The sequence below is a fragment of the Silene latifolia genome, unplaced genomic scaffold (genome assembly GCF_048544455.1).
Source record: "Silene latifolia isolate original U9 population unplaced genomic scaffold, ASM4854445v1 scaffold_402, whole genome shotgun sequence".
Classification (NCBI taxonomy): domain Eukaryota; kingdom Viridiplantae; phylum Streptophyta; class Magnoliopsida; order Caryophyllales; family Caryophyllaceae; genus Silene; species Silene latifolia.
Genome location: NW_027413327.1, coordinates 11,341 through 83,429, shown reverse-complemented (window position 1 = coordinate 83,429; position 72,089 = coordinate 11,341). Strand labels below are relative to the sequence as shown.

Genomic DNA, 72,089 nt, shown 5'->3' with positions numbered 1-72,089 from the left:
GAAGAGACGATTCGTTTACTGAAGATCTACTGAAGATTAGATAGTATAAGTCGTCATCCGGTAATGGTTTTACTTTGTTTGATTTAAAGGTTATTGAAGTTATGACTTCATAGCCATAACTTCACTGCTAGAAATGATGCGTTAATTTTTGGAAAATATATTTTTAATGTTTTATAAGAATAAGAGAGTATTTATATAATTGGAATTATTTAATTAGAATTTAAGTTGGATGTACTATTGGTTTATAACACGATATTTATGTCGTCATGCAACCTAGGGTTTCAACTAAAATTCTATCTCGATTTGTTGTGGGCTATGAAGGCCGAAATGGACCGAAGGAAGCCCTAGGGGCCGGCCGAAACCCTAGAGGCCGAGCCACTCCCAAACCCTAGCCTCCTACTTGTTCGTCAAGTCATTTAGGGTTTCACACCTTCCAGAATATTCTAAAACATAATTCCCTACAACTATAAATACCTCTCTTCATTCAACATTTAAAAAGTGACACACATCTACACTTTTAAGAGAAAAAATATTTAAGCAAAAATTATTTGAGCTTTAATTCTTATTTTACAAATTGCTTATACAAAAGTTGCACATCATATTTGTCAATCACTCAAAGAGAAATCGTTATAGGATACTAAGTACACAAAGATATTATACTTACTCGCATAACGTGAGATTAGTATTTATCGTTGTGCTTTTCTTATTAACGTAAGAGCAATCTAGAGTATTTAGCGATACTCAATCTGAGTTATAATCATATAGTTGATTATACGAGTGGATTGATAATTTTTGTAATCCGTAGAAAGGTACTAAAAATTATTAATCGAGAATAGGGGACGTAGGTTTCGACTTGTGAACCTGGACCACTTCAAAAATCCTGTGTGTCTCTCTTTCTCTCTTTCTTTATTTTTGTTATTTCGATTTTGCGCTTATTAGTAAATTAATTAGTTGATTTTAATCAATAAAATCAAATCATTATTTTTACATCATATATTTCGAAAAAGTGGGCATCGTTTTTAATACTCAACTCACCCCCCCCCCACCCCTTTTTTCGTATTCGATCAATAGACTCCTCAATTGGTATCAGAGCCTCGTGCTCTTGATAGCCTAACAGCTAGAGTCTGATCTTTTTTTTCAGTCTATTTATCGTTTTTCCGCTGCATTTATTTTTTATCAAATGGATTCCAAACACCTTAAGTGTCCTATATTCAATGGGAAGAACTATGGTTTATGGAAGAATATGATGACCCATTTCATTAAAGGTAACGATTGGGAGTGCTGGTTGATTATCAAGAATGGTCCGAATAAGATCTTACTTGCAACCACTAATGGCACTACCGTCGAAAATAATGAAGAGGATTATATTGAGGCGGATTATAAAAAGGCTGAGAAGAATTCAAAAGCAATAAGCTTATTGTAAAACTGTATGATTGTAACTGAATTCGATCGTTTCTCAACCAGTTCATCTGCCAAGGAAATATGGGATGGTCTAGAATTAGCCTATGAGGGAATCGCTGTTGTCAAAAAGCAACGTATGGCATTACTAATGCGAAAATACGAGCTGTTTGCCATGGAGCAAAATGAGTCAGTTGATAGCATGTCCTCTCGCTTCTCTAGTATCATTAATGAGCTAAAGAATTTATGAAGAACATTTGACTCCGAGGAAATTGCTAGGAAAATTCTTAGAAGTATGTCTCGCAGATGGAGACATAAAGTGTCTGTCATAGAGGAATGTAAGGACCTAACTTCGTTATCCTATCAGGAGCTACTCGGAACCTTAATGGCTCACGAGATTACTCTGAATCAGGATGAGGAGGAAGCTGGTACAAGCAAGAAGATGGCCTTACAAGCTGAGTCTAGCAAGATTGATGATTCTTCAGATATTGAAGATGAGACTGTGTTGCTTGTTAAACGTCTTAGGAAAAAGTCTTTCTTTCAAAATCAAAATAAAACAAATAACAAATCAAAGCAAACTCCCAAGAAAACTTTTGAGTCAAAAGGGTCCTTCTCTAATCGTGGATGCTTCAAGTGTGGCGATAATGATCATATGATCAAAGATTGCCCCACATGGAAGAAAATAAAAGACAAAGATCAACGTAACAAGACAAAGAAGGAATTTAAGCAAGTTTTGATGGCATATTGTTGGGGAGACTTGGAATCTGAAGATGGCGAATTCGAAGATGAAGAAGAAACGGCAAATCTTTGCCTAAGCAACGTCAGTCTTGACCTATTCTCCGACATCGACAATGAAAGTAATGCTTCAGATGCTGAGATGTGTCTTGTTGTAAATTCAGATTCAGATTCAGATGATGAAGAGGTAAGTTTTCTTGAACTAAAAAGCAAATTAAGAAACTTCCTAAGAATGCCTTAATTAATACTCTTGAAGAAACCCTTGATTTTTGTCATGAACAAAAGTTAGAGTTAAGAGACCTTAAGGAACAAATTCTAGACATTGCTGAGGAAAACCAACTTCTAAAAGCCAAAGCCAAAAAGCTCAAATCTAAAGTTATGGCTACCCCAGCTATAACTTCAGACATGACAAATGCTGAGAAAAATGCTCTTGAATCAAAATTTAAGGCTAGTGATGCCATAACTTCAGAGCTCAAACTCAACATTAAGCATCTTCAAGCCAAAGTTACAGCTAGTGATGCTATAACATCTGAGTTGAAGAAAGTCAATGAGATTTTACAAGATGAACTTAATGGCAAAGATAGTGTGGTTTCCGAACATAAGAGAGAAATTACATTTCTCTCTAAGCAATTGAAAGAAGCTAGTGATAGTATGTCTGAACTTAAGAAACAACATGATAATGAGAAACGTGTCTTGAATGAACGTTTTGATAAATTTCGTGAAGATTTTGAAAAAGGTAACTCTTCCAAGGATTCAAGTGTAGATCATTCAAAATGTGAAAAAGAAATTGAGTCTTTGAAAGAATTACTCTTACATGCACGAAAAGTTCATGATAAGTGGGAAGGAAGCACAAAGGTTTTAAACTTCCTTACTGAACAATCTGATAATAACATGAAGATGGGACTTGGTCATGAATGCTATAGCCGTAGAGACCATGATAAATGCAAATCTAATCCTTCTGATCACGATTTCAGAAAAAGAAAATATGTTAATCTTCTAGAATACTTGATTTGCAATTATTGTGGCTCTACTGGACATATTCAAGTCAATTGTGTCAAACTTGCTTTGGATAAGCAAAAGAATGTCGAATCTGTTAAGACTTGTGATTTCATAGTGGAAGATGATGTCTCAACTATAGATGATTCTAACAACAATGAAGAACGTAATAATGAGTTTAGATGGACTTATGATATGGCTTTTGATTACTCTTCTGTTCCTCCAAAATCAAACAAAATAAATGAGAATCAAAAGCATACATTCAAGTCTAAAGTTCATAATACTAAACCTAGAGCGTCTCATGAAGGTACTAGACCCAGAGCTACTTCTGTTAGAATAAAACCTAGAGTACCTTATGTTCCGATTGTTAGACAAAGACCAAGACAACCCAATGTGAAAGCCAAAAGAATAATAAGACAAGTATGGGTTAGAAAGGATCAAATCTACAGAGTCACTAACCATAAAGGACCCAACTTAGCTTGGGTACCTAAACGTTGTATTTGATTTATTTGCAGGTAGTAGCGAAAGAAAATAATCTATGGTATCTCGACAGTGGATGCTCGAGACACATGACAGGAGACAGAAATCTTTTTCTTTCACTAGAGCCCTTCTTTGGTGGCAAGGTTACTTTTGGAGACAACAAGAAGGGTAGGATTATTGGAGTAGGAAAAATTGGAATTTCAACCTCTCATTCAATTGATAACGTATATCTGGTAAGTGGTCTTAAAGATAACTTACTTAGTATTTCTCAATTATGTGACAAAGGTAACAGAGTTGTTTTTCATGCCAATGTTTGTCGTATCATAATTGAAGGTACTAGTAATGTTTTACTTGAGGGTCACCGTATGAGGAATGTGTATATGATTGACTTAAATGTTGTCAATACAAATTCCTTCTCGTGTATGAAAGCAACCTCAAATGATTCTAGCTTGTGGCACAAGAGGTTTGCACACATAAGTCCAACTATTTTAAAAAAACTTAAGTCCATGGATTTAGTTGAAGGCTTGCCCTCAATTAAATTCGAGCAAGAGACAATATGTGACTCATGTGCCCGCTGCAAATATGTTAGATCCTCATTTAAACCTAAAAGAGTAGTTAGCACTAAACGACCACTTGAGTTGGTACACATGGATTTATGTGGACCTATGAAAGTTAGAAGCCGAGGTGGATCAAAGTATATATTTGTTCTAGTCGACGATTACTCGAGGTATGTCTGGCCAATCTTTCTTTCCTCTAAAGATGAAACTTTCGATGAATTTGTGGCATTAATGAAGCTTGCCCAAAATAGATATGATAAAAAGCTTATTTCGATTCGGACGGATCACGGCACGGAATTTGATAATCAATTGTTTATAGAATTTTGTAGGGAAAATGGTGTAGGGCATAACTTCTCCGCACCACGAACCCCACAAAAAAATGGTGTCGTGGAACGTATGAATCGAACCCTAGAGGATATGGCCCGTACTATGTTGTTGTGTAGTGGCCTCCCTAGAATTTTTTGGGCAGAAGTTGTTAGTACCGCATGCTATGTGCATAATAGAGCTATGATCCGACCTATTTTGAAAAAGACTCCCTATGAACTCTTAAGAGGGGAAAAACCCAATATATCACATCTCCGTTGCTTCGGAAGCAAATGCTTTGTTCACAATAATGGAAAAGACAATTTAGGAAAATTTGACCCCCGAAGTGACGAAGCTGTTTTTCTGGGATATTCGGATCATAGTAAAGCTTACAAAGTGTTCAATAAAAGAACCTTGCGCATAGAAGAAAGTGTTCATGTTCGCTTTGACGAAGATAATGTGTTTGATAAAGTTGAACAGGAAGAAGAGGATCCAGATGAGCCCGGTTTCTTCTTAGCAAGAAATGAGCCCTTAAATGAAGATGAAGATATTCAAGGTATCAATGATGAACTAGATAATTCTGCAAACGATCCTAAGAGAAGTGATGAGTCTGTAGTTAGTGATACTATTGACCTTTCCTTAGATAAAGAAAAAGATCTTGAAGTTATACCTAACGATGTTGTAACTTCCGATCCAAATCATGATATTTCTAATGACGTTAGTGATACTTCTGAAGAAAATCCCGAGTCTAACTCAGGGGGAACAAGTCATGATTCTTCATCTACAGATGATGCTAGTCCACCAAATGATAATGAGCCTAGAGTTCTCAAAAAGTGGAAACATCAAAGCTCCCATCCTTTGGACAAAATCCTAGGGGATCTAGAACAAGGCATTAAAACTAGAAGGTCCTTGAATAATTTCTCGTTCGTTCTTCTCTTTTCACAACCATTGAACCTACCAATATCAAAGAAGCTCTTGCTGAACCTGATTGGATAACTGCTATGCAAGATGAGCTTCAACAATTCGAACGCAATAAGGTATGGCACTTAGTGTCACGACCTAGTGATCGAACTGTTATTGGTACAAGATGGGTGTTCAGAAATAAACTGGACGATGCAAGACTTATTACAAGAAACAAGGCACGACTAGTTTTCCAAGGCTACAATCAACAAGAAGGGATCGATTATGACGAGACCTTTGCACCCGTAGCAAGACTTGAGGCTATTCGTCTCATTATTGCCTTTGCTGCTCATAAAGGAATGAAATTATTCCAAATGGACGTTAAGACTGCATTTCTTAATGGCTATTTGGAAGAAGAAGTTTATGTAGAACAACCTCCCTGTAATACCCGGTATTTTAATATGATATTATATTAGGCCGAGTTACCAGCTGGGTCGTGTAGTGTATTTGTGACTCGGGTAATTATGTGACTCGGGTTTTAATTAATCTAACTAGGCTAGGCCCGTATCGTCTTAATAGCACCTATCCTATATGTATAACCCATCTAACCAAACCCTAATCTCCCTATCACCATATTCATTTTAACCATGAGAAAAGAGAGAAAAGAGAGAAGAGGGAGCCGTGTGTGAAGGGAGCCGCGTGAGGAATTGCGAGGCGATTTCTCAGCCTATTCTCATCCTATTTCGTAAGTAGACTATCCTATTACCTCTTTATTCAATTATTAGCATAATTATAGTAGTATTGGGATAATTTTCGTAACCCTAGAATTGGTTTGGGGGTTTTTGATTATAAATTGTATGAGATAAATGAATGGAATAGTTACAGCAATTTACAGATTCGTTGGTCTGTGTTATTTGAGTGTTTTACCTGTCTTAAAGCCATGGGATGCAAAAAGTTAAAGAAGAGACTCATATTTATTCCAAGCCTAGTTTATGCCTGTGAAAATTGGTAGCATTTCACCATGTAGTTTTTCCTGAAGAAATTATTTGTGAACGTCTATCTAAAAAGTCCGCAAATCAGTAGAGGCTGAAAGATTACTTCTAAAACATAATTTAGATATTGAATTGGTGCTGGGACTTTTTCATATATTTCATTTAAAGAGTTTAGATGAGTTAGGCGTTGGTTTTACTTAAGAATCATTTGTCAAACGCGTTTTATGAATCAATACTTTTTATGCGACGGTTTCTGTCAGTTTTTGGAAATCAGTCTGAAAACCCTTGATAAGTTTGGAATTTGAGAAAAATACGTTAGATATAAATTGTAGCTAAGACTCATCGGGTTCCAATTCAATTGGCCTTGCATCAATTCGAATTTTCTGGAATTAGTTATTCATTTTATACCGAGTCTGCCATGAGCAGGAAAATCAGGAAAAGTCGTGTTTGTTCTTTAAATTGATATTCCTATTAAGTTATGATGAGTCTAGGTTATGTGCATGATTAATTGACTGAGTAGATGGTAATTATACATAATTATGTTATGTAGGTGATGGATAAGTGAAGGATCATAAGTGATTGCTTGTGTGTGCTTGGATTGCGAAAAGGTAGGGAAATACACTTGACTTATTATCGTTGATGTTGAATTGTGTTGACTTGTTTGTGTTTCGTATGACCAAACTGTGAACGTTGACTTGCTTCATGGCTGTTGATTTACGTTATGATTCATATACTGAAGGTGATTGATCAATTGATCGTATTGAGTATGTTATCACAACATTTGGTAACCATGATTTTTATGATTGATCAGTTTAAAGATATATATATTGTGTTGCATTAATTTCTTTTGAGCATTCATATGCATTGGAGATGGAGGATGTTGTGGTGATGTGGTGTGGTGAAGATGATGTTGTGATAAGGCGCATGCGGGTTCTCGCAGACTTGCCCTGGTGTCCTCAACAAGGAGTGGCGGATCGGCTACGGTCGATATATAGTCTACCGGGATCGGTATGGTGGGTGTTCCGGTTATGAGATATGAGTTGAGATGGAGATGGAAGTGACGGAGGAGCATGCATATCATATTTTGTTGTTTCATTGTATTCCCTACTCAACCTCGTGGTTGACCCCCGTATTCGTGAACACCGTGACGATCCAAATATTGGGAGCAGGCTTGACAGTTTATGAGATAGGTGGGAGCTTGATGGGCGTGAGACACCGGATCGAAGACTTAGTAGCTAGATCATCATTTAGAAGACTTTCACTTTCATTTATGTTAGTTCCTTGTAATTTGACGTAAAAGAGGTTTTGTAATAATTAAGTTAAAGTAATTATATATTTTGCCTTGGAGTTTAATTTGTTATTCACTACCTCGGGAAACCGAGATGGTAACAGTCCGGTTTATTAGGGAATGTCTTGCTAAAGGCTCCTTCATAAATCGGGGTGTTACACTCCCGGATTTTTAGATAGTAAGTTTCAAAACCACGTTTATAAATTAGACAAAGCTTTATATGGTTTGAAACAAGCTCCAAGGGCATGGTATGACAGATTATCCAAGTTTTTATTACAAAATAATTTTAAAAGAGGATTTGTCGATAAAACCTTGTTCCTAAAATCCGAGGGTTCTAATTTACTTGTTGTGCAAATTTATGTAGACGATATTATATTCGATTCTACTAATGAAAAATTGTGCAAGTATTTTTCAGATCTAATGACTTCTGAGTTTGAAATGAGCATGATGGGAGAATTGAAGTACTTTCTAGGTTTACAAATTCAACAAACAAAGGATGGTATAAAGATTCACCAACAGAAATATATCAAGGAACTAATTCGAAAATTCGGTATGGAAATGCAAAATCTTACGATACACCTATGGTACCTGGTAAGAAGATAACTATAGATGAACATGGTAAGTGTGTCGATGAGACTACATATCGAGGTATGATTGGTTCACTTTTATATTTAACTGCAAGTCGTCCTGATATAATGTGTAGTGTATGTGTCTGTGCGCGATATCAATCGTGTCCTAAAGAGTCACATATGATTGCAGTTAAACGTATCTTGAGATATTTAATTGGTACATCAAATTTGTACTTATGGTATCCACTTGAGTGTAATTTCGATCTAGTAGGGTATTCAGATGCAGATTATGCAGGATGCTCTTTAGATAGGAAAAGCAATTACGGTATGCAACGTTTGTTGGACCTTGTATCATCACATGGGGATCAAAGAAACAAAATTCATTTGCAATGTCTCTGCTTTGAAGACGAGTATGTATCTCGCTGGATCGGTATGTTCTCAATTACTTTGGTTAAAGCAACAACTATGTGATTATGGTATAAATGTAGGTCGTATGCCTATTATGTGTGACAATACGAGTGCTATATTAATTTCTAAGAACCCTGCTCAGCACTCGAGGACCAAACATATAGATATTAGACACCATTTTCTACGAGATCACGTAGAGAAGGACAACATTTCACTTGAATTTTGTAGTACCGAAAGGCAATAGGCTGATATCTTGACTAAGCCGTTAGCTAGAAAACACTTTGAGTTATTGAGACTAGAGATTGGTTTAATTAGCGATAATTAAATCCGTCATAATTATGTCCGGGAACCCAATGATCAAGCTAGGAAGATGAGATTGTATGATTGTGTCCGTATATTTTGTTGCAAGTTTAATTATGTTAAATAATGTTTATTTTACGTGTTATATCTTGCTTATGTGTATGATAATATTTAATATTCTGTATAATCACATATTCTTACAAAAATTCGACAAAATCTACAATAAAATGCCTAAATATAATAAAGATATTTCTATCTTATTATAATCCTGCCTAAACACCAACACAAAAGATTCTTTCCTTATCTCACATCAAATAGGATTCTTTTCTTATTCTTATCATATAAGAAAAAGGAGATAATGCCAAAAAAAAAGGAAAGTGCGAAAAAAAAGGAAAAGCATGAAAAAAAAAGGAAGTTGCCAAAAAAAAGGGGCACCGAAAAAAAAAAAATTAGTAAGGAAATTGGTATTATTTTCTTTCCTTAAGAATTCTATGGTTACCAAAACACAAACTCCTTAATACTATTTAAACCCTTTTAACCTCTCCATAATTCTCATCAATTTAATCATCTTCTTCCTTAACACTCTTTCAAAACCTTCAAGATTAATAATGGCAAATCATCCTACAACCCGTTTTCAATCTAAGAAACCCGTTGTTGTTGGAAAGAAGGTAACCTGATCACCTCCGAGAACCTCCCGCTCCGTCACGCCGCCCGAGACCCCACGGTCACCCCGGTCCGCCGCCGACCTACCCGACACCCACAAGAAGCGAAGAAAATTGGTTAAGGGTAAGGGAAAATTGGTTTCGGAAACTGAGGTAAGCTCGAAAACTGAGAGCTATATACTTCAAGATGGTACTTCACGTGTTCTTTACGCACAACATTTGGATGATTACACTAACAATGGACTGAATAATCTTCGATTAACTCAAGTAGAACGAAGGAATATCAATCAAGTTGCTCAATACCGCATTCACGCAGGACGAGTATATTCGGTTGATTGGTTAAAGCAATATAAAGTACTTGGGTTCTTCAGGAATTTTCTCAAAGATCAAGGTTGGGAAAATATTGTTGCTGTAAGTGGTCCAGTCTTTCCTATTGAGGTATATCAATTTTATGCTACTGTTTAATTTAAGGAAGAAAATTTACTTGTTGTGGTTAATGAGACATCTATATGTGTCTCACCTGGTGATTTCTGCGACTTGGCTCGAGTTCCTAGAGGAGGAATCGAAATTAATCCAAGCGTAGAATGGGGAAGTATGTCGCCTAATGAGAGGTTAGTAGTGAAACAGTATTTCAAACAAGATGCGACTTAAATGCAAACTATTTTAACAACCAAGTTGTCGCCATTTTTGAGGTTCTTTTTGAACTTTCTTTGGACTACTATTGTTCCTCGCAAAGAAGGTAGAGATAAATTTGGGGTTCACGAGATGATTATTATGAAGGCTTGGCTTGAAGGAGAAAAGGTTAGTCTACCTATGCTTGTGTTTCATAAAATTATACAAGCTAGTGTAACAGCTAAGATGGACGATTTAGCTTCTACTTTAACTTTGCCTTATGGAAATTGGATCTCTCGAATTTTAGAGAAGAAAGGAGTTATTGGGATGCATAGTTATGGAGTTATAACAAGTGATGAGATGAACGATCTTTATTTATCTTATATGAAGCTCGTTATTAATGGCCCGGAATTGTGTTTTGAAATGAAAGGAGAAAAAGGAGAAAAAAGAGGGAAAAGCAATGTGAGTTTTGAGATGTTGGATTCTAATATGGAATCAAATTTTACTTCGATTCTTGGAAGGATTAATGAGCAAGACAAGAAATTATGTGAGTTGTTTGATCTCATTACAAAGGAAAGGAGAGTTGATACTAGTGGACCGAGTAGTGTTAGCCCGACGCGTGTATACACCATGTTGTCACGATTGGACACGCAAGTCGACACCGCTCTAAAGGCAGCCGTGCGAACACACTCCGAATCTACTCATATGAGAGAAGGTACGGATAATTTGGTTAAGTTTGGTGATGAGCTTTTGCAATCGGGAAAGGAAATGAGGTCTGAGATGCATACGATATATGAAGCAGTTAAAGCTATGACTTTGAAGATTGTTAATTTCGACGCTCGATTAGCTGCTCAAGCTGCGCTCCTAGACCATTGTCACGCACGACTCGAGGATTTGGAGTTCCGGACCCGTTCGAGGTCACGACCACCGAGACCCTACTACCCGTGACCATCTCGCCCTACCCATCCAAATTTCCAACCTAGCCTTATCTTTTTAATTCCTTTGCTCACAATAAAAGTCCATTCTTCTGGATATTAGCTTTTTCAATTCCGCATTTTATTCCTTGTGTGATTGCAGGTTTATAATATTATTATGCTAATTAAGAACTAGATTGCGTTTAATATACTATGTTTTTCATGATTAATTCTTGTCTCATAATATATTATTCTAGTTGTTTTATGTTTGTTCTCATCTTTTCAATGATGCCAAGAGGGGGAATTGTTTTTATGATTTGCGACCGTCTCAAGTTAATTCTCTAAAGGCGTTCTATAGTTATAACTTTGAAAAGATTATTAGTTCCTGCGCTCAACTGTTCTATAATTTGGGAAGTATTATGTTGAGGGGGAACTAGACTTAGACACAAATCATAGGAGACTTGTCATCATCAAAAAGGGGGAATTTGTTGGACCTTTAGTCCTAATTAGTTATTTTGATAATGACAGTAATGATTTGTATGTGGACTTAATATTATAAACATATGCGTGTAATTGTGTGCTCAAGTCTTAATATAGAAAGGAACAATTACAATGATGCTAGCTTGAAGTTTGGCCCAAGGAGGTATAACTTCAAAAAGAATCAAGCTTGAAGTTTGGACCAAGGAGGTACAACTTCAAAGACATTTGATCGTAATATTCAAGATCAAGATCTAACAACAACCACGAGACTCAAGATGAGAGACTTGTGAAGAGACGATTCGTTTACTGAAGATCTACTGAAGATTAGATAGTATAGGTCGTCATCCGGTAATGGTTTTACTTTGTTTGATTTAAAGGTTATTGAAGTTATGACTTCATAGCCATAACTTCACTGCTAGACAAAAATGATGCGTTAATTTTTGGAAAATATATTTTTAATGTTTTATAAGAATAAGAGAGTATTTATATAATTGGAATTATTTAATTAGAATTTAAGTTGGATGTACTATTGGTTTATAACACGATATTTATGTCGTCATGCAACCTAGGGTTTCAACTAAAATTCTATCTCGATTTGTTGTGGGCTATGAAGGCCGAAATGGACCGAAGGAAGCCCTAGGGGCCGGCCGAAACCCTAGAGGCCGAGCCACTCCCAAACCCTAGCCTCCTACTTGTTCGTCAAGTCATTTAGGGTTTCACACCTTCCAGAATATTCTAAAACATAATTCCCTACAACTATAAATACCTCTCTTCATTCAACATTTAAAAAGTGACACACATCTACACTTTTAAGAGAAAAAATATTTAAGCAAAAATTATTTGAGCTTTAATTCTTATTTTACAAATTGCTTATACAAAAGTTGCGCATCATATTTGTCAATCACTCAAAGAGAAATCGTTATAGGATACTAAGTACACAAAGATATTATACTTACTCGCATAACGTGAGATTAGTATTTATCGTTGTGCTTTTCTTATTAACGTAAGAGCAATCTAGAGTATTTAGCGATACTCAATCTGAGTTATAATCATATAGTTGATTATACGAGTGGATTGATAATTTTTGTAATCCGTAGAAAGGTACTAAAAATTATTAATCGAGAATAGTGGCCGTAGGTTTCGACATGTGAAACTGAACCACTTCAAAAATCATGTGTGTCTCTCTTTCTCTCTTTCTTTATTTTTGTTATTTCGATTTTGCGCTTATTAGTAAATTAATTAGTTGATTTTAATCAATAAAATCAAATAATTAATTTTACATCATATATTTCGAAAAAGTGGGCATCGTTTTTAATACTCAATTCACCCTCCCCCCCCCCCCCCCCCCCCTTTCGTATTCGATCAATAGACTCCTCATCCCACAACTACAAAATTAGATGTCGTATTATATATTTTGCATGAAGTTCATAGGGAACAACCAGTCTTAATGGTAGTTAGTCAAAAACAAATTTATTATTTAGGGATCTAACAAAATCCTTCAAATAGTTGTTTTGCGTACCACCATTCAACATTTACACTGTCGCATGCTTACAAAATAGGATATATTGGTAGATGTTGTAAGTTAATCTAATTTGTGAATCTTATAAAAGTCAGTCTCAGTTATCATGTGTTCATTTTAAGGAATTAAACCACATTTTTGGAAATGACGTTTTAAATTGACTAAAATCGATGGTGCGTACAACAATAAAAATAGGTAACTACATAGTATAATTAACGTAAACCGAAAAGAGTAGCCTTTATGTTAAATGGACCGATGGTCCATCAATTATCAACTAAATCAACCCAATAGTTTTGAGTGTTCCTATTTTCAACATAGTTAGGCCTTTTTTTTTTATCAACTTAATAGAATTTTACTACCAAACCATGACAATGTAAATTAAACCAACATTTGCATTCTATTGTTCAACAGATTCTTAGAACATTCAACATGCATATTGTAAAAGATGATCCTAATGGAAGCCTCATGCATTCTATGTAATAGAATCACATATATTTTTGTATTGTTGTTTAGATATTGCTAATTTTATTGGAATTCAGTATGGATTTGATTTTACGATAAGTATATAGACCAAAACACTCTTAATTGTAGATAGTCAAGGTAAACTTAGTGACCGTGAGATTCTTTCTACCAGACTTGATGGGCTTCTTGAAAAGAAGGAACTCCAACTTCAAGGAAGGTCAGTGGTTTCTAAGTTCAAGCATCGACTTTTCTCCTATTTCAAGGGAAGAAGTCTCGAGCCCCGAAGAAGACCCCCCTCCCTTTCGCTTTTTCTTCCCTCGAACAAACACGAAAGTTACTTTTTGAAGAAGGGAACGAAAAAGGCAGGAAGACGTGACCAACAAGCTTTCCTCCGCTAATTTTTTGTGTAAACAAAAAAATAATACCTTAATCCTTAATCTTAATCTACAGAAGCCTCTAGATCAGACCCTTTCAGAACCCCTATGGCAGCAGGTTTATGAGACTCTGCCCTAGGAACGCTGTAAGAGATCTAACATTTTCTCTAAACACACTAAATATAGATAATTATGATACATGTTGCTTTATGTAACACCATTTAGTTTTACGTAATTGTTATAGGTTAAAATAATTTGTAAACTCATAAAGGTCTGTCTCAATTATTAAGAGCGGGTTATTTGGTAAGCTGCACTATGTTTATGGAGATAACATTTTGTATTTAATTAAAAACCAGTGATGCCTATAACAATACTGAAAAAACTAACTACATACTCTTACAATGTTACTTGATGTTTTACAACTGAAATGATAACTACTAAATGACAAAACTTCTATGATAAAAGCACTAATAGTTCATTGATGATCAACTATACCAATCACGAACTTTTATTTATCAATGATTTAAACATAATTGAGCTTTTTTTATCAACAATAGAATATATTTATACAGATAATCTTAATGAGAGCCCCGTACATCACACTGGCTTTTCAACTAGTATATTAAGTACTAGAATACCAAAACTAGCCCGTGTATTGCACGGGCACAAAAACTAGTTATCATTATATAACCCTTTATTTATTGATACATTGACACCGCAAAGGCCCGTGTAGACTTACTTGTATCTAAAACAGTCGTTTCAAGAACTCCCGCAATATCTCACTGGGATTACCTAAACGAAAGTGACGTGCTACGTAAATAGTTTTCTGTTAAATCAGGTACTACTCCCCCCTTTATGTTTTTTTTTTATTTTTTTATTTTTTTTTGGGTCAATACTCTATTCTTAGATTTCTTTTTTTTTTTCTTGTAATTATTCTTAGATAATGTGTTATTGCTCTTGTATATTTGCTGCAGCGCAACTTTGTTACATAATTATTTAAGGGATGTGCTAAATCCCGCACACAATATTACTTAATCCCACACATTTTCCGCCTTCTTCCGAGTTTGCCCCTCTCATTTATCGCCCTCTCTAAGAGAGAGAAATCAGAAACCAAAAAAATAAAATATTCTCTAAAAGTGCCCTGATAGACCATCGACCTGGAAACTTATCGACGACGCAGAGAGGGGAAGGGGACGTCAGCGACGGAAGGTCGACGACGATGGTGGTCGACAGCCGTTGGGTGTTGAGGAAAGGAGAAGGGGATTTGGTGGTTGGGCATTGATAAACGTAAATGAATTGATGAATAATGATTCCCCCAAAACTTATCTGAATATTGATCTCATAACTATCACAACGTAAGGGATGGCTGAGATGGGACAAAATTTACATTTTGATGGCATTAAACTTTCTACGGAATTCAGAATCATCAATTATGTATCAATTATGTTCATTCTTTTATGTTTTTGCAGGATTTATTCTATTTTCAATAAACCCTAATTGTAAAAACTTTTTTTTTGAAAAAAACTTATTCAGTCGATTACCAGACGAGTTTATTCATGATATTGATGATTAAACGATTAAATTACATTTGATATGTGCAAATTAGATCCATAATTATCGAATTATTTAGGTTTTGAGAAGGAAAGAAGGAATTTTTTTGTAATTTTTTTTTTTGGATGAAAGGTAGGATTGGAATAATAGAGATAATTGTGTAGGATTTAGTAAAATGATGTGCGGGATTTAACAAATGTGCGCCATTTTTGACGTGAGCGTGTCGTTCTACACCCAATCAAAACACATTTATAATTCTCAACAAACAACTAGTTAGTGGTAAGTCGTGGTCGATCCATGGGACGGTGTGCTTTGGGTTCTAAGTCTATCTATCTCAATTTATGCTAGTGTCACAATTAATGGGGTTTGTAGTTGTGTTCTAAACTAATGAAAGTAATAAAGTAAAGCAAACAATGAACTAAGAAATGTAAACAAATGACTAAAACCACTAGGATGTCATGGGGTCATAGGGGATTCATGGTGTTGATCATACAAACATGTTTACAAAGTTGCAAGCAATTAATGTTGTAAAGGAACCGAGTTGGTTTATGTCTTACGGTTCATAATAAGAGTTGGGTCCCGGATCCGAATCGATTAGATTGTACAACACCTACAAATCGACTTACTTTCCTCCTATTCAACTTCTATGCATGGTCTAACAAGACTCGAGTTGGTTTATATCTTACAAGTCTTGTTGAGTAGATAAGAGATGGGTAAAAATGCAAGGATTCATAGGCTTAGCATTTCATCAAACATAACACGTGCATAGGTTGACATCACAACAAGCAAGCAATTTAATTATGAAAACATATTAGATTAAGCATGATTAGTCCCATGTTTGTTTCCCTTAATTACCCACTAATCCTAGTTTAGTAACTACTCACTTATTATCATAGTAAACATGTCATTAATGGTGTCAATCATCACAACAAGTGTAAACATGATAAGAGAATGAAGAAATAAACAATAAAGAGTAAAGGGTAAAAGAATTATACCAAACTTGAGATGATTCCAAATAATAAAGCAAAGAATAAAAGAAGAGAACTTGATTGATTGATGAAGAGTTGTCAATTCTCCAATAATAACCCAATAATCTTCAATTACCCAATAATAAACTTGAATAATAAACTTGAACAATAATTAAGGAAAGATTAATGTGTAATTTGTGGAAAGATTAAAGAGTAATCTATTCTAATCTACTCCTAATCTAATCTAAGAGGAATTTCTAATATGGGAACTTGGTTCTTATCTAAGGGAACTTGGTTTGATTATTACAAATGGGGTATTTATAGTGGGAATTAGGTGCACAAATTAGGGTTACTAAGGGCTTAAATGACGATTAAGTCCTTGAGGAATCGCTCCTCTCAAGAAAAGATGCGGGTCTCCTTTTAGCTAGTCTTTCAAAAATATGCGCATCTTGAATGGAGAAAGAAGAAGTCGGTTGCACTGGAAAGGAATCCGAGCGGCCAAGGGGTCGGGACGCTCGGATCATCAGGCTTCAAGACGGGCGTCTTGGCATCGGGACGCTCGGATAATAGGAAGGGAAGATGAGCGTCTTTGAAGGGGAGACGAGCGTCCTGTAGCAGACGAGCGGATTGGCGGACAGCTTCTATGTTTGAGCTCGGATTGTAAAACGGACGTCATTTTCTCATCCGTACTCCTATTGGAGTGATTCAAAAGCCTAGATCACTTGATTTTTCGACGCCGTTTCATCTAGCATACTTTCAGAGCCAAAGGAACAACTATTGGTTTGGGTTCCGAGCAATTTCTTCATGTAATGGCTTCCTTGCTTTTCCTCCTCTTGCATACCCCTTATTCTTGTGTTGTTGGCTCTCGTTCTTGCCTCCTCTTCATACTAGTCCATCCAATATCGTCAATAACCTTCCAAATAAGTACGAGAGACGGGAATTTCCGCCTCATTTATCTCCTTTTCTACAAAACATATGAAATGCACTAGAAAAGCAAATAGGAAGGTTTTGACGGATAAAATGGCCATGGAATGTTATAATATTATGCAAAATAGGCTCAATTAAGGGACTAAATGTGCGCAATTATGAGTCACATCAAATATCCCCAAACCGAACCTTTACTCGTCCCGAGTAAAGAGGTGATCCGAAAATAGCAAGCTTAAGTGATGAGGTAGTATTGGATGTTAAAGGGCTTGAAGATGCAACGATGGTCGAGGAACGAGGACCTGCTCGTATTACATATTTGGGCATGGATTACAGTAGAGCTCGAGGAGTTCTAATGCATCTCGGAGTAGCTTAATGTCCTTGGTATACCGTTATTTAGTTTATTTAGTTTATGGAAATTAGCTTAATTATGAATATCGCAAGGTAATTAGACCATATTTAGGAAGGTTGGTTTTAGGAAAATAAGAGTACTATTTCCTTATTGTTTTAGGCGTGTGATAGTTAGCATTAGGTTGGACTCTAATACTATAAATAAGGACCTTATGTATGAGTTTTAATTCATTCAAGTTATAATAAAAACCTAAGCTTTTGCCTTGCAATTGTTATCTCGGATCGACGCGTTTTCGTTCCAAAACGGTTTCTGTCTGACGCGTTTTCAGGCTTAAACTAGATCGATTAGCACGCGCTTTGCTACATCGGTCACCATTGTTCAAAGCATAGGTCTGTTTTGAGCAAATATCCCCTTTTCGTTCGTTCTTGTTCACGTTATTAATATTGCTTCCGCTACTTTCGTATCATTAGTGGTAATCAGAGCATAGGTTACTGATTCTATTTCGATGGCTGAGCTCGATGATGACACCATACTGGCTGAAGTACGAGATTACCTACGTAATAGGCCAACGGGACCCAGGAGTGGACCGAGACAGAAACCCGTGGATGAGTTCAAAATCACGGAGTTGCCGGAATTCGTTGGTGGGACCGATCCTGAAGATTACTTGGAATGGGAACGAAAGATAGATAGGTTGTTCGATTTCAAGGATCTTGATGACAATAAACGTTGTAAGTATGCAATTCTCAAACTTGCTCGAGGGGCTTCATTGTGGTATGAGAATTTGAAGGCTCAAAGAGCACGGGCTGGAAAGGAGAAACTTGCTTCTTGGGATACGTTAAAACGAAAGCTAAGGAAGAGGTATGTACCGGCAACGCATAGACTTACCCTATACAAGAAAATTGCTGATTTGTTGCAGGGTAAGATGAGTGTTAATGAATATATTGACGAATTTGAGAAGCTTTCTTTAATGGGAGAGATAGAAGAAAATCAGGAGCAAAAGATGGCACGATTTTTTCGTGGTTTAAATCGAAATATTGCTAGTTCCGTTGAGATGTACCCGTATGCTGATTTCGATACTTTATGTGGCTTGTGTTTGAAACTTGAGGCGCAGGGAAGAAGGTATGGGGGGAGTGAAGTAAATAGGTCGAGCAATTGGAGTAAGTCTGACCCTTCTAAATCTATGGCGTCAGGTTCAAATTCTAACACGGTGGTGACAACCGTGAATACCCCTGCAACTACCACGGCTCCTAAGGCTACTCCACCTCCGAGAGAAACAAGCCTTTCTAAGGTTCGTTGCTTTAAATGCCAAGGATTTGGCCACCTTCAAAATTCTTGTCCGAATAAACGAAACATAACCTTGAGAGAAGCCATGGCTGCTAGGGACGAGTTATTTGAGCAGGAAGATGAGACATTGGCAGGCGTGTTTAATCTTAGTATACAGGACGAGGAAGAAGGGGACGTGGAGTCCTATGATGCTCCTATTTATGACACGTTGGTACTTCGTTCCTTGCAAGCTAAGTCCGAGCCCATTGTGACGGAACAGCGAGATCAAATATTCCACACTAAGTGCCAGGTGAAAGACAAGTGGTGTAGTTTGATTATAGACGGTGGTAGCTGTACGAACGTCGCATCAACAGAGATGGTTACTAAACTTGGGTTAGAAACAACGGCTCATCCTAAGCCTTATTCCTTGCATTGGCTCGATGACGGTAATAAAGTGAAAGTAACTAGGCAGGTACGAGTTGGGTTGGCAATGGGTTCGTACAGTGACGATGTTCTTTGCGATGTTATTCCAATGGACGCATGCCATATCCTTTTGGGGCGTCCGTGGCAGTTTGATCGAGATGTTGTGCACCATGGTCGGAGTAATGAGTATGAATTGCGAGATAAAGGCAAGCGTGTGATTCTAAGGCCCATGTCTCCTCGCGATGTTCGAGCTATGAGTTCTAGGCGTGGTAAACAACCTAGTTTATCTGTTTTTGCGAATGGGAAGGAGATTGAGCAAGCTATTGAGGATGGGGAACAAGTTTATGCGCTGATTGCAGAGGAGAAAACAGGGGTTAACAATTCTAGCCCGACAAATGAGTCCGTGAAAGAGTTGTTGGGCGAGTTCAGTGACGTGTTTCCCGAGGACTTACCACCTGGTTTACCTCCATTGCGAGGAATAGAACACCAAATCGACTTAATCCCAGGAGCTGTACTTCCAAATAAGGCGGCTTATAGGAGTAATCCCGAAGAGACTAAAGAACTTCAGAGACAAATTGAAGAATTAATGAATAGAGGTTATGTTCGGGAAAGTTTGAGCCCTTGCGCGGTTCCAGCGTTGCTAGTACCAAAGAAAGACGGGTCGTGGCGCATGTGTATCGATAGTCGAGCTGTTAACAATATAACTATCAAATATCGATTTCCAATTCCGAGGCTTGATGACATGTTAGACGAGTTACATGGGGCCATAATCTTTTCGAAAATTGATCTTAGGAGCGGATATCATCAGATTCGAATGAGAGAAGGCGACGAGTGGAAGACGGCTTTCAAGACTAAGCACGGGTTGTACGAATGGACGGTGATGCCATTTGGTCTTACAAACGCCCCAAGTACATTTATGAGATTAATGAATGAGGTACTTAAGCCTTATTTGGGCAAATTTGTTGTTGTATATTTGGATGACATACTTATTTACAAAAGAAGAGCTTGGAAGAACATCTCGTCCATCTTAGGCGGGTGTTCGAGACACTTAGGGAACGAAAGCTCTACGGGAAGATGGAGAAGTGCTCGTTTAAATTCGAAAGCGTGGTGTTTTTGGGCTATGTAGTTTCGAAAGATGGGGTGTCCGTTGATCAGGTCAAAATTGAAGCAATTAAGTCATGGCCAAGTCCTAAGTCGATGATGAGGTTCGATCATTCCATGGACTGGCATCTTTTTATCGTCGTTTCATTCGGGATTTCAGTACTATTACAAGTCCAATTACCGAGTGTTTGAAGAAGGGAACTTTCTTATGGAGCGAAGCAGCCCAACAGGCGTTTGATGAGGTAAAAAGAAAGCTTTGTGAGGCTCCTGTGTTAGCTTTGCCTAATTTTTCGCAACCGTTCGAAGTTGAATGCGATGCTAGCGGAGTTGGTATAGGTGCCGTGCTTGTTCAAGGTAAACGTCCTATTGCGTTTTTTTCTGAAAAATTGAATGGTGCAAGGCTTAACTATTCCACTTACGACAAGGAATTTTATGCTATAGTAAGGGCACTTGATCATTGGAGTCACTACTTACGGCCGAGTCACTTTATATTACATTCGGACCATGAGTCGTTGAAATATATAAATGGGCGTGAAATTAAATATAAGGCATGCGAAATGGGTCGAGTTCTTACAATCCTTCCATTTTTCTTCGAAATACAAGGATGGCAAAAGTAACATAGTAGCTGACGCTTTATCACGACGTTATGCATTGATGTCTACTTTAGACATTCGTTTACTTGGATTTGCTACATTGAAGGAATATTATCAGGAGGATGAGGATTTCAAGGACATATATGCTAATTTGCAAAAATGGCGCGTTCAAGGAGTATGTGTTACAAGATGGATTTTTGTTTCGGGGCAATTGTTTGTGTGTACCACGGCATTCAGTCCGGGAATTGCTCACTCGAGAGGCACATGGTGGCGGGTTGGCAGGTCACTTCGGCATTCAAAAGACCTTGGAGGTGTTGAGGGAACATTTCTTTTGGCCTAAAATGCAAGGTGATGTGCAGAATATTGTAAGTAAGTGTGTCACTTGTCATCTTGCTAAGTCCACATTCAAACCAGGCGAGTATACACCATTACCAATACCGAATAGACCATGGGAAGACGTCTCTATGGATTTCATCGTAGCTTTGCCTCGCACTCAACGAGGTAAGGATGCTATTATGGTAGTTGTGGATCGTTTCTCGAAGATGGCACATTTTGTGGCTTGTCACAAGACAGACGATGCTAGTAACGTTGCTGACTTATATTATCGGGAGATCGTGCGTTTACATGGGGTACCTAAGACGATTGTGTCTGATCGTGATTCTAAGTTCCTTAGTTACTTCTGGAATACTTTGTGGAGGAAGGTCGGAACTAAACTACTATTTAGTACCTCACATCATCCTCAAACTGACGGACAGACGGAAGTGACTAATCGAATCCTAGGTACTATATTAAGGGGATTGGTAAGTAAGACTCAAAAGGATTGGGATTTAAAACTTGCGCACGCTGAATTTGCTTACAATCGCTCTCCTACTTTCGCTACAACGCACTCCCCATTTGAAGTTGTATACGGTTTGAACCCATATCTGCCGTTGGACTTGATTCCATTGCCAAAAGACGAGCTAGTACATAAAGATGCCGAGGCTAAGCTTCGGTCGATGATTAAGTTACATGAGCAAGTTCGGGAACGAATTAAGGCTGTTAATGAATCTTACAAGAGGAAATCAAACAAACATAGAAGACCTAAAATATTTGAACCAGGCGACTTAGTTTGGTTGCATTTAAGGAAGGAACGATTTCCAAGCAAGCGTAAGAATAAGTTAATGCCTAGAGCAGAAGGACCTTACAAAATTGTGGCTCGAATAAATGACAATGCCTACAAAGTCGAGTTACCAGGAGATTATGGTGTTCATGCTACCTTTAATGTAGGGGATTTGTCTCCTTATCTTGATGATGATGGTATTGCTGAATTGAGGACAATTCCTTTCAAAGGGGGAGGGGATGATCCGAAAATAGCAAGCTTAAGTGATGAGGTAGTATTGGATGTTAAAGGGCTTGAAGATGCAACGATGGTCGAGGAACGAGGACCTGCTCGTATTACATATTTGGGCATGGATTACAGTAGAGCTCGAGGAGTTCTAATGCATCTCGGAGTAGCTTAATGTCCTTGGTATACCGTTATTTAGTTTATTTAGTTTATGGAAATTAGCTTAATTATGAATATCGCAAGGTAATTAGACCATATTTAGGAAGGTTGGTTTTAGGAAAATAAGAGTACTATTTCCTTATTGTTTTAGGCGTGTGATAGTTAGCATTAGGTTGGACTCTAATACTATAAATAAGGACCTTATGTATGAGTTTTAATTCATTCAAGTTATAATAAAAACCTAAGCTTTTGCCTTGCAATTGTTATCTCGGATCGACGCGTTTTCGTTCCAAAACGGTTTCTGTCTGACGCGTTTTCAGGCTTAAACTAGATCGATTAGCACGCGCTTTGCTACATCGGTCACCATTGTTCAAAGCATAGGTCTGTTTTGAGCAAATATCCCCTTTTCGTTCGTTCTTGTTCACGTTATTAATATTGCTTCCGCTACTTTCGTATCAAGAGGTGACTAAAACTAGACCTTTATTTAAACTATCCTAATAATATAACCGATATGAGACAATTAGCGGGTATCACTCCGCCCCTTCAACTCACAACAAGACAACCATGAGGTAGGATGCCTTTTTGCAAGGCAAGGTGGGTCTTGCCAAAATGGCGACACATCCAATCATTAAAGCATAAAAAAACAAATAATGGATGCATCTACAAAAGAATAGCCACTTTCGTCATCTAAGTGGCGGAAATTATTTAAAGGGGAAGCAATTCAAGGGTACACACTCTTTCATAGATGCAATTTCTTCAAACTACTAAGCCTAGAAGGATACCAATAAATCACCTCCAAGTTGTGTCAATTTAGGGTACCTTTGTCCTCAATCGTTAAATGCTTTTGTCAAGAATAGACTCCCTATGGTGTTAGAAACACTGGAGGATCGCGGAATTCCCCTTCTTGCCTAGACAAGAAGAAGGGTCGTCCCCTCTCTACCATGCACAAAAATGGATACGATGGATAAAGGGATCAATAGGATTTGAGTTTCATTTGGGAGTTTGCTTTTGTTGTTGTTTTCCCCCCAATTTCTTGTGGCATATAACATTTGAGAACACTTTCTTTTGCCATTTCTTTTGATTTTTGGCATTTCAATACTTGACAATTTTTCAACTTTTTGCGTTTTCTTTTGAACATTTTCAAAGTCACCCCATATGTAGTGAGGGTGCTTATTTTTTAAGCATAGGAGTCTATTTTTGCTCCTCTTTTCTTTTGATGCAATTTTGCAAATTTCTTGACATTTCATTTCAATTCTCAAATTTGAACAATTTTTGTGCCCATTCCCTTTGATGACAAAATGTATGGTAGAATATGGATGAATGATGGTTGCATGGTTTCAAGAGTCACCTTGGAATAAACGGTAGCCAAGGAGTTATCATACCACAAGGTACTCTTGACTAGGCCTTAATCCATGGGTCAAAGGATACTAGCATGACACATCCTAGGGTGTTTTACAAGTATTCTAACAAGCAAAGTCTTAAAAAGAAAAAGTATCTACAAGGGCCTTATATACACTTGTCAAGTTTCCCAAATAGATGCTTTCACAAAATTTTTCTAACATGCAACTATATGCCATGATGCAACTAACATATATACAACCTAATGCATATGATTCTACCAACTAGTATGCCAAATAATCTAAATGTAAGTCCTAAATTCACATTGTTTATACCGCATCAATCAAAATAAAGCCACATAGTCATTAACATAAAGAGGAAAAAGGAGATTTGAAAGATCATACCATGCGGTCTTCAATATCCTCATGTCTCGGATGTGGCATAGTCGATAAATGTGAAAAGGATGAACAAACACAATATATACAAACAATATGTACAAGACTACACTACAAAGGAAATGAACATGTTTTTGGATTTTTCAATTTTTCAAAATTTTTATGGGTTTTGTTTTTATGAAATTAAAAGACATGTTTTTGTGATTTTTCGAAATTTTTCAATTTTTATGCATTTTTGGAATATAAATTCTCATCCCCCACTTTATTTTGGACATTGTCCTCAATGTACATGTAGGAGTGGGAATAAAAAGGAAATACATGTTTTTGAATTTTTTGATTTTTTTTTTGAAATAAAGTACAAATGCAATTATAGATATGAATGAATGCATGCTCTAACTAAATGCAATTCTATATGACATATATAACAAATGAATGCAATCTAAACTATACTATATAATGCATGATTTCTAGTAAACTATGGTCACCTATGATCAAACCTCCCCAAACTGAGTTAAACACTATTTCTAGTGTAGAAAAGAATAGGATTGGTCATTAGTGACTATGCATGAATTCTAGTCTATATGCAACTATCTACATGAATCATGTGAGATATATTACAATGCAACTATACTATATAAACTAACTAATGTAAATGCAATATGATATATAATACAAATGCAAGCTTAATGTATATGTAAATAACTAAATGCAAGTGGAAATGTAATGCAAAGTGAAAGGAAAGGATATCTTACAAATGGTGGTTTGAGGGAGGACTCCACTAAACTCATTCCTTGTTGCCATGGTTATTGATATTGTCCATGTTGCTCAATGCTCTCAATAACCGGTCAAAGGCTTGAGCACAATCCTCAAATAAACAAAGATAGAACCATGGCCACTTCAAAATGCAATAGAGCCAATCCTCCATAAGGGGCTTTTCATTGAAATTTCTCCCCTTTACCTTGGCCTTTTCATTATAGCCTTTTTGGCTCTCCAATTTAGCAAGCTTAAAATTCTTGTCATCGGGAGGCTTTCATTCTCTCCCATCTCCCTCAAATATGGTGATAGCATTTGGATTTATCAATCCTTCAAGAGTAGAAGGAGAATTCTCATAACAATGATGATGAGGTAGCTTTGGAATTGAGATTGTGGGTGCCAAGTCTCCACAAGTAAGCTCATTTGCAATTTTGTTCTTGAGTTTTTCCACCAAGTACCCTTTATATGATGATTTGACTTTTTGGAGAAGATCCACCATATCATCTCCAACAATCATAGGTTCCATGGTGGGTGCGAAAAGGTCTTCATGGTCAATAGGAAAGAGACATTCATCTTCCTCGTGTAAGCATACCTCAAACTTCTCAAGAATGGGGTCCTCAAGTGAGGCAATATCACAACTCCCTTCATCTTCTTCATTCCATAAGTCCTTGAAAGACACATATTCCGCATAAGCTTCTTCTATAAGCTTGTCATCATCACTATCTTCATATGAATCATAAATGGGGGCTTCACTCTTCTTCAATAATTCTTCCTCCACCATTTCAATATTCACATCAAAAGATACACCTTCATACTCACAAAGGTTAAGAGTATTTGGCTTACTCAACCTCAAATCTTCCTCATCAAACACAACACTTTCATACTCACAAGAGCTCAAGGAGATTGACTCTTCCCACTTGTCATCAAAGGTAACTACTTCAAACTCGCATTCATAATCTAAGGAATGGTGAGGGGTAGTTATTTGGGCTTCCTTCATTTGGGCAATTTGAATCTCCAACTCCTCACTTTGGGTAACAATGTCTTGAAGAACATTGTCCCTTTTTTGGCTCTCTTCTAGCATTTGTTTGAAGAAGTTTTATTGATCTCCCATCATTTGGAGAATCACATTTTGAATGGGCTCGTCTTCTAGTTGTGGGTAGGTGTGAAAGTGGTTGTATTGTGGCAATTGAAATTCATTATGAAGTGGGTATTGGGTGGGTGATTGTTGTGGATATTGGGTGTGGGGATTTTGGTGGGAAAAATTGGGGTAGTAGTTAGGATTTTCATTGTATGAGGTGTAAGGTAGGTTTGTGTTGACTTGCTCCTCAAACTCCCCATACCCATAGTCATACTCAAAAGATCCAATCAAACACATTTATAATTCTCAACAAACAACTAGTTAGTGGTAAGTCGAGATCGATCCATGGGACGGTGATTACTCAAATTATTCAATCTAATTATGGTTGTGCTAGGGGTTGTCATAATTATAATGGGTTGATGATTCTAATCTAATAAAAGCAATAAACAAGCAACAAAAGGAAAGATGTAAACAAATGACTAAAAATGCTAGGATATCATGGGTTCATAAGGAAATCATGGGAGTTGATCATACAAACACGTTCTCAATTATAAGCAAGCAATTATTGTTGTAAAGGAACCGAGTTGGTTTATGTCTTACGGTTCTTAGGAAGAGTTGGGTCCCGGAGCCGAATCGATTAGATTGTACAACACTTACAAGTCGACTTACTTTCCCCCTAATCACTTCTATGCATGGTCTAACAAGACTCGAGTTGGTTTATATCTTACAAGTCAAGTTGAATAAATAAGAGATGGTTGTAAATGCAAGGATTCATAGGCTTAGCATTTCATCAAACATAACATGTGCATAGGTTGACATCACAACAAGCAAGCAAATTAATTATGTGAACATATTAGATTAAGCATGAATCAATCCTCATATTGGTTTCCCTAATTACCCATTAATCCTAGCTAAGAGACTACTCACTCATTATCAAGTTTGACATGCTAGCAAGGTTGTCAATCATATTAACAAGGCAAAACATGATGAACAAGTAAGAAAGATTAACAATAATTAAAACAAGGATTAAGAGAATTATACCTATGGAAATTCCAAAATAATAATGCAAAGAATAATAGAAGTACTTGATGATTGATGGAAGGTTGTCAATCTCCCAATAAACCCAAATGATCTTCTAATTACCCAATAATAAACTTGAATTACTCAGTAATAAACTTGAACAATAATTAAGGAAAGATTAATGTGTAATTTGTGGAAAGATTAAAGAGTAATCTATTCTAATCTACTCCTAATAAAAGCTTAACCTAATCTAAAGAAGGATTGATTTAATCTAATGAAAACTTAATGGTTTGATTATTACAAATGGGGTATATATAGTGGTGCCTCATTAGGTTAAGCAAGGATATTTTAGTAAATAGCATTGCTAAGTTTGAGTAGGGAAATGCTCCTCTCGAAAAAAGATGCGAGTCTCCTTTTTGCTAGTCTTTCAAGAAATATGCGCGGATCATGGTTCACGTAGCAAGGAAAAACTTTCTGTCCAGCAATACGCTCGTCCCGAGCTGAAAACGAGCATCCTGAGCTTCAACCCGAGCGGGTTGAATTTGTCCCGAGCGGGTTGAGCTGTATCATGCCTTACTTGAGCTCGGATTGTAAAACGGACGTCATTTCCTCATCCGGACTCCTATTGGAGTGATTCAAAAGCCTAGATCACTTGATTTTTCGATGCCGTTTCATCTAGCATACTTTCAGAGCCAAAGGAGCAACTCTCGGTTTGGTTCCGAGCAATTTCTTCTTATAATGCCTTCCTTCTCTTCATCCTTACTTTTAAGCCTAAGATGCCTCTATATACTCTTTATTTCTACTTCCTTGGTCATCATTCTTGCCTCCTCTTCATACTAGTCCATCTAATATCATCAATAAGCTTCCAAATATGCACGGGAGACGGGAATTTCCGCCTAATTAACTTCTTTCCTACAAAACATACGAAATGCACTAGGAAAGCAAAATAGGAAGGAATTGACGGATAAAATGGTCATGAAATGTTATAAAAGTATGCAAAATAGGTTCAATTAGGGGACTAAATGTGCACAAATAATGTTCACATCATTAATTCATTGACTAGATATTTGGTTTTCTGAAGATTTTTAATTTGAATTTCGAACAAAGAGGATTGGGTTGGAGATGTGCTGTTGGCTGCCAGAGCTTTCACCTTAACTACGAACTGCATCTCCCGAATAGAGGGCAGTAGTCAGAAACGTATGCCCGCACATCAATAAGGAACTTATGCTCTTTCAATAGCATATATACCCTTCTGCATCATATGTTGGCTGCATTCTGTAATAGTTTTTCTGAACCTTAAATTGCTGAATGCGAGTCTCCATTCAGAAGGTGTTCTTTGAATACAATTATTTGTGTACTATGTAGAGAAAAACTCTTTCTACATTTATGAATTTACAAATCAAGATATGCATGAGTTATGAATAGGACAAATACATAAATAATAATAAAGGGACATATAGCAGATGGGCTGGTGCATTCACATATCTGCAAGTAAATGAAGTGCTGTTTCAACCAGTGAATGCATTGTTGTTCTGCACCTTCTTAGACCCACTGTCCCTGAAAATATGTTGAAACTTTCTAGCTCTGAAGTGGTGTTTAATACATTCTCCACTTCATTCACTAGTCCCAAATTCTTGAATATGCTTATGTTTGATTTTTTGTCTTTCATCATCCATATTGTGAGTTCGATGGTAAACCTACGAATCCTAGGACATCTGGTTGGTGGGTATTGGTGTTTCTTCAGAATCTCAACTAATACATTTGCTAACTCAATTTCTCTTATAACACCTCTCTGAAAAACCATGTTTGATTCTTCGCAAGTCATGAATTTAAAAGCACGCGCTGCTAACCCAACCATTACTTCCTGAAGTTTATTCTCTTCAGATATGATTCCATTAAGAACCTGTCAATCACAATATAAAGCATTCATTATTTTATACCAAACTGTGAGGCTGTAATTCAAAAATGACAGACGAAAGTGTGCGCTCGTCTTATATTGTGTAGCAACATGTCAATATAATTGTTGACTTCATACAGTTCATACAGAAGAAACTCTGTGTATTCTCCATACAAAGAAAGGCTTTGCACATCAACTCTCCCTTAATCCCTTACTCTGCCTTGGGCAGAAGTTGTTGAGGCGTCGGGATAATTGTTCTATTTCCAACGGAGCCGAAGGTTCACTGTTCTTCAGCTTTGAGGTATAACAAAACAGAGCATAATGCCACGCTAGATTGAGTGAACTTCTTATAGTCTGAACTCTGAAGTATCAACATGTTGATATAACTCTCATAACGCTAGACTCTGTTCGACAAAGGCAAAAGTTGCATACATCTAAGTATCTAACTCTCTTACCCACCTCTTTATAGGCAGAAGTATTTGAGGCATTTGGTTGTTGTAATCAAATAAATAAGATATTTCTCAAGAGCAAATAGGAAAACTTACAGTCGGTACTACAGCCGTGATGCCATTCAAATCCAGGAAGTAATCCTCTGCGCTGTAGGTGCACAGATTCCTTAATATTCTTGCAGCATTTACACGGAGGAGCGTAACATTAAGTGCTTCAACTAGTTTCTCTAGTGCACCCAGTTTCAAGATGCAGCGACAGTTGTGCTTGCTTTCCAATGCCAGCATGGCCAAAGCTTCTCCTGCTGCTGTTCTAACTTGTGCCTGACTTTCAGACATCCCATTCCTTAAGAAAATATTCATCAACTCCCTTAAGACTCCACCTGTGCCTCCAATACTCTCTGATGCATCATCTTCCATTCCTAAATTTGTGAGAATTTCAATTCCTAGTTTCTGTAAATTTGGGTGTTTCTCCCCGTACTTTAATATGTCTCGTATGTTGCTTACTGTGAAAACAATCTCCGCTATCTCTTTTCGGAGTTGTTTCCCTGTATTTCCTGTTGTACTTGCCAGCATTTTTATTACTTGCAGGGATCTTTTAACTGTCAGAATCTGAGACCTGGTGACATTCTCATCCTTTAAAAGCCTCTCTCCGGCACATGTAAAGTCTATAATTTTGGGTAGGAGACCCCTTGTGTTCCCTATTTTCCCACAGTTATCATGGTCTCGAGCGAGCTTTTTGAGAATTAAGAGTCCCAGATGATTAAAAGTCCAGAAACCATAGTGCTCCTGATCCACAATAATACTTTTTTCTCCAATTCCATCAATTGCCGGGCCTGAGATTCTGCTAACATACAACAGGGAAGAAATTGATTCCATAGCCCCGGGAATCCCTGCGACTCGAAGGGAATTCTGCTTTTTTCCTGCTAGTTTCGACAAGATTATTGCTGATGCATGCCTGATCTCCTCTTCTTGTGGGTCTTTCCAGTTCAGCATTTCAACTAATCTTTCAACAGCTGATGATGTTATCCCTATCTTTTGCAGGGTGTCATCAGCAAATCTCTCACTTGTCGAAAAACATCGAAGAATTCGAGCTCCCATTAGCTGCTCCTCTGGTGTATCTGAAGACAAGAGTTCCATGGCAAAAGAAACCATATCCATCTTCAGCCCATCAAAAACGCTTCCTTCCACACATCTAGAATAGGCATCATAAAAGAATCTCTTGACTGAGACTATTCCTGACGGTCCAAATTCACATTCTTCATTCACTTTTTCCAATACTTTACAGTAAATTACCTTCAACTCCCAGTAAAATTTTTCAAGCAAGAAGAAGGAAGCTTCCGCCAAAGCCAAACCATAGAAGATGAGCAAAGCGGCATTTCTGTTCCTTTTATCGCTATCATTCTTTTCTATTTCCCCAAAGTTTCGCTTTATGATCTTCATCATTGACAGAACTACACATGTGATTGCAGCTACTATCTGGAGCCACTGAAGAATCTTACTAATGTTCCTTGATACAAAAACTAATGAAGCATAAGGCAAGAGAGGAACATCTGAGCTGGCCCACCGCCTAGTTGCCAGGTTCTGAGCATCCCATTTGTCGCGTCTTGCTGTCCTTGTGATGGATGCTTTATTAATGTGTCTATCATTCTGAGTTTTAAATCTAAAAATAGACTTAAAACCCTTCCAAATAGTATTAGAGCTTGATTTTAATAGCCGAAAACTATTAATCCCGGCATCTGTAAGAGACCAGGTGGCTTGGTGCTGCCACTCAAGTTCATGGCTTCTACCAAATATCCTTCCTCCTTCAATCAACAGGATGATTGTTATGAACCAGAAATCAGTCTTGTCTAACGTGATTGCGAATCCACCAAGAAGAACCACAGTAGCCCATATGAAGCCAAGGGTTCCTAACCCAGTAGCTATCTTCTCAAGCACAGCTAGGCGTAGAGCAAAAAGGGTGAGCCTTTTTTCTGGGGCTCGAACCAATCCTGGTCTTGAAGTAGTAGGCCTTGTAGCACTACTACTATCTCGTTTTTCATTACTACTCTCGTTACTATTAGTTTGAGGCTCAAATATGGTAATGCTCTGTGTGTACGCATCGCTTAACCGTTTGAGGTCATTCATGTTCAACTGAACATCCCCGTCATCAGAGCTACTATGATCCATACTGTTTTTGTCGGGTTTAATCTGGATTGCTGACATGGGTTAGAACGCGGTTGGTTTTCAAGTATTAATCGCTTATATTAATCTGGGTTTGGATAGATATATGTTGCTAAGTGGGTGGGGGTGGGGTTATATGAGTTGAGATGAAGAGAAATGAACTTGGAGGGCACGTTTGATATGCAGGTATGATAAGGTAGAGTGTACACTTAATATATGTTGCTTCCTTTATGTGGTCATTTATTTCTGGACAAGCTGGTTTTCTGTTATATACACTACTTTTAGTTATCCTTTCAAGTTGAGCTAACGTCGTTTTCTTGCGTCAAGTTATTTCATGCTTCTCGTCCTCCAGGTACTTGCTTGTAAGAATGTTGATGATTAGATCATAGATATCATCATTCTTCACTTTTAAGCTTTTTAGCCTCCTTTTCACCAGAATTAAAAAGGTAATACTGTCATTATTTTTATCATCACCATTATCATTTTAAGCTTATGACGGACGGATATGCCCGCCCATCTTAAATAAAGTCAAACGTCTTACAGTTTAAATAGGTTGCACTATTATTTGTTCCCTTTAAATAAATTAATAAATTAATAATTGGTGGCAAAGTATACGAAATTGAAGTTAGTAGTGGTTAAAATAAAAGATAGGAGGATGTTGACTCTGTTATGTGACCGAGTTGTAAATTATAAGGTGCAAAAACATAATAGGGTCTGTATCATGCAATAAGTTGTTGAGCGTGATGGTTACCATCCAAAGGTCAAGTTCCCAGATGCCAAGTTGAATTTCGTTGAATAATCAATCTCATTGGACATTCCAGTATTCCACATTGATTTGTTGGTATTTATGTGAATCGCCAACTGCACGGCCCCTCCTTTCTTCTTGTTCCAAATTTGGGATAACACGCCTACTAACATCCAAACAGGATTACCGATTTCAGATTTTAATTACCACCAAATTATGTGGCAAATATTACATCTTGGTTGGAGATGCCGACGCCTTTTTTTTTTTTTTGGTTCCTTTTGACGTTTAATTGACCTAAAATGCCTTGTTTTATACGCATAGTTTCTAGGCTTAGTTTTATTAGCTTGTGACCAAACCAGGAATTTTCATTTGTCAAGCTCAAACATATTTCATGTCCTTTCTACTTCATATTACAGCTGAGTGTTAAGGATGTTGCTTCTTATTGCTTTTGGCGTCTTGTTCATCAATTCATCATACCCGCCATTAAAATTAAAATATTAAATAATCTTTATTAATGAAAAAAAGTGTTGGCAATATCCATTACAAACCGACTTTACAACGGTCTTACTATTTGCCTAATGTACACAAGTATTCCTTTCTAGTATAGGGATTTCACACGCCATCTTTCACATACTACTTCGTAAAGTAGCATTTGTCAAATGTAGTCTTGTACTTCGACCGTCTTACCATAAAAATTGCTTAAATACTTAGCTATCATAAAACTCCCTCAAAGTGTTTATTTATCTCTGCATTACGGCTTTTCCTCCTCAGTGCAATATGCCTACACAAAATCTCACTTTAGACGGACACTATCCGTCTAAAGTTATAGACGGGTCAAATATGTGACCACTTACATAATAAGACAAACAAATGGGATGGTGGGGGTTACTATTCACGCAAAAATGTGATTATTTGACCCGTCTACATCTTTAGACAGATATACCCGTCTACAATGAAACCAATTAATACGCCTTATGCCGAAGTACAAAAAGTGCAAAAGGGAGATACTGTACTAAGAGTAATTACAGCTTTAATGATGCTGAATTGTAGACGTAAGAATATTTGTGTTGGTTTTGAATAATGAAAAGAAACCGTACATTTGCATCACAAAAAAGATGGATAAAAGTAAGACAACTCATTCAACTCAAAATTGTATATTTAAATCCAACATAGTACAACAAGCTTAATAGAACCATAGCGTAAACCAAAGACTGGTTGGAGTTGCTAAACTTATTACCGTCTGTAGGTCATTCCTTCCCAAAAAGAAAAATCGTAATCATCACTTGGAGAAGTTTCTACAATCATCACTTGGTGCCTGTTCAGCAGACAAGCCAATATAAAATCAAAATCGTCAAGAGGATCAAGGATCTGTTAGCCCACAAACAAAACTAGTTGTGCAAGGCAGCAGATATTAGCTACCCAAGGAGGAAATCGTACTTATCTAAGAGATTAACCATTTTTTCTGATTGATTAAAAAATACGTAAATAATGCCACTTTTATCCTTCGCAAGTTAACTAGCTAACAATCAAGCTTTTGTTTTAAACAGTTGAACATTAATATCAAGGGTAGTATTACTAAAATTTGAAAAAATTAAACAAAAGAATCGACATCAACAAAATAAAACACAGATGCAAAGCAAGCAAATTTTTATCTACTTAACAAAGACAGGAATCCAAGTTATTCAGCTTTGTGACAGCACTTGTGAACAATCCAGCAAGATACAGATTTTATGGTGGTTCCATTTAAAATTCAGAATTCCGCACATACAAAATATAATGCAACTCCTTTGTCATGGATTTGGAAAATTTCACCCTTTGGCATGTAGGAAATTGAACTAACAAAGCCCCGGAAATACATTCCTGTGATGCTCAGACTGGAAGAGACGGAAAGACATCCAACTTAAGTGCTTAGTTTTCAGTTTAATTATCATTTTTAAAGTACAACGAAATAAAAATTCAATAAATTAATGAAGATAAATCTTGAAAAGTCAAGCCCTGAACAGGCATAATCAGATGTTAACACTGGCAAAACCGTGGCCATATTGCAATATCTGAGGTAGGCTTCGGAAAAAATAGGCAGAATAACTTCCAGCAAATGACAAGTTACTAAGAGCTAGAGGAAGACTGTGACTGTGACTGTAACTGGCCTGCCTTAAAGACTCGAAACAAAAGAAAATCACTATTACAGGAGTAAATAGCAGGAATGGTGATAGCAAGAAAATCCAATCAATGCAGTCCACTAATTCAATGATACTTCGGTGCCACGACAAAGGACCCACTAGTAAGGCAAGGAAAAGGGTCAATACATTCACAAATAAGAGCTTTACCAATTTGAATTGCAAATCATAACATAAAAAGTTCTCATGAAACTGTCAAAAAGAGGTGAAATATTAAAGAAAGGGTTGAGAGAACTAGAGAAGTGAAAATATGATGGCAACAGAGACAGGAATCAGGATAGGGGAAAAGAAGAGAAGCAAATAATTAAAAAGAAAATGTTAACGCTTACCATACAAATGAATTTTCCTCTACTTTGCCCTCAAACATTAATTCTTCACTTCTAAGCAGGCCCAAATAGCTTTCAATTAGTTACTTCATATCTATGTTTTCTGATGTCTTCTAACTTCAAGCACAATATTATCACTTCTCCACTAATCAATCCTTTCACATGGCCAAACCATGTAAAGCATTATGGCAAATCTCCTCTCTAAAAGATGAAATTTATATCTCAACCTTAATCATTTTATCACTTAAATAATCCTTTCTTGTATGGTCATAATCCAAGGTAACATATGCAGCTCCATCATATTTATCTTATTAAAATAACATAGTAACACCCAAAACATCATATAGAAGTGCAACTCTAATTTTCTTGTAATAGTATTTCCTTTCAATTTATACTTGTGTCAAGAGTCAAGACTTGAGATCACATCACTATTCTACTTCATCCAACCTATTTCAACTATATGAACCACCTTTTCATCAAATTTATTGTACTTCAGATAGTCGATCCTAAGCAAAAAGAAAATAAAAATAAAAATAGTGGACAATCTTCCTGTTCAAGATGTTCAAGATGATTGACCTGGCTTTTACACTGCTTAACTTAAACTCCACATATTCAGTTTCACTGTTTGAACCAATACCTCAAGATTTTAATGTTTCAATCCACAAATCCAACTTACATTAAACACCTTTCGTTTCATCAATCAACAAAATAAAGATGCACACACTATACAGAACGGGATATTCTCGAGTTGGAACTTGTTAATTCGTCCACAACTATGTTAAAGAGAAAATGACTCAGTTAATTAGTTATTTCGCCATGACTATGTAAAAGAGGGAATTAATAGTGCAAAACATTAATGCACTTCAACTAATAATACAAAACAATTTTCTCTTCCTAACATGATTTGGTACACTCATCCTGTCTCCTCAAACAGGGTCAAACATGTCTTCCATGATAACATATTCCTAAGAAAACGCCAAAACGACTCAGTGTATTTTAGGTGCGTTTGGCCAATGAGGCTCATTACTAAGCACTTTCTATATATTTTATTTCTAGATCTTTAATTGTGCCGTTTCTTAGCCCCATTATTCCTAACTTCTAATCTTTCACGTGTTGGCCAACATTAAATTTCTAAAAAGGGCAAAGTTGCTTAAAATTTTATTAGGAAAATAAAATTTTATTACCAAATATAGAGCGCTTGTGTCCAAAAGGCGCGCGCCTTCCCCTTGCACTTTTGCGCTCCGACCTCCTAACGCTAACGCCTTGATGCCCCTTGCGCCTCTTTAAATAAAGAACTAGTCAAGTGTAAATCATCTTCTAGAGTATTAAATTATCTACCGCATAAGATATATTACTTCCTCTTCTCGACGAAATATAAATGAGGTTCTCGAACTCTTCACTCTCCACTCTCTGATCCTTATACTTTGTTCAATTAGTATGACTTATTAGCTTGGCGCCTTGGCCATCAACTAATTGCATAACTTTGAACGTCGTTTGGTTTTTGCTGAAGTATGCTTCATTCACTCCAATAACATAAAAATATCGATATTCAAAATTTTTCTAAAATTTAGTGTTAAGTCTTTCAATTCTTCTCTCCACCACAAAATTTCAATATTTTATTTTTCCTCCAAAGTTCGCCAGTACTTCATGGCAAAAAAAAAAAAAAAACTAAACAAATAGCTTTGATGGGGAAACACAAGACAAGACCTGTCAAATTTGACCCAACCCGACCGAGCCGTTTTATTTAGGGTCAGAAGTCAGAACCCCTTTTCACCTGGAAATCTTGACCGCGACCTAATTGACCCTAACCGATAGGACCCGTAAATTTAGGGTTGAAACCGGACGCGAACAGCTCGACCCGTTGAGTTAAATATAAATCAAGAATTTTATGAAATATTATACTCCCTCCAATCCAATCCAAACTACCCACTTGCTTTTGGGTGGTCTTCGAGGCGACACTTTGACCGCGTTTTTCTTCCTTTGTATATAATTTTTTTTTTGCAAAAAATATAATTTATGAAAGATATTTTCATAATACAACTAAATATGTAAATTTTATCGTTCAAAGTTTTATAGTTTTTTGTGGATTAACGGTCAAATTTTTCAAAGTTTGACCTCCAAAAAGCAAGTGGGTAGTTTGGATTGAATTGGAGGGAGTATATTTTTTATATTTATAATCAATTTTTAATCAACTTTTATATCATTTAATAATAAAATAAGAGAAAATTGTTGATTACAGCCTTATAAAAACCATTTTTTGAAAATTACAGCCTTATATATTTTTTTTTGAAAATTACAGCCATAATATAATATTACTTCTGATCATAAATTACAATCCAAACAGTAACTCCGGCGGGAAATTGATGCCAATTTGAATTTTTGTGACTTAAGTTCATATTTTAAGACCAAAATACCCTTATCTTCAACCTTATAACCATCTTGTTCATCCCAAAATTAGATTTCACAGCTCATCTTCTCTTTAATTCTCCATTTCTTCAACAATATCACTAATCTAATTCACCCCCTTTATTCAAATTCTACCCTAGTCAATTTAATTTAATTGAATTCTAATTTTATTATTTCATTTTTACCTTAAATTAATTAGTATTCTTCATCATCAATTTTCCCCAAATTGAAAATAATTAGGGTTCATCATCAATCCCCAAACTAATTTTAGACATAAACCCTAAAATTTAATTCAATCAATTGAAAAACAACAAATTGGGTATGAAAATTATCTTAAATAGAACGGGATATGGCACAATTTGCCACTCGTGATCCGAGTCGTTATGTGATAATGAGGATTGATTACACTAGAAATTAGAGAAAGATTTGGGGAAATTTGTAGAGAATATGGGTGAGGAAGATGAGAGGGTTTGGGGTGAAATGAAATAGGTAAAGGATAGGTAAAGTGAAAAAAAATCTGGGTAAATAAGCAAGGGTATATCGGTCATTTTTTGACAAAATTCACTGGAAACGTCATCGTAATTTTCAAAGAAAAGTATAATATGGTCAAATTTTCAAAAAAAATATATAAGGTCAATTTTTCAAAAAGTGGTTTTTATAAGGCTGTAATCAACAATTTTCTCATAAAATAATTTAATTTTTATAAATGCTTTAATATAAGTACGGGAGGCGGGATCTCGTGAGTTTGGTTCTTACGGTGAGTTGTGAGTTTGGAAAATCTCAGCCATTGGATGAGGGTAGATATACGGCTGAGATGAATATCGAAATAAAATAAGTCGGTCCTCTTAAAACAAACTTTCGCAGTATCACTCATTCCCCCCAATTCAACTTTCTCTCTCCACTTCAACCATGGCAGCCAACCAAAATCAAAGCTCCAGCTCCGCCGTCGCCTTTCGTAGCCGTCAACCATGGCAGCCAACCAAAATCTCTTGACTGCTGTTTTAATTGCTTTTACATTCGGCCAGATTGGCCGCAAAAATCTTGACATGCCCAATTTCCTCACCCAACTGTCTCAGGTACCGCATGACCAGTTTCACTGTTTGAAGAAAGGAGTCCCTCATTTAGTTGTTTATACCGCATTCTTTTACTTCTCAATCTCGTTCTTTGTGGTTGCTGTGATTTTGAATATCATCTTCCTATATCACCCCGTAATGGGCTGTCAAAGTCATCATTCACAGCCTATCTTAGCGACTGGCATGGACGAGGTTGGGCTCTTTTGGCTGGCTTAACCTGCGCATTTCGTAATGGGCTTCAGTTCATGGGTGGCCAGGCTGCTGGATACACTGCAGCCGATGTTGTTCAGGTCAGTGAAAATGATATTTGGGTGAAGTGTAAACCCTAATTTTCTAGAATTTGGGTGAACTCGAATTTGGTGTTTGGAGAGGGAAGATAAAGAAATTTCTTTGCTGACTGGAAGGATATGTTCATTGATTGGTGGAATTTTCTAGTTCAGATATATCATGCTGTTGAAGTAAGTCGGAGAGCTTGTTTAGGTTTTGATTTCGTGTGAAATGTTTACCCTAATTTGTTGGCATTCGGATAAACTCTGAATTTAATTTATCTGAGCGAGTTTGCGTTTTTATTTGTTTGAGGGAAATTGAGGTTTAGGGGGCATCTTTAGTTCGTCTGCAGTAAGTTGAACCAAATTATTTGTATGGAGTTGGGAAATAGATATGCTTTGTAGATATTGGTACAGAAGTTGATTATTATGGGTTATGGCAAGGTAATCTTGATAGTGACAACTGAATGGGGATTGTAGTTTTTTCATTGTTTGTATCTAATTTGTTATGGGGTTTGAACTCTTTCAAGAGTTTAACTGCTGAACAAATTGTGTGTCCAGATGGGTGTTGTTATTGTTTAGAAAAGACCTGCGAAATTGTTGTGCATGTGGCTTCTCTCAGCTCAGCAAAATAATATATGATCCTGTGGACTATGTAACCAGAAGCTGGTTCATTATCACTTTTATTAAGTTTGCAATTGCCGAGTCTGAACCGGTTTACAAAATAACACCAAGCTTAGTTGCTGATCTCTATGGCGACTGGATTATGCCCTTGACCAAGAAGGTCCAAGTCGCGTACTTGCTGAGAAGGTTGGATTGAAGTTGGTGCTACTCTCCTAGTGCTAACTTGTATTGAATACTCAATTTGTGCTTGTTTTATTTGTTTATGACTTTGAACATCATCCTTGGTTTGATTTGAAGAAATGAAGTTGTTTAGCTTCTCTATTTGGCTTATATTTTTTTTCTCATGTTTTCTGGACAAACTAGCATATTTACGCGACTAATCACTTTCGAAGGCAAAAGCTTTTGATTGACCATTCTTACGACGGCTTCAACAAGCTGTGCAAAGCGGATGGGATATTTGTTTATGACTTTGAACAACACAATAACACCAGAGTAACACGTAGATCAACAAGTTGTACCAAAAAAAAACAAAAACAATAACACTACAATAACAGCACAATAACAGAAGAATAACAGCACAATAACATGTGGTAAAAAAAGAGAAAAAATCAAAGTAATAAAAAAAATCAAAGTGACTACGGAATAACATCACAATAACAGCACAATAACAGGTGGTAAAAAAGAGTAAAAAAATCAAAGTAGTAAAAAAAATCAAAGTGACACCGGAATAACATCACAATAACAGCAGAATAACAGTAGAATAACAGCACAATAACACGTGGTAAAAAAAAAGAAAAAAAAATCAAAGTCGTAAAAAAAATCAAAGTGGCACCGGAATAACATCACAATAACACCAGAATAACATCACAACAACATGCGGTAAAAAAAGAGTAAAAATCAAAGTAGTGAAAAAAATCAAAATAGTAAAAAAATCAAAGTGACACCGGAATAACATCACAATAACAAAGAAATAACGAGAATAACAAAATGAGAATAACACGTGGTAAAAAAAAAAAATCAAAGTCGTAAAAAAATCAAAGTGACAAATGAGAATAACATCACAATAACAATGAATAACAATAACAGCACAATAACATGTGGTAAAAAAAAAGAAAAAAAAATCAAAGTCGTAAAAAAAATCAAAGTAAAAAAAAACACAATAACAGCATAATAACAAGAGGTAAAAAAAATAAGAGTAAAAAAAATTTCAAGTAAAAAAAAATCTGGTATAAAAAGAAAAAGAAAAAAAGGTAACATAATGAGAAAATTAGAGAAAAACATAAGAGAAAAAAAATCAAAGTTGTAAAAAAAAAACATAATAACACGAGGTAAAAAAAATAAGAGTAAAAAAAATTTCAAGTAAAAAAAATCGGGTACAAAAAGAAAAAGAAAAAAAAGGTAACATGATGAGAAAATTAGAGAAAAACATAAAAGAAAAAAAAAAATCAAAGTTGTAAAAAAAACATAATAACACGAGGTAAAAAAAAGGAGATAAAAAAATTAAAGTAAAAAAAAAAAAGAGTAGCACTAGAAAAAAGAGAAAATAAGTAAATGACAGTGGTTTTATATGACATGTAAGATTAGATCTTGGCCATTCATCTCTAATATAATCTAGTGGTTGAGATTTCAAAGCGCAAACTCACAACTCACCATAAAAACCAAACTCACAAGATCCTATCTCTAAGTACGGTTCGTAATAAATATAAGTATAATATTAATATTGAATATGATTAATTATAAAAAAAATATACTTTTTCACCTTAAAAATGGTAAAAATAAAAGACGCCAGAAACTTTGACGTGTCTGACCCCTAAACCGGACCCGTGAGCCGTATAACTCCACAATATTCTGACCCGACTGCAGACCCGGTCTGCCCGACCTGTTTGACTGGTGTAAAATAGACACTAGATTATAGTAAGGAAGGAGCAAACCAGAGTGTTTGAAATTCAAAACACTAGATTATAGTAAGGAAGGCGAAAACTCTATAAAGTCATGGGCCCTTTCGCTGTTTTTTCAAATTGATTGGTGATGAATTTCAGAGAGGAACATTCAGGTTTTACCTCAGGCACTGAACGAGAAAAAGGCAGCCAAAATTTAATGTTCAAAAGAGGAAGACAAAGGCATAGAACGGGTTGCAAATTCAAAACAGTCACACCAGAACAACGCACATAGTCCATCATTGCATTTAAGGACCGGTTCATACTAACAGAAAAGCAAGACTAAACGATTTCAGAACCCTTGTAAGAAGAAAATTGCAACACTGCAAGAGCCTACAGAATTGATTCTTGCAGTATATCGTTTATGATGTTCAGTTTGCTAAAATAGAATCAGCCATTTGTTCTCAGAAGACCTGCTGATGTAGCAAGCACTTATGAATGTCAAAGTTCGCAATAAAACACGGTCAAATTGTCAATCTAAAGACTCTATCCCATGCTAAATGACATAAGCATTAAGTAGGACGTAACTACACAAAAAATTAAGAAAGTATTACCTTAGAAAACAAGATATTTGTACGCAGCTCGGATACACTAAATGCTCACATTCTTTTGCCTAACTTTAGCCTTCTCTGCATCGATTATAGACTCAACCAGCTTGACCGCAACCTCAAGCTGCCCTTCCGCATTCACAACCACATAGTCAAAGTTTCTAACATGCTTAACCTCCTCGCGAGCAGTAGCAATCCTAACTAACAACATCTCTCGCGTTTCCGTCTTCCTACCAATTAACCTATTAACCATGGCATATTCATTTTCAGCCACCACGAAAATAAAGACGGCAGAATTCCCTAAAATCCTCTTCAATGTAAGAGCCCCCTGAATATCAACCCTAAGCACAATATCACGGCCTTGAGCCATAAACTCCCTAATTTGCTGCTTAGGAATCCCTTTATAATCCCCGTACACCAAAGCATGCTCCAAAAGCTCGTCTTTTTGAACCATGGACAAAAACTGATCTTTTGAGACAAAGTAATAATCTTTCCCGTCAACTTCACCTGGCCTCATTGGCCTACTAGTTGCTGTCACTACAAAATGTATGTTCTCCCTTTCCTCCCTAAGTCTCTTAATCACTGCATCTTTCCCAACTCCGCTCGGACCGCTAATCACAATAATCAAAGGGTTTGGCGGAGGCACGGATGGGTTCGAACTAAAACTGGAACCGAGTGAGGATTCTAGTGCTCGGAGCACCTCCATCCGGTCAGCCTTATCGATATCGGGTATGGGAACGGAGACAGGTCGTCGGGCATCACCCATTTTAGAATTCGTTGAATACAATTTGTGGGACACAAATCTTGGGCGTTTCAAGGTCAATTTCCCTCTATTTTCACAGGAAATTATGCTAACAATTGAAGTATTTGAGGAAAAAGGTTTGTGAGAAGAAAGAAAGCCACGAAATATGGGAGAATTACAAAGTGGGTTGATCTCAGAATGAGATATGTAGTTACAAAATCTCCTAACAAGCATCGAAAAAATGCAAGAAAAGGTTGAGTTTGAGATGTGGATGTTACCTGTCTACCAGTGAAACTGAAATTGGAATTGGAATGTAAAGATTAAAGAAAAGACACTTGATTCTGTGCTCAATTTTGAGTTGAGAAGAAAAAAGTGGAGATGGTGAACTTCGCCGAAAAGGAATGGAGGGCCCTAATTTGCTCGACATACAAAGGATGCAATGCTCAAATGGCTGTTCGGGACACAAATTATCCCCTATAGAATGGGTGGAGCCGTGCAGACGTTTCATATGACCACTTTCCTCTTTATAAAAATGATTTTCTAGGTTATGCTCTTTTACATGCTTATTTTATCTTTTTATATACATCATATCATATCTATATCTATCTATCTATCTATATTAATAAAGGAAGTTTTTTTCGAGTGTTTATAGAGTCTCCAATTTTTATAAAACGCTTTTAATTTAAGAAATTATTTAAATAAGCAACAAAAATAAATTATTATCCAAATGTGAATTCTTATCTCGAATGTATACAAAAAAGAAAATAAAAGATTAGATGAATGTAGACATCTGTGATCTACCTATAATAAATAAACTATATGATTAGTAGTGTTCCTGTCATGCACATACTTCTTATAGAGTTATAATTGTTGTAATACACCTTACCTCATCCCTATATAAATGGTAATAGCTCAACAAATCTTCCCACAAATTTTCTCACGCTTTGTTTTAACATATATCAATATATGTCGTTTCTCATTCTAAAAAAATAGAGTTCCATGCTCCTTTATTTGTTTGCTTATAGCCTTACAATATGTATGTTTATGTTTATTTACTAAACAATTTAGTGTGTATCGCAGGGAATAACATATATGAAGACTAATACGGTGTTCAGTATTTGGAGTTTCGACGGCTGCGGACTCGAGGAGGACCGAGATTGGGTTCTTTAGCCTTCAAAATTCCGTTTCATTGGTGTTTGTACCTTAGTATATGTACGTTTTTTTTAACTGGAATCATGTTGTAGCTTTAATTCAAAATATAATTTTTTCTGTGTTTGTATTCTAATCGCGTAGAAAATATCTATACTTTTCGCTTTTCAGTTTGTATTTTGGTTGGGGTTACGATGTTAAACTCCTCAATCTTCTACTCCCTTACATTATCTAATGCGCCTCTTTAATGTTTTATCGTAATATAGATTTTTGTATATTCTCTTCTAAAACGGAAATGCTAATAGTATATAAAACGCATTGTCAATGAAAACATCGAAGGTCAACTACGTATATTGTTCACCTTGGTTATGCATAGTAATTTAAATATGATCATATTTTGTTCTTTGAGCAACTAAACAAATTGTTGAAAGATCCTGTTCATACATCGATCTCTTGTGTGTGAGATGATAAGTATTAAGAGTTTCTTTCGTTTCACAACTTTTTCTTTTGTACCACACAAATTCCTCTCTTTTTTCCTATGTACTCCGTATATATCCTATTCTCCATGCCAGATATTTAATTGTAGCATATTCTTAGATTAATCTATGAATTACTTTTCTAAGGCCTAATTCTTCGGTTTCTTTTATATTATAGCGATTCTTGAGACTGACTTAGATCAACTTTAAGTGAATGAGCAACCACAAAGAAGTACATATGCATTACAAATCGAGCTTTGCTAGATGTCTTGGTCACTTCGGTAAAATTAAAGTTAGTAACGTTCCGTATAGCATATATGAATGCATGATATATACATTGTACTTCGTAGTACTATATTAGTATATTGTCATCTATTTTTCTTAACATATACAATAATGTTTATAAAAGTAAATTAATAGATTATAATCATGACTTAATGGCAAAGTAGAACAAAGAAACTTGGGGACGATGGACGCTCCAAATTTATTGGTTGTAGTCTTCGGCACGCAGAGATCAAATCGTATTTGTGCATGAAAAAATATTGGTGTACGGAGGTTTCATATACAAATTCTTATTTAAGATGAGACATACCGTTTTAAGTTTAAGACGGGTCAAACATATATACCAAATCATAGGGCAAGTTATCTAGGTATCAATATGTAATAGTATTTGACCCGTCTTAAGTTTAAGACATATATTACATATCTTAAACAAGACTTATTAGATTTCATATAAGTTTATTGTAAAACGAAGTACCTTTTTCGGTCGATTGTAGAGACTCTAGCTTTTGTCAAATATTTATAAAGATGTGATGAGAGTCTAATATTGTAGAGAAGATAATACAATTATTTAGCTACAAATTATAAGGAGAAGAACGACCTAAATGTCAACACGTAATCAGTTATGTCATATTGCATAGTAAAGGGTAAGTTCATAAATACTCCGTATGTACCAATCGTTGGTTGGCGCAGTGGTAGCATGAGGCTGCGCTTGGTAGGGAGGTCTGCGGATCGATCCCCCACAACTGCGATTGGGAGGGGTTTAAATACCGTAATCCTTGGACACGCCCCGAAATCCGGATTAGTCGGCCCAATGTGGTTCGGATTACCGGATGGTTTAGACCAAAAAAAAAATAAATACTCCGTATGACAGTAATAGTGTTTGTGTAAACTTCAAAACACAGCAAAGTAATCCTTATTATGGTTAAGAGTCTAAGATCAATTACAACACAACTTACCTATATAGTTATGTTGCTCCTATAATTTAATAAAGTGATTTTTAAGAATTAAAGAGTGACGTAAAGAAATTCCCAAGCAGCTATGAGTATATGACTATCACCCACTCTTATATCTTAGCTTCATTGGTTGCACACAAAGTTAGAGACAAGATAGGTCTGAAAGCTTTGCTGCTGTGTTTACTCAGTGAAGTTTGAATTAAGTCTTTACATGAGCGAGCCTTAGTATTTGTAGTGTTTTTTCTTAATGTAATTCAACAACCGTTTATAGAACATAATATTACAAGTGGCTCGTGCATCGCACGGGCATTAAATCTAGTATAAGAGAGTTTTTTCGAGCGATCTGAGAGCGTCCACATCATCAAAAATCAATTTAGGAAAGTATAATTTTTGATGTAAAAAATAAAGTAGAGAATCTTTTAATTATTATAATATGTATATTTCCTAAATTATATTCAAGTGATATTTCTAATTTTTATATCAAACTTTTACATTTCATTTGCCAAAAAAATATCGTTAAAAAAATTATGAAAATAATATAATTAGCTTTGTGGTAAAAAAAATGCTATCATTAGAGTATAAATTTCATATTATTTGCACATATTAAAGATGGTGTACTTCTTAATATGTAAAATTGTGTATTTTTTAGTATGTTTTGTCTCATATTGGAAAATAAGTAGGTGTGGTGAATATACTACATATAAATAGTAGAATTGTCCCACATCGAAAGATTAGTATAAGGTAGTGTGATCCTATGATTATAAATAGGAGACATATTTGGAACTTATGTATCAACCCAAAATTTTTTGAGTCTCATAAATATTGTTTTAAAGAGCTCTCTTAAGATTTTCTATTATTATCTCTACGATATGATATAAAAAATAAAGTGGAGATTCATGATAACTACTCGGGAAAGAGTTAAGAACATGAACAAGGGAAGCAAAAATCACTTAATGTTGGTGTCACATAGGCAACCTATAATGAACAATATTACAACATACACAAAGTTAAAGCACAATACAAAACCAAGAGTTTTACTAATGGTTGTCTTCTAAGACAGTACAAAACTAAAGATTTTACTAATGGTTGTCTTGAAATGCACTAATAGAGCGTTAATGTGTCGTTATATGTACGATATAGAGATCCCTATCTAATAATCGTCGATCGAGACTAAGTGGTTTTACCTTCAAAGAAAAATAATACGTATACAATAATGGTTTTTTTTAAAAAGAGACATTTACTTCTTGGTATGTTATATGTTTCACATTGAAAAATAATGTAGGCATGATGAACATAGTACGTCTAAATAATTAAATTATGTATCTCACATCGAAAAAATAGTATATAAAAGATATGTACTTTTTAGTAGGGTGAAATTTAAATAGGAGGCATCCTAAAAGATATGTACTTTTTAGTATATTATATGTCCCACATTGAAAAATAATGTAGGTGTGGTGAATATATTATGTATAAATAATAGAATTGTCTCATATATATACATTTTCTATATTATATTAAAGTGATGTTTATAATTTTGATATAAAAACTTTATATTTCATTTGACAAAAAAGTATCGTATGAAAATTATATAATTAGATGGTGACAAAAAAATGCTATCATTAGAGTATAGATTCTATTATATTTTCTCATTATTAAATCGAGTTGATGTCAAAGTAGGTGCGAAAAAAATGGTGTACTTAGTATGTTATGTGTCCTATGTGTGATGAATATACTATGTATATATATTAGAATTGTCCCACATCGTAAGACTACCATAAGGCAGGGTGATCTTATGATTATAAATAGAAGTCATAACCCAAAATCTTTTGAGTCTGTTAAGTATTGTCTTAGAAATCTCTTAAAGTTTATATTATTATTTTTTACCTATAGATTTTATATGTCCCACATTAAAAAATAATGTAGATGTGGTAAATATACTACGTTTAAATAATATAATTAGAATTGATTAAAAAAAATTCTATTATTAGAGTATAGGTTCATATCATTTGCTTATATTTTAATTATGATAAAAAAAATAGAAAACAAATGTATGAATATTAATAGATAATATAGTATTTGCTTATTATTAAATCGGGTTGGAGTCGAATTAGGTTCAAAAAATATGGTGTACTTTTAAATATGTTATTCGTCTCACATTGAAAAATAATGCAGGTGTGATAAATATATACTACGTATAAATAGTTGAATTGTCCCACATCAGAAGATTATCATAAGGTGAGGTGATCCCATGTTTATAAATAGGATTTATCCTTGGAACTTAGGTATCACCCCAAATATATTGAATCTCTCAAAGTATACTTATTATATAAGAGACTTTAAACATAATCTTGAATTAAATGTTAAATTTTTAAAGTTGTAACATTTTTTTAGGTGGGAGGAAGAGCGATAAAATGGTAAATATTATAACGAAAATTTTTCATTGTACCCTCGAATTTTGGTAGATTACACATAATACCCCTAATTTTAAGTTTCTACATATAATACCCTTGTGTTTAATTTTTTCATAATGTTGTTACTCCTATGAGTAACTGAGCATGTCATACTATTTGTGTTTTATTATTTAGGTATTAAATGTTAGTTTATTAAATAAAATATGGAATTAGGAATTAGATGATGAACTGTTTGTGTAATAGATAACAAAAGAAAAAGGAGTCACAAGTCATAGGAGTAATGACGAAAGTTGTCAAATGGTATTCTGGGAAAGAAAAAGGTGAACACATGGGTATTATTTGTAGAAACTTAAAATTAGGGGTACCATGTGTAATCTATCAAAGTTCAAGGTTACCATGAGAAATTTCCAATATTATAATGATATAGTTAATTAAATTTTCATTTAAAAGAGAGAGATATTCGTACCAATAAAACAAGAAAGGGGATATTATTCTTTAATTGTTATTTTATTAACATGCCATCAAACTTAACGTTCATTTAACAACCTTTACATTAGGGGGTACCATAGGCAAAAAAGTAGAACCTTAAGGGTACCATAGGCAGATTCTTAAAAGTAGGGTAACATGGAAAATCTGATAAAATTAAGGGGTACCACGGGACATTTCCGTATCTCAATTATGATAAAAAAAAATGAAGAAAAACAACGTACAAATATTAATGGAGAGTACTTGATCATATTACTAAATTTAAATATAACTATTATATATAATGAGTAGCAATTGTCCGTATTCGGTATTCGGGATCTGGTTGGATGTCGAACTAAGTGCAAAAAAAGATGGTCTAATTCTGAGTATGTTATTTGTCCCATATTGAAAAACAATGGAGGTTTGATGAATATATACTACGTATAAATAGTAGAATTGTCCCACATCAGAAACATAATCCAAGTTTGGTGAATATATTACTTATAAATAGTAGAATTGTCCCACATCGAAAGATTAGTATAAGGTGGGGTGATTATATGATTATAAATAAGAGTTAACCCACGTATATATTAATCTTTTATTTTTTTTGAAAGAGATATTTTAATAATATGTAAACAAATCATTAGACATAGAATGTAAACATTAAACTCTTATAACATTTTTTTTTCATTATAAATAAGTTAATTACCCCGTTGCAACGCACGGGCATTCAAACTAGTATTATAGGATTTTTTGTCAGAAACTATCTTTTATTTAGGGTCATTTGTGAACAACTACCTTTCATTTTATTTTTGGCTTTCAACTACCTTTCATTTCTTCATTTTGCGAAAGACTACCAAAAATCCACTTCCGCCGAAAAAAGTCAACTTTTCGGCGTTGACTTGCTCTTTTCTCCCTTTTTCACACATAAAACCCATATTTCTCCCTGTGTTCACCCAACAAAATCCGAAAAAGCTCATCTCCATGCTCAACACCTTATCAAAAGTTTGTTCAAAGCAATACCAACGCATTAACCATCTCAATCTCCATCTCCGTCGTCACCTTTACTACCACTTTCACCTTCACCCTTACAGTTCAACAACCTACTATCCATCTAAGTCATATTAAAGTACCTTCTTTCTCTCTTCATGGTAAGATGGAAGGTATACGAAACTAATAAGATAGTATAGCACACAAGTGATCCTAAGAGTGAATCCATGATTATTTTCGAATAATTAACACTAGAAGTTAATTTTGCCAACAAGGCCATAATAGATCATTATTGGTGAAGAATTATTTACCATGTTAAGGGTAAGAGATAAACAAATTGAGGTGATTAATGTTGGATTTAATCAATCTTTATCATCGATTATTAAGGTTATGAAGTAAAGAGTTAGATTCAACATGAAATGGTAAGTCAATGCCGGAAAGTTGATTTTTTTTCGGCCGGAAGTGGATTTTTGGTAGTCTTTCGCAAAATGAAGAAATGAAAGGTAGTTGAAAGCCAAAAATAAAATAAAAGGTAGTTATTCACAAATGACCCTAAATAAAAGGTAGTTTCTGACAAAAAACCCTATATTATATTAAAGCAACAACCGCCAGCTCCTTTGATCGCCACGTGTCACAACACATTAAAATGCCACGTGTCATACTCTGTAATTTAAAAAAAAAAAAGTGCAATCACGTAAACAGTTAAATTACCAAATTTTATGTCCTTCAAATCCGGGATTTAGTAGCAATTTTTATTAGTATTTTCAAACGTGATTATTATTATTAGAAATTATTAGAATGTAATCTTTTTTAAAAGCAGTATATAAAAACTTCAGAAGGAAAGTTGCTAATTTTAAGTTGATTTGGGCGCAATTTTAGGAGAGAATTTTTGTACAATATTATTCTGTTACCTATTCAAAATATCAATCTCGCACCGAAATTCTACCGCAAGTTTAGTTTTAGGATAGATTAGAATGTAATCTTTTTTAAAAACAGTATATAAAAACTTCAGAAGGAAAGTTGCTAATTTTAAGTTGATTTTGGCACAATTTTAATTTATACAATATTTTTTGATTGATTTAATTAAGAAAGGCATAGTTGGAGATGTGGTCAGTTTTTATGCAATCAAATCAAAAGAATAAAAAATCCACGGTTGATCTGGTCTAATTAAGGTTAGTAGATATGCTTGCCTAAATTTGTTTTCATTTATCCGAAAATCTAGCCCACAATTAAGCAACTAAATTCATTTTTTTTTTGGTGAGATTATATTAAAGGGTATATCCTTGCCTAAATTAACACGAGTGAGTATAGGAAATAATCTTATCTTCTCTTATTTTATATACTCCTACTAATTTTGTGATATCGGTTTATAGGAATGATAATGATTAATTCCAAAAAAACATATGGAAAAAAATGCACAGTTTGTTCACGTAAAACAAATGAGCATCTAAAATGCTCAATGTAAATGTTACAAGAATAGGTATCCTAGAGCTTTTGGTACAAATTATCATCATCAATTTCCCTGCTAATTGCTTATTCTATACATATATGATTGTTAATGCAGTAGATTTTTTTTCATATGTTCACGTTTTTGTGTTTGTTTATTGTGCTTTGTTTTTCCTTTTAATGCAGGGAACATAAGCAATAAGATCGAAAAGCATGACTAACATCTATACACGATTACATGTATATATTTTTTTTTTAATTTTTTTTGCGTAATTAACCACCTTGAATTTCTATTTACAGGAGTTCGTCCCTTCATATTTTTATTCTATTTTGTTAGATTCATCATCCTATTCAAGAACTACTCACCAAAAAAGCGGATAATTGATTTAGAGGCGGGACTTCAGTATAAAAAGATGAGTAAGTTTATTCAATGATATTACTCCATGCTCAAATATGTAGAGAATAAGGAATCAGCAACTCAACGTTCCTATGATATTAACATTAGTACTCACACATTTAGAGAACAGATCGATACAACACGAAATTTGGGCAAGCGGGGTTGTTTCATCGCAAATTCCTTATTTTCTACCTTTATGAATGGCTAAGACAGCTGATTATTTTCATACGTATGTTTATTTTTTGTTTGTGTTTATCATGCTTTGTGCTTACTATTTTGCTTTTTGTGTAATTAATAACCTTGAATTTCTGTTTACATGAATCCTTACATCTAAGACTATCTACCTTTTTGATTTTATTTGGTTATGTTCATCAATTAATTCCAGAACTACACCAAAAAAAATGTCGAGAATGGGTTTAAATGCAGTTAATGTATTATACAACTGGTTGAATATACAACTTATTCATTGTAGTTGAGCTTTGTTATAAAGTTATCGAGCTCTACTTACAAAATTATCGAGCTATGATACAAATTTATTGAACTTAATAGAATAATTATTAAGCTCAATAACTTCGTAAAATAGCTCATTAACTTGTAAAATAGCTCAACAACTTTGTGTTAGAGCTCAACAACTTTGAGGCGGTTGTACAATGCTACTATACAACTGGTTGTAGGATAGTATTTGTGGTTTAAATGCGGGATTCCACTAACAAAGATGAGTAAGTTCATTAATTAACTGTTCCATGTTCAAAAGGCATTTACATGACGTTTACGATTAATGCTCAACAAATAATGGTCTTATGAGAGGATAACATCTACATATTAATACATTGAAAGAAACAGTCCGATACAATGCAAACATGTTCATGGTACGAGAATGATAAATTACATGTTACGATGATTAGAACCAAATACGGCCTAATTTGTTTGTCAAGTAGGCTGTGTATAACATATTAGGAAATGATTTTCTTTTGCCGGATCGTCGTGTAAATTTGTATTAAGATGTTTACAAGAAAAAATTATTGTCATACTTGGCATTAAAATATTTGTAGAGCTTACAAATAGTCTGCAACACATACACACACACACACATGTTCAGACGACTCCAATTTTTTTATATTCAAGCTTCAACAGTGTATTTATTTCTCCCTACATTTTGGTCGTTTGTTTAACTAAAGATGGTAGCGAAGAGGAAGATGCAATAAGCTATCAACTTTCCCATTCTCATGATTTTGACCGTATTTTCTTTGGTATATATATTTTCATATTTGGTCCAACTTTTAAGACAGTTTTTCTACTTAATAAGCACAAACTAGACCAAATAATTAATTTTAAGAAAGTTCACTACAATAATGTTGCTATGCACATTATAAAAAATAATAACATACTAATAATGCAACTAAATATCATTTAATTTGTACAAGCACAAACGTTGCGGGGGAATTTAGTGGATACAATAAAGTTCAATTAATGAAGAATAAGGGTGCAAAGTTGATACCATCAAGTTAACTGATATTGAGTAAGTTTGTATATAAACCCAATTGCAAAGTGATCGATATCATCTTCATTTTATCCTTATTCTTTGCATAGTAAGTGTCCTATCGGTCATTATTTTATGAATAAATATGTTCAATCTCCTATTTTAAATTATCTCAAGTTAACTGTGTTGCATGACAAAATGAATTACATTATTCAGAGGCAAGTATCATCATGACTTAATTAACAAAAATAAAAAAATTAGTATTTGGCGACTTAAAAGGCGAATGAATCCCGTTGATGGTGGGATGAAGGTCGTGATAAGGAAGGGGTCGCTATGGGTTGGTGATTATGGGGGCGGGGAGTTGCATAATGTTACGAGAAGGGTTAAGGATCATGCATGGGGTGAGCTGTGATAATGGTTATACTGGAGGTATGGTGGGGGACGTATGAGAGAGTGGAGGCAGAGGGGGTAGGGTATTTGGAGGATGTAGGATATGGATTGTAGGGTGGTGGTTGGTTTTGGGGGTTTGCTGAGATATGGGTTGAGAGGGGCGTCGTGGCCCGAGGTGTTGGGTGTGGTGACCAATGCGGTGGAGGGTCTATTGGTGGGTCATGAGGTAGTCGGTTAGTGATGGCGAGCATTGCTTCTAGGCGTCCAGGTGCTGGTGGGTGGGAGAGGAAATGAGAAAGAAGGTAGGGAATTGATAGAAGAACAAACAGAAGGGGTAATATGGTAAAAAAACACACAATAATGAGTAAATTTAAATGTATATTGCCTAAATAAACATGTTTTGAAATCTAAAATAATTTTTTTTCACTTTTCAGATTTCACCTCTTATACGTGAAAAACTCGAGAAAAAAAATGCAGAGTACTTCGAATAAAATTAAGGCAACATAAAATTATCAAAAGTGGAGGTAGATAAAGTAAAATTTTCTAAAATTTAGTAATTTACTAAATCCAAAAATACGTAAGTTTTTCTTTTAAAAATACTTTATATTACCACCAGTGCACTGCACGGGTTCAAAATATACATTTTTTTACATTTTTATTCTTGTCATTATTTCTCATCTCCCTCACCCAACACCAATTACCCACATCATCGTCACCACCAATTATACTTTGAGTTTGTCCTAACGGAGTCGGAAATGTTTCTAGATTAAAGTTTTTTGTCGTTATATTAGGGTGTTGCATGACTATTTGGTTTGTTTCAAATGCACATGTTCTCAGTCTTACGAGTCTGCACAAATTGTTGATCTACAAAGGCAGAGGCTTTGTAATGGCACACGTTTAATAGGTTCACTTTTCTCTAAATCAAGCCTTCTACATTCTAGCAATTTCACTACTGTGCACCAGTGCACCACCCTCACCACCTGACAATCTATCAACGTGTCAGCACCAACAAACCACCAATATACCAAAAACCCTAATTTTGTCCTTTAACAAACAAATAGCTAAGCCTTGGCTAAACCTTGGAAATCTTAATGTCATAATGCCTTTCAAATTCTCCTAGCCATTATCCTAGTGCAATAATTCTTGCTAAAAAAAACGCCTATATTGTGGCAATTCCACCCAGAAGGTAATGGTTACTCCTACAACGTTATCATGTAAAAAAAGTTTGGAATCCTGGGTTACTAATTGGTGGAACCCCATCCCACCCTATCCTTAATTGAGCAAACGAGAGAACATATAATCTAAAGATCAATCGATTTACCATTCCCCAACGTGTATTACGTATATAATTTGCTTTTCTTTCAGAGGTATTGATGGAAAGCTTAGTCGTCACGCTCTATCAAACAATATTATATTCCAAATAACAACTAGCAAGTGTGTAAGTCGGAGTCGATCTATGGGATGGTGTGCTTTGGGTTCTAAGTCTATCTATCCTAATCATGCTAGTGTCACAATTATTAATTGGGTGGGTTTGTAGTCTAAACTAATAAAAACAGGTAAATAACAAGAAATAATTCAATAAAAAGGAAAACTAGGATGAGTGGGTTCATATGGGTGGCTAAGGTAACTAGTAGGTTGGGTTGTTGAACTGTAGTCTTACTTAGGCAAATGGGTTGAGTCTTTCGATCTAACAATTGCACCATAGACTAACACAAGCTAGCTTTTGGCGTACATAAGGTTGGTCTACTAACATTATGCAAGTTCTAATACAATCCAAGGCTCTCGATCTTATGGGTGTGCATAAACAAGTAGAGAATCATACAATTATCAAATAAGCATTTCATCAAACATGTAGTGTGCATAAGTTAGAAGTGAGACAAGTATTCAACAATTTAACCGAACAAACAAGGATTAGCCCTTAATTCTACCCATAATTCCCTACTAATCCGAGCAAGTTCGTTGATGCGTGTATTTTATATAAGGTTTTTACCTCATTTTTACATGCATTTCTGTGTTGTTTATGTGGCATCAAGCTACAAATGCCCCCGAATAGCCTACTTTGATTTGTCTTGTGTAAATTGCAGGTACGGACCAGAAAGTAGCAAAATCGAGCCTAAACTTGTCCCATTCGCATGCATTTTGGAGAATAAGGAATCGGAGCCTGGAATCCATCACTTAGAGATGCATGGAGTAACCTCGGAAGGTGCCAAGGAGTCCAAACGTGCTAATATAGCTCGATCGACCAGTTTTGCTACACTATTTGGTCGATCGAATGCTTTATCCATCAAAGAATCACTCGATCGAGTTGTTCTGTTACTTGATCGAAATGGCTGATATAAGGAGTACTCGATCAAATTCCATTTCTATTCGATCGAGAGGATTTTCAAGGCTTGTCCTCGATCGAGTGGTTTCATTTCACTCGATTGAGAGGCTTTGTGCTTTAAGCGTGCTTTAGTCTAATTTTTGTGTTGGGCTTTGTAAATTAGATATAAGCTAGGTTAGTAGTACGAGAGACGATAACGACTTCTTCTCCTCTCTTCACTTCGATACTCTCTTCTCTATTCTATATACTCTTCTCTTAGAACCCTAACTTGGATTTGGCTACTTGTAATCGGTATTATTGCTCTTTTCTTAATCTTAATCTTTTATTGTTCTTTATTTTCTCTCATTTAGTCTTCAATTATTATTGTTAATCTCTCTTTGTCTATTGTCATCATGCTTAATCTTCATTGCTATTGTACTGTTGTTGCTTGTTCGATAATTATGCGTAGCTAATTCCCTCGCTAAGACATAGGGGAGCCATGACCTTAAGGAATTTGTGAATTAAGTGATTAGATTTAATGCGAAATTGATCTATGTTGTTAATCGCTATATTTAACTGTTCTTGCCTATTTGAGTCGACGCAAATAGTTAATAAATCACGGTACACCTTGACCTAGATCGAAAGATTGGAAGGGGTAAGACCTGTAACGAACATTAGGACACTCTAGTGAGGGCGAAAGCTAAGCTAATAGTGCCTTAGGGTGAATTGAGACCGAGAGGAGATATTCGCTGCCTTGTAGATCAAACTTGCATTGACCTGAGACCTTAGATTGCATTACTTGAGAATCATCTTGAACCGATTGTCTTAGCTACTTTCTCTCTATTTGTTTACTTTCAACCCTTTTACTCTCTTTCTCTTCCTTATCTTATTAGTTTAGAACGAACAATCAAACCCCCCAAGAACTGGTTACCTCGACAGACTTAGTTAGGCCAACATTTTCCCATCTCCCTGTGGAGATCGACCCTACTTGTCACTGACTTCTGTTAGTTGTAATAGGTATTTATTTTTGGTACCTGACGACGGTATCAAATTTTGGCGCCGTTGTCGGGGAGGTGGCGTAATTTTGTTGCTTTTATTAAGTTTGTCTCTCGTCTCAAGGAATTTAAATTCCTTGAGATTGATCTCATATTTTTGCAAGTTCTTAATTACTTTTGTAGGAAATCTGTTCTAGAAGAGAACATTGTCGTACCTGTTTTGCTGTCGACTCTATCTGCTAGGATGCCGAATATCGCCAGTCATTCAGAACCTACTGTGGATTCCCTTCCTAAAGGTTTCTTATTACCCACTACTGATTCGGGGACCTTTGGAATCCACCCATCTTATATTCAGCTGCTTGAGAGAAATCTCTTTAGGGGGGTATCTGGAGAGGATCCTTGCAAACATATAGAGCTCTTTACAGAATATTGCTCCACCATTCCTTTAGCTGCTGGGGTGACACAAGATAAAGTTAAGGGAGTCCTTTTCCCTTTCTCCTTGACTGATGATGCCCGGGAATGGTTGAGAGATTTGGATAGGGAAGCTGCCAGTGTTACTGACTGGAATTCCCTTGCCCTAGCCTTTTACAGACGATATTTCCCACCACAGCGCACTAATGCGTTGAGAGCTCAAATATGCATTTGAGCAACTACCTACTGAAGACTTGAATGAGGCTTGGACTAGGTTTAAGAGGCTCGTCCGATCTGTACCTCATCATGGCTTTAGCGTTGGTTCTTATGTACCCAGTTCTACAATGGGTTATATCCGGACCAGAGAGCTATTCTTGATAATGCAGCCAAGGGGAGATTCCAGAAAAATGTAGAGGATGATCAAGGATGGCATCTTATTGAAGAAATGGCCATCCACATTACCGAATATGGAAATCCCAGAGGGAGTAGGTATGTAAATGAGTTGATAGTAGCTGAGGTGGAAAGTCCTAGCGGAAGGTTAGGCAGTTCGAAGATTTTACAAGCTACGGGTGTGCACGAACAAGTTTGTGCTGTAACTGAGCATGAGGCACTTTGTGGTAGATTCGGTACTGAGGGGCATGACCCTATTACTTGTATGGCGGATGTAGAGCATGTCCGTGCTTATCAAAAGTTCAAGCAAGGAGTTCCATTTTCTAAGCTATATGACGATTTGACAACAACAAGTACCTCTAGCCCTTCTGAACCACTACCCCAACCGATTGATTCACCTTCTACAAATGAAGAGCTTCGCAGAATTGAAGTCCCTAGTGCTGAACTTGACATTACAGCTCGGCCAGAGGACTGACAAAAGTGATAATGCTATAGTAGAACTGCAAGATCAAGTGGCGCGTCTTTCGCTCGCGCAAGATCAAGCGAATCAATCACCCCCATGTGACCCGATCAATGCCATTAATCTCCGAAGAGGTCTTACTTATGATGGACCGAAAATGCCGGAAGACTGGGTTGTAACAGCTGATGATACCTCGGATAACGATTTGGAGGAGTTAATTGACGATATCCCTGCTGAATATCATCCTGCAGCTCGATTGAGTAATATCTTAACTCGATCGAGTGATTTAACCTCCACCAGTACTCGATCGAATACAATACCTGCTCGATCGAGAAGTGCCCCATTTGAAGGATTCGATCGACGAGTTAATTCTTCTCGATTGAGTAACTTGACAGAAAATGTTGTTTGATCGAGTGATTCTGGGAATCGATCGAAAGATGCTGAAATCGAAGAACTCGATCGAGAGGTGAATATTACTCGATCGAGTGATTTTTCTGATGAAACTGTTCGATGGAGTGGAAAAAATGCTCGATCGACCACCAGTATCAGTGGAGCTTCAAATTCAAGATCTAATTCCGCTACCGTGTCATCTTCCCGTGCTGTGGAGGTGTCACGTGCTGATAAAGGTAAAGAGAAGGTCGCGGGCCCACTTATTGCTACCAGGGTTCCCTATCCGGGACGTCTGAAGGATGCTAAGGTCGAGCGACAGTACGGTAAGTTTGTGGACGTGGTCAAGAATCTCCAGGTAACCGTCCCTTTTACTGAACTTATTACCCAGGTACCTACTTACGCAAAATTTATGAAAGACATTGTGACACGTAAGAGAGAGCTTAGTGAATTTGAAACTGTTGTATTTATGGAAGAGTCTAGTAATTTACTTTTAAATAAAGCTCCACCTAAAATGAAAGACCCAGGTAGTTTCTTTATTACCTGTACTATAGGCAACGAGGTGATAGACAAGGCTCTATGTGATTTAGGAGCCAGTGTCAGTGTCATGCCCTTTTCTGTTTGTAAGAAGCTTAATATGGGTCATCTTAAAATGACTAACATTACATTACAGGTGGCTGATAGATCTGTAAGACGACCCTTGGGTATCTTAGAGGACGTGCCTGTCAAAGTAGGCAAGTTCTTTATACCAGTGGACTTTATTGTTCTAGATATAGCTGAGGATACCCGGACCCTAATTATACTAGGAAGACCATTCTTATGTACAGCTGGGGCCATTATTGATGTCAAACAAGGGCGTTTGACTCTTGCGGTGGGGGATGACGCGATCACTTTTAGTCTGCCCAGTACACTTGCTCGATCAATGATAGAGGTTACCTGTTATTTTGTTGATATTGTTGACGAGTCTGTTTATGACTTCTGGTCGAGTTCTTTTATAAAGGACCCGCTAGAAGCTTTGATGCTTTTAGATGAGTGTGCAGATAACCTAGATAACAATGATGTCTTGTGTTGGATTTGCTTTATCTTTGCTTTAGATGAGCGTGAACTCACCGACGCTGAAGGAGAGAGAGTGGAACAAATGATCAGTACTCTTTGCGCCATAGAGGTAAAGATACCTGAGCGTAAGCCTCTTCCTTCTCATCATAAATATGCTTTCTTAGATGATACAGAGCAATATCCAGTCATTGTTAGTGCTAAACTTGATGATGATCAGCTGACCGCTTTGTTAACTGTGCTTAAGAAAAATAGGAAAGCTATGGGTTATTCATTGGATAACACTAAGGGCATTAGTCCCGACATTTGCATGCACAAAATTGAGCTTGAGGAAGATCATAAGCCTTGCAGACAAGGTCAGCGCCGATTGAACCAGAAGATGCAGGACGTTGTGATGGCTGAGGTAATGAAGCTGCTTGATGCAGGTATTATATATTCTGTTGGTCATTCTAAGTGGGTGAGTCCAGTTCAGGTAGTTCCTAAGAAAGGAGGGACTACTGTGGTCACGAATGACAAAAACGAATTGATACCTGCTAGAGTAGTAACTGGCTGGCGGATGTGTATAGACTACAGACAACTGAATGCCGCCACAAAGAAAGATCAATTTCCCCTTCCTTTCATCGATCAAATGGTAGAAAGGTTAGCTTCTCATAAGTTTTTCTGTTATCTAGACGGATACTTAGGGTTCTTTCAGATCCCTATTCATCCAAATGATCAGGAAAAGACTACTTTTACTTGCCCTCAGGGTGTTTTTGCTTATCGCAGGATGCCTTTTGGTTTGTGTAATGCCCCTGCCACCTTCCAAAGGTGCATGATGGGGATATTTTATGAGTATATTAAGTCTATTATGGAAGTCTTTATGGACGATTTTAGTGTCTATGGAAGTGACTTTGCTAATTGTCTTTCTAACCTTGATAAAGTATTGCAACGATGCATTGAGGTTAATCTTGTGCTTAATTGGGAGAATTGCCACTTTATGGTTAACGAGGGAGTTGTCTTAGGGCACTTAGTTTCTGACAGGGGTATTGAGGTTGACAAAGCAAAGGTGGAAGTGATTCAGCAATTACCTCCTCCTGTTAATGTCAAAGGAGTGAGGAGTTTCCTTAGTCATGCTGGCTTTTATCGCCGGTTTATCAAGGACTTTTCAAAAATTGTTAAACCACTTATACAGCTGTTGCTTAAGGATGCCCCCTTTATATTTACTGATGAATGTCTTTCTACTTTTAACAGGTTAAAGCAGTCCTTGATTTCGGCGCCGATTATACAGCCTCCCGACTGGGATTTGCCATTTGAGATTATGTGCGACGCTAGTGACTATGCACTAGGCGCGGTGCTAGGCCAGACTTAAGACAAAGCTTTAAATGCAATCTACTATGTGATCCGAACTCTGGATGAGGCTCAAGTGAAGTACACCACTACTGAGAAAGAGCTGCTAGCTGTGGTTTATGCGCTAGAAAAATTTCGTTCTTATTTGATAGGGTCGGGTTACTTTTTTTTTTTTCCACCATGCAAAGATCGAGACACCTTCTTGCTAAGAAGGAAGGTAAACCACGGCTGTTGAGATGGATACTCCTTCTTCAGGAGTTTGATTTGTAGATTAAAGATAAGAAGGGTGCTGAGAACGTAGTAGCTGATCATCTGTCGCGACTGTCACGGCAAGAGGGGGAAGATTCTTTGCCTATTGATGATTGTTTTCCCGATGACTCTTTATTCGCTGTTTTGTCCTCTATTATTAACCAAGATCCTTGGTATGCAGATTTAGCTAATTATGTTGTTAGTGGCACGCTGCCACCTGACCTTTCTCATCAGCAGAAGAAGCGTTTTCTCTATAACGCTAAGCAGTACTTCTGGGATGATCCTTATTTATTTTAGGAGTGTGCAGACGGTCTCTACAGACGGTGTATTCCGTAGTGGGAGACCAAGGCAATATTGGAGGGCTGTCATTCATCCTCTTATGGTGGTCACCACGGTCCATCGCGCACCGTGGCTAAGGTACATCAGTCTGGTTTTTACTGGCCTACTTTGTTTGCTGATGCTAAGGTTTTTGTTTCAGCTTGTGATGCCTGCCAACGCTCCGGGAATATTTCCTAAAGACATGAGATGCCACAAAATGGTATCCTAGAGGTCGAGGTTTTTGATGTCTGGGGCATCGATTTCCAAGGACCCTTCCCGTCTAGCAAAGGTAACAGGTATATCTTGGTAGCCGTAGATTATGTCTCTAAGTGGGTGGAGGCGATAGCTTCACCTAATTGTGATACCAAGACCGTGATTAAAATGTTTAAAAAGATTATCTTTCCCCGATTTGGTGTCCCTAGGGTCATCATTAGTGATGGGGGAATGCATTTTAAAGAAAAGAAACTAACTTCTATTTTATCTAAGGTTGGTATCCAACACCGGCGTGGTTTGGGGTATCATCCCCAAACTAGTGGGCAAGTTGAAGTCTCTAATCGAGAGATTAAAGATATTTTAGCTAAGGTAGTTTCTAAATCACGGAAAGATTGGAGTCTTAAACTGGAAGACACATTATGGGCTTATCGGACTGCCTTTAAAACACCGATTGGTGCATCACCATATCAGCTGGTTTATGGGAAGTCCTGTCATTTACCTGTTAAGTTAGAGTGTAAGGCTTGGTGGGCTATTTGTGAACTTAACTTTGATCCTAAGTTGTGTGGCCAGAACCGTTTATTGCAGCTAGATGAACTGGAGGTGTTTAGGCTAAATGCCTATGATAGCTCACGCATCTACAAAGAGAAGACGAAGAGATGGCACGACAAACGGATCATACCCCGAGAATTTTATGTCGGGCAGAAGGTGTTGCTGTTCAATGCCCGACTGCGCTAATTTCCTAGCAAGCTGAAGTCCAGGTGGAGTGGCCCTTATACAGTGACAGTTGTCATTAAATTTGGATCCGTTGAATTAGAGTGTTCCGACGGTCAAAGGTTCAAGGTCAATGGGCAATATGTGAAGCATTACCATGAAGCAAATGATGCAGATAACCGAGTTGAAGTCATGTACTTCGACAATCCTGATGAGCAAGCTAATTGAAGCCAGAAAGGTCGCGCGGGACCTCTTAAACATGCGCTTTCTGGGAGGCAACCCGGATTGTTTTATTACACTTCTGTTTGAACTTGTTATCTCTTTTTGTGTTGTGTGTTTAAACTCTATACGCTGAACTTGTGCCGCTTGTATTAGCCTTGTATTCCTTTAGTGCATTTTTGCAGGTGATTTGGTTCGATTGAGTGGTTTTCTCACTCGATCGAACACTTTGGCTGGAATTTCTACTCGATCGAGTATCTGATGCTCTCGATCGAATCCCTGCAAAGCCACTTTTCTCGATCGAGCTCCCTATCTTCTCGATCGAGCGTTTCTGGCACCCTATTTACTCGATCGAACATCTCTGACCCTCTCGATCGAGTACATGCATGCTCCTGCTTCTATTTCTCGCCTGCTGCGATGTTACGAGGCTTTATGTGACCTCCCATGTTCATGGTCGGTTTGGGGAGGTCCCTCCTTTACGTTGTCTTGTAAGTTTTCCGACTCCCGCTTTCCTTTTCTCTTTAGTTTGCATTTATTTCCCTGTTTGTGGTACAATGAGGACATTGTACAGTTTGGTTTGGGGAGGTATGCATCCATATCTGTGTCTGCATGTTTTATTGCATTTCAGTTTGCACGTTTCTCTATTTTCGCATGCATTGGTGTTAAGTTAATACCCATAAAATTCAAAAAAAAAAAATTCATTCAAAAAAAATTCTAAATTTTTTCAAAATTTCACGTTTATTATTGCATTTAGGTTGAGTCAGAACGATTGAGCTTTGACGCTACTTTGATTACCTTACCCTTACCTTGCATACTCTTGACATTCTGTTGGCATGGTAATGTGCATAATCTACGAGTTTTTGTTTCTCTCTTATTTGAACGAATAGACTTGACTCATGTATTGGCAAGCTACATTTACATTCTAAGGTTAGAGCTTAATAAACTGGTGACATTCATGACCGGTTTCATATAGGATGTGAGTAGTACTCTCTATAAGGCATGTAACATCAATTTGCATAAACATGAATTCAGTCTGCTTGATACCTGTATGCATTCGGTCTGTGGTTGGTGACACATGTTAGGAGAGGCAGTTCCCTTTATTTCATTCTACCCATGAGCCCCACATAGCCAAATTGCCCATTTTTGTCCTATATAGCTACAATCTATAATGTTTCCTACCCTAGCCGGGCTAGTAATAGTAGCTATTGGGAATGTTTCACTGCAATATGGTTACGTATCCGGTTCGAGAAGACTGGTGGAGATGTTGAAGGCAATGAAACTTATGAATGAAAAGAAAAAAATGTTGTGAAAAATGAAAAAAAGAATGTGGAAAGAAAAGAAAAGAAAAAGAACAGATTATGAAAAAAATCATGAGCCAAAAGTATATTATGTTGTGATTTACGCTCCTATGCTTTATTTGTATCTTATGGGGAGTTAACAATTTTATGGTGGTTAGTGAGTTGTGTGCTGCAAATTTAGCACTGTTCTGTATTGAAATTTTGAGTATGAAGTTGGGATATGTTTCTAGTTTGGATCCGTTGTTGCTAGCTTGGTTGCTAACTCCACATCTCTAAATTCATTTTAGCCCCTTCTTACCCATTACCTCACTTACCCAAATGTAAGTCCTCGGCATGTGTCTTAGTCGTTAGTTGGTTGGAATGCGTATGTACGGTTATAGAGATTTTATTCATGTTAGACTGCATGCATGTTCTTATAGGTCGAGTTAGGTGAGTGTCTTTACTTCTTTCTATCTCTTGCTTATATACTCACCCTATGCTTAATTTGTGTGATGAGCGATCCGTGAGAGTCCGATGTTTATGAGTCTTGCAAGGTCGACGGTTCAGTAATTTGAAACATTAATTTAACTCGTTTGCACTTACCTATTGCTGTTTTTTTGGTTGATGCATTAAACTGGTTTGGGTGGATGATTTGTACCTGTTGGGTTAGTCCCGTTCCGTTAGTTGTCTTTAGTTGCATTCATAGTTTGCTTGGGAACAAGCAAAGGTTTGGTTTGGGGAGGTTTGATGCGCGTATTTTATATAAGGTTTTTACCTCATTTTTACACGCATTTCTGTGTTGTTTATGTGGCATCAAGCTACAAATGCCCCCGAATAGCCTACTTTGGTTTGTCTTGTGTAAATTGCAAGTACGGACCAGAAAGTAGCAAAATCGAGCCTAAACTTGTCCCATTCGCATGCATTTTGGAGAATAAGGAATCGGAGCCTGGAATCCATCACTTAGAGATGCATAGAGTAACCTCGGAAGGTGCCAAGGAGTCCAAACGTGCTAATATAGCTCGATCGACCAGTTTTGCTACACTATTTGGTCGATCGAATGCTTTATCCATCAAAGAATCACTCGATCGAGCTGTTCTGTTACTTGATCGAAATGGCTGATATAAGGAGTACTCGATCGAATTCCATTTCTATTCGATCGAGAGGATTTTCAAGGCTTGTCCTCGATCGAGTGGTTTCATTTCACTCGTTCGAGAGGCTTTGTGCTTTAAGCGTGCTTTAGTCTAATTTTCGTGTTGGGCTTTGTAAATTAGATATAAGCTAGGTTAGTAGCACGAGAGACGACAACGACTTCTTCTCCTCTCTTCACTTCGATACTCTCTTCTCTATTCTATATACTCTTCTTTTAGAACCCTAACTTGGATTTGGCTACTTGTAATCGGTATTATTGCTCTATTCTTAATCTTAATCTTTTATTGTTCATTATTTTCTCTCTTGTAATCTTCAATTATTATTGTTAATCTCTCTTTGTCTATTGTCATCATACTTAATCTTCATTGCTATTGTACTGTTGTTGCTTGTTCGATAATTATGCGTAGCTAATTCCCTCGTTAAGACATAGGGGAGCCATGATCTTAAGGAATTTGTGAATTAAGTGATTAGGTTTAATGCGAAATTGATCTATGTTGTTAATCGCTACATTTAACTGTTCTTGCCTATTTGAGTCGACGCAAATAGTTAATAAATCACGGTACACCTTGACCTAGATCGAAATATTGGAAGGGGTAAGACCTGTAACGAACATTAGGACACTCTAGTGAGGGCGAAAGCTAAGCTAATAGTGCCTTAGGGTGAATTGAGACCGAGAGGAGATATTCGCTGCCCTGTAGATCAAACTTGCATTGACCTGAGACCTTAGATTGCATTACTTGAGAATCATGGTGAACCGATTGTCTTAGCTGCTTTCTCTCTATTTGTTTACTTTCAACCCTTTTACTCTCTTTCTCTTCCTTATCTTATTAGTTTAGAACGAACAATCAAACCCCCCAAGAACTGGTTACCTCGACAGACTTAGTTAGGCCAACATTTTCCCATCTCCCTATGGAGATCGACCCTACTTGCCACTGACTTCTGTTAGTTGTAATAAGTATTTATTTTTGGTACCTGACGACGGTATCACTCGTCATTACTCACCACTCATTATACTAAACATACTAACTACAACAATAAACATGAAATCTAAGCAAGACATAATAAAATAAAGCAAGTAGTAACAAAGGATTAAAGTGAAATAAGAGATGTACCGACTAGTTATAACACCCCCTTCTTACCCGCCAAGATAATCGGGAGATGTCACCATCTCGGTTTCCCGAGGCAGTGAATCAGAACTACAATTAAGTAAATACTTTATATAAATAACATGTTTAGTGAATTACATACTAACAAATGAATAACAAGTGGAAGTTATACATTATGCAACTAGACTATCGTCTTTGTCGTCTATCATCTAGCTGTGCAACTCGGCTCCAAGGCCCGAAACTCGTCTCGTCTCCCACGTGATACCAAAACCAAAGCTGTATACAAACTGCTCCCCATATGATAAAAAAATATCATATACACAGGCCAGCCCGGAAATAGGTGACGGTTTACAACAACCAACCCACGCCAGTTTCAATAATATAAATACTTAAACACGACACAAATGTATAAATATGCAACACGACATTGAATGCACAAGACACGATTCTACATCCATAACAATTACACAATTACCTCACTGATATCAGAGACACACCCACATTACTACAACCGGTGACGGCACCGCATCACCGCCCCCCAAAAAGCCGGACCGCAGTCAGTAAAAAAGGTACTCGGGACACACCCGTGGTACCGAGTCCGGGCGCTAACCGGACCCTGAGGGGCGTTGTGACACCACACGAGCCCCTCTATAACTCAAGCCATTAACGTGCACGTCCCTCTTGGAGTGGGAAGTTCCAAGAGGCGGCCCAATAGTAAGACGGTCTCTGTAATACTACGGTTTTTTGGTCTTTGTTTACTCGGTCGAGTAAGTTGTCAAGTGTTTTTAAACAGGCCACCGTTTTGGGTGCACTCGGCCGAGTTGTGAGATACTCCCCCGAGTAGGTCGTTCTTGGCCAAGTACCCCAGGTACTCGATCGAGTACCCAGTATGACGAGATTAATTTACGAGGTTTTGATTAAGATGATTAGAGGTTATAAATTACGTTTAATCAGTTTATAAATTATTTTCACAAAACGTAAACTACGTTTACCACTCATCTTATCATCTTCATCACTTCCAATTCTAGTGTGATCAATCGTGAGTCTACATCTCTTTTGTTAGGTTCATATACCTCTTATTAGACTCTTCTAATAATGAACTAATTAACTTCTTAATATGTGTTCTTTAGATCTAATGCATGCATAACAAAATAAGAGATTAATAAGGAAAAACAATGTCCCTTACATTGTTATATGGCTAGAAAATATGGGCACAAATAAGGTCATCTTCCTTATTTGTTCTTGAGCTTAAATGTAATGGATGATCCTCCAAAATCCCAATGTAGAGATCCTCCTCTTGATTGCACCCAAGACAAATCCCTTAAACTAATATATTAATTAACTAGATTAATACACTAGTATCCTTAAAAATGATTCCAATATTATCTTTATTACTACACTAGTAATCCAATATTTGTTATAATATTAGATGAACAAATTCTTATTTTCTAAAACTTGTTTTAGAGAGAAGTGGGAGAGTAGTGTAAAAATGCATGTAAGATTATTGAATTAATGTGTATGAGAAAATAAGAGAACAATTCTCTTATAGAAAGAGGAGGGAAAACCGGTGGTACAAGGGCAAAAATGCCAAAGGATGGAATCTTCCCTTTTTGCTTTTTGTCTTCACAAGAAAATAGGATGTGTAAGCTAGTATGTGTAGGTATGATTACATCTTACTTTATATCATAAAATAAAACAACCACACTCAACCATAACTCCCTCCATTTCGGTCCAATACACATAAAATGGACTACCATTTTATTTAGTCAATTTGTCATTTTGTCACACAATATGTCACATGTAGTATGTTACATGTTATTAATTAATTTAATGCATATTTATCAAATAAATATCATTTTATAAATTAATTAAATCACATACAATAAATTGACTAGTGATACTTGATCACATAAATAAAATGGGTCACATAATTATAATTCACAACATCTTGTAATTATAATTAACCATTCATTCTTATCTCAATTGTTTCACAAATAATAATCAATTTTAGTAATAAAATATTTCAATTACTAAAATGGATCTTATTTAATCCCATTACAATAAGATATAAATATTCTCTCTCACAAATGAATTGTTCAATTTTAAGGAATCGATTAACTTGTATCGTCATACAATTAATCAATTTGTCTATTAAGGGAATTGTCATTTAGGTGTGACCTTAAGGGATCAAATGATCACCACCGTCAAACGACAGTAATGTCTAATTTTAACATGCGCGTCAGAGTCGTTTAGGTGTGACCTTAAGGAAAATAACGTGACTTATTCCTAAACCCTAATACAAATGGGCTTCGGAACTCTAATTTTAACATGCGCGTCAGAGTCGTGGGGTGGTCGATCGACCACTAATACCAGTTGATCGACTGCTCCTCTTTCCTGCAGACTTCTGTTCAGCATTCTGGCAGTCTATAGACCATGTAGGTCAGTCTATAGACCAAGTTAGCTGGTAATCCGCTTCTAAAACTCTCGCAAATATATCTTTCAGGCCTTGCTACGCGCACCAAGTTTATTTCCCAAGTCAAATCTTCATGTCAAATCCTATGCCAAGCACTTAGGGACGGATTCAGCTCGATTTCCGCTGGATTCTTCACATTTCTGCAATATTACACAAAAACACGAAAGTAGACGGAAATAGGGAAAATAGTAGCATAAACTACATAATTGGAGCTCTGAAATGTGTGTAAAAGAGGGTGTAAAACATCATATTTAGGACACGCATCAAACTTCCCCAAAACAAACCCTTGCTTGTCCCCAAGCAAGAACTAGACTCGGTCCTAGGACCTAATAGGATGGAACGATTTCAATCTCGGAGCGATTTCAATCTCGGAGCGAAATGCAACTTGCAAAGCCTAAACCATGAAAAGGATTTAATGCTACAACTAACAATCAATTAGCAATGCGAATCATGCAAACGAGTCATGTAGTCGTTAAAAACTCTAAATGATAATAATAAAGCATGGGAGCAGTTCATCCGAATACCACGGGGTTCCTTTGATTGGTTGGGATGAGAACCGTTAACTATAGAGACTTATCATTATGGACTCTCACGGGTCGCTCATATCACACATAAGCACAGGTGAATATATGTGAAAGATAGAAAGAAGTAATTTTGTAAGGACTCTCACCTAACTACGACCTATAAGAACATGCCTGCAGTCTAACATGAAAAGGATCTCTACAACCGTACATATGCATTCCAACCAAACAAATGACCATGACACATGCCGAGGTAGATATGGATATGTGAGGTAATGGGTAAGAAGGGGCTAAGATAAATTTGGATATGAGGAGTTAAAGCCAAGCTAGTAATTACAGATCCAAATTATAACAACATCCAACTTTGTTACTCAAGATTCAACAGAATGGAAAACGGTGCTAATCATTTATTCTCGAGTGCATTGGTGAAGGATAATGATTAGCACTAATCTCACAATCTCCAATAATAACCGTAATTCCCTAAATGATAATAATAAAGCATGGGAATAAAATCATCATCTACTCAAAACTTCAACCATGTGATTTTTTTCATTTTTCTCATTTTTTTTTTCATTTCTACAGTGCACGGTCGAACTTGCTTTTCATTCTTTTCTTTTTTCAATTATGTTTTCTTTTTTTTCTTTCTTCCCTCATTTCCAACATTCCACCATCATTCTCATAAAGAGCAATATAGCCAAGATGGAAAAAAAAAATCATTCCCACAACTACCAATACTAGCTCGGATAAGGTAGGATAAATATAGTATGTAGCTTATGGGACAAAAGGCAATCTGGCTATGTGAGATTTATGGGTAAAATGAGAAACGGGGACCTCCACCACATGTGTCAACAAACCACAAACCGAATGCATACAGGTATTAAGTAGACTAAGTTCATGCTCATGCAAATTAATGTAACATGTCATATAAGGAGTAACTACTCACATCCTAAATGAACCGGTCATAGATGTCACCAGTTATAAGGCTCTAAATCTCAGAAAATGATGTAGTTTGCACAAAATCTAAGTCAAGTCTCAAGATTCAGCGAATAAATTAACGAAAACTCGTAGACTATGCAAATGATTCTACTAATAACATGTTAATGAGCACGGCTTAGGCATAAACAGATGAAAATGCAATGTCATCATTGAAATACTACTGTTCCGACTCGACCTACATGCTAAAATAAACGTGCATTTCTTGAAATTTTTCAATTTTTTTGGATTTTTCTGTATATATAGAAAATAAACAACAATGCAAGACAAAAATGTAAACGTGAATGCAAAACAAAATGAATGCAACGCAAAACCCTTCCCCAAACCAAATCACACAATGTCCCCATTGTGCGAAATCATATGAGAAAATAAGCAAAGGACATTGGGATTTTGCGGAATTATAACTAAAATTGACATAAAAGAAGGACTCGGAAACTCACAAGACTTTAAGCGCAGCAGGATACCTCCCCAAACCAGCGTGAGCTAGGAGGTTTCAGTAGCCAGCAGTGCTACCATAGGTACCTGAAAAGAAACAAAAGTACCGCGCGTAATTCCGAGAAAGCAATTTACGAAACGCAAAATTATGTGCAAAATAAGAATACAGAAGAAAACAGAAATGAGTCGGAGAATAAAGTGGAGAAAAGACTCCCTCAACTCCGCAAATCGACCAAACACAGCAGGGGAATGGTCGTGAACAGGTACAGCGGCGAAGGCGGTCGATCGACCACACCAGTCAGTCGATCGACCAGGGTGACAGGAACAGAAGCTCCTGTAGCCGCGGCACAGTCGATCGACCACACAGGCCAGTCAATCGATTGAGATACCTGCTGTAAGTTTCTGATTTCTTCGAATTAGCTCAATAAGTTGAGCTAATATGGTCTATGAACCTGCAAATACACATAATAACGCGCCCAAAATTGCGCAAAACCCAAAGTAACAGTCTAAAGCCTAAATAAATCCTAAGCAAACCAAATTAAAGCGAAGTCTCGCACAAACCAAAGCAATAAATAGACTTAAAAAAAAGCAATAAAAGTGTCTAAAACTTATGAAATAAAAAGGGTTCATCCGCGAAAAATGCGGAAAATCTCCGACCATGGCTTATGACTATATGAAGTACCCTCCACGGTGCTCAACCTCTCAGCACTCCAATCCACCACATCGTCCGACGGGTCAACATCAGAAGCATTTTCCCATACTTGGACATCTTCATCAGTCTGAAACTCCAAGTCTGAAACTGTAACTCGAACTGGCTCCTTCTTGGGCTCCTCTGGCTCTTCATCCGTGCCATAGCTAAAAAATCCTAGACTGCCTCTTTGAATGATTGGCTCCTTCACAGCTGGAGCAATGAACGACTCTTCCTTCCCCAAACCATTTCCTGCAATATCCAAAACAGAAGAATTGTCCTCCAATTTGCTCCCAATATGGGGCGGAGGTGTCACAACAGGAATAGGCACATGTACTAAAGTAGGCATATCAGAAAGCACAAAATAAGATTTCTTTTCAGAAATCACATTACAAGTAACTGGCCACATAGGGTCTTTCTTCCTAGGGGACTGGGCAAACATAATAGAGTGCTTCTCTACCTTAAAGGTCAAAGTTCTTTCCCCCACATCAATTAGTGCACCAGCAGTGTGCAGAAACGGTCTTCCCAAAATAATTGGGGTGTTGAAATCTTCAGGAATGTCCAAAACAACAAAATCAACGGGAAAAAAAAACTTCCCAATTTGCACGGGCACATTCTCTAAAACACCTATCGGTCGCATCTCGGGCCAAATGGACCCATTTGCACACCATGTTAGTAATAACAAATCTAGTCAATCCCAATTTCTTAGCCAGACTCAAAGGCATAACACTAACACTAGCCCCTAAATCACATAATGCCTTCTCAATTGAGAAGGTACCAATATTACAGGGAACAGAGAAACTACCTGGGTCAGACTGTTTACGATCAGCAGTGTGAGTTAAGTATGAACTAGACTCCTCAGTTAAATGCACAGACTCGACAGCATTCAAAGACCTTTTCTTAGCTAGCAACTGTCTCATAAACTTCATATATGCAGATACTTAATTAACTAGCTCTAAGAAAGGTATTTGCACATTAAGACTACGCACTAAATCTTTGAATTTACCGAATGTTACCTCATCTTTGGTTGGCACTTGTCTCTCTGGATAAGGAGCTGTAAGAAGCATCTTAGCCCTCTCCTCCAGGTCTCTCATACCGGCATCAGTGGACTTAGGCTGAAAATCCACTATTTTGTCCTTGTTGTAGCTCGAGCCTTCTTCAGACCGTCTCAGGAATGAACCATTAACCGTCGTAGGGTCATACTTTGGAACCGGAACGGACCCATCAACATTTGGATCTTACCTCAATAATTTCGGAGCCGTCGTACTCCAAAATAAGTAGTCCCTCAAGTTATCTGGCATTTGAGGACGAAACGGTTCGACATCAGCAACATCATCAGTCGATCGACCAGTGGAGTCGGTCGATCGACCGATCTCCTCTTTTCCAGAATGAGCAGAAAGATCAGAAAGTGTCCCTGAGAAATAAAGGGTGGT

General features: G+C 36.5%; 3 protein-coding genes and 1 long non-coding RNA gene across 7 annotated transcripts; 2 read left to right on the top strand and 2 right to left on the bottom strand.

Annotated features, from left to right (window-relative positions):
* The first annotated feature begins 18,001 nt into the window (after positions 1 to 18,001).
* On the top strand, positions 18,002 to 20,556 carry LOC141639466 (uncharacterized). The gene has a single exon (XM_074448585.1). The coding sequence runs from the start codon at positions 18,250 to 18,252 to the stop codon at positions 20,554 to 20,556; it is 2,307 nt and encodes a 768-aa protein (XP_074304686.1). The 5' UTR covers positions 18,002 to 18,249.
* Positions 20,557 to 28,492: 7,936 nt separating this feature from the next.
* LOC141639467 (uncharacterized) lies at positions 28,493 to 31,935 on the bottom strand. Its single transcript, XM_074448586.1, has 2 exons — positions 29,634 to 31,935; positions 28,493 to 29,094 (listed from the first exon to the last, which is right to left on the bottom strand). The coding sequence occupies exons 1-2, from the start codon at positions 31,737 to 31,739 to the stop codon at positions 28,669 to 28,671; spliced, it is 2,532 nt and encodes an 843-aa protein (XP_074304687.1). The 5' UTR covers positions 31,740 to 31,935; the 3' UTR covers positions 28,493 to 28,668.
* A 990-nt stretch (positions 31,936 to 32,925) lies between these two features.
* Positions 32,926 to 43,058, bottom strand: LOC141639465 (guanylate kinase 3, chloroplastic). 4 transcript variants are annotated; one of them, XR_012542539.1, is made up of 4 exons: positions 41,806 to 43,058; positions 34,949 to 35,146; positions 33,680 to 33,757; positions 32,926 to 33,259 (listed from the first exon to the last, which is right to left on the bottom strand). XR_012542539.1 is itself a non-coding variant. In XM_074448584.1 (2 exons), exon 1 carries the CDS (start codon positions 42,773 to 42,775, stop codon positions 41,843 to 41,845), a length of 933 nt encoding a protein of 310 aa, XP_074304685.1. In that variant the 5' UTR covers positions 42,776 to 43,057; the 3' UTR covers positions 33,522 to 33,757; positions 41,806 to 41,842. The 4 variants fall into 4 exon arrangements, 1 of the variants encoding a protein (XP_074304685.1); XR_012542537.1 differs by lacking the exon at positions 34,949 to 35,146 and having other exon boundaries at positions 41,806 to 43,057; XR_012542538.1 differs by lacking the exon at positions 32,926 to 33,259 and having other exon boundaries at positions 33,522 to 33,757.
* Positions 43,059 to 50,564: 7,506 nt separating this feature from the next.
* Positions 50,565 to 55,646, top strand: LOC141639464 (uncharacterized). Its single transcript, XR_012542536.1, has 3 exons — positions 50,565 to 50,747; positions 51,014 to 51,130; positions 55,065 to 55,646. It is a non-coding gene; the product is annotated as an uncharacterized LOC141639464 (long non-coding RNA).
* Positions 55,647 to 72,089: the final 16,443 nt, after the last annotated feature.

Bases quoted from the DNA above. Each gene is read 5' to 3' on its own strand.
- LOC141639466 (XM_074448585.1), top strand. From the start codon at position 18,250: ATGGCTGAGCTCGATGATGACACCATACTGGCTGAAGTACGAGATTAC.
- LOC141639467 (XM_074448586.1), bottom strand. From the start codon at position 31,739: ATGTCAGCAATCCAGATTAAACCCGACAAAAACAGTATGGATCATAGT. The intron at 29,095-29,633 runs GTAAGTTTTCCT...TGTGATTGACAG, and splicing joins TCACGGCTGTAGTACCGACT to GTTCTTAATGGAATCATATC.
- LOC141639465 (XM_074448584.1), bottom strand. From the start codon at position 42,775: ATGCTTGTTAGGAGATTTTGTAACTACATATCTCATTCTGAGATCAAC.